Source organism: Barbus barbus (assembly GCF_936440315.1).
Source record: "Barbus barbus genome assembly, chromosome: 31".
In the NCBI taxonomy this organism is placed as follows: domain Eukaryota; kingdom Metazoa; phylum Chordata; class Actinopteri; order Cypriniformes; family Cyprinidae; genus Barbus; species Barbus barbus.
Genome location: NC_136759.1, coordinates 15,723,190 through 15,795,278, shown reverse-complemented (window position 1 = coordinate 15,795,278; position 72,089 = coordinate 15,723,190). Strand labels below are relative to the sequence as shown.

The following is a 72,089-nucleotide window of genomic DNA, read 5'->3' as shown; positions in this document are numbered from 1 at the left end:
TACAGCTGATCTTTTTGATTTTTGCAAGTACTTGAAAAGTTAATTTAGCGCATTTTTATTAACAAAGAGAGAAGAATGAGACAAAAGGGAAAGCTCTCAGTCACTGGCATGGCAAGGCGAGGATGAGCAGGACCAGGTAAGATGGGAAAAGGCAAGGCAGCCACACAAGAAACGGACTGAGAAGCACTCAAAGCTGCACACTCACACAGAGACAAAACAATACACATGAGCATGAGCATCATCAGGACTCTGTCACCAGACCAAGAACTAGACCAACCAAAGCCCCTCAGAACTGGGACTTTTCTTCTTCATTATAGGCATTTGAATGTGTTGCCATTACCAAACTACTTTTTTTTTTCAAAAATACTGTAAACATTTTTCTCCTAGTTTATGATTTACTTGTCAAGATTTGTACTTCCTTGTATGGACTGAATATACCTGCAGTCTCATCATCATGTTCATGTTTCAAACTGTTGGGTTGCTTTGATTAAATAATAATAAAAAAAATACTAGATAAATAACAGAATAAAACACAATAAAAAAACACGATTTATGAAAATTAATAAAAACAGGGTTATCTATTTTTGCAAATAAACTCTTCAAATAGTAGATTAGGCTATTAATTCATCTGTTTAGTAACATTCCTTTTATTAAATAATGTATTTGTAGTAGTGCAAAGTATGAGAATATAATATGCTGTGTATAATATATGAGTGAATATAATATAATATATATATATAATATATCTGTGAATATAATATTATGAGCTACAATATTCTGTCTCTCTTCATTCAGAAGGAAGTAGCATGTAAAGGAAAAGTATCAAGACAACATTTCTTACATTGTTTTGGGGAATTCCAGTATAATTAAAAGCCTAAAATCCCTTTCAATTTTCTCTCTCTCTCTCTCTCTCTCTCTCTCTCTCTCTCTCTCTCTCTCTCTCTCTCTCTCTCTCTCTCTCTCTCTCTCTCTCTGTCTTTCATTGCCTTCCTAAAGCGGAATTTCTGACAGACGAAAATATGGAGTGAAATATTGCAATATTGTGTTGATGCCAATGTGACACAACAGACCCCATGATATGTGACTATTAGGGAAGTCGTGGCCTAATGGTTAGAGAGTCGGACTCGTAATCCAAAGGTTGCGGGTTCGAGTCTCGGGCCGGCAGGGATTGTAGGTGGAGGGAGTGAATGTCCAGCGCTCTCTCCACCTTCAATACCACGACTGAGGTGCCCTTGAGCAAGGCACCGAACCCCCAAATGCTCCCCGGGCGCCGCAGCATAAAATGGCTATTCACTATAACCTACAAATTAAATAGAGAATTTCCTGTTTAATTCTGTTCCTGAGAATGTTCTGCTTATGTTTGACATAGATTAACAAAAATTAATATAACAAACAGTTTGTGAAAAACATACATATTCTACTCGGGTTTTAAACTTAAAAAAGTAATGATTTTCTGGTGTCTTCAAGATGATTTTCAAATACCACTTCTAATATTTAAAGGGACGTGATTAATTATGACTTTTATTATGAAATGAGTGTTTTCGCTAATCGGGACTTTTATTTTGAAATAACTCCTGTGCGTAGGTTGCGCAGGAAGTTAAAGCAATCTACCTGTTTTTATGCCAGGTTCACGTTGCTCATTATATTTAAAATTTATTGAATAACAGAAAGGTCAGTTCATCCTTCACTGTTTTAAAACACTATGTTGCTGCTTAATGACTGTAACTTACTTTAACTAAATAAACATTTAATTTAACTGAACGGTTGTGTTAGTAGGAAAACGTCAGAGGAAACCAATTAGTGAACTAATGTAAACAAAGATGTTGCCACACTCATGTTTACATGACAAAAACATGCCAAGTATAATGTTTATTTTGGTATTTAATCGCTTATTTTTGCACATCCAGCTCATTTGCTTGGCTGTTGGATTAATATAAAAGCGATTCTGTCCAAAATAACGTTAGATATTAAATCCTTGGTTTCTCAGACAACAGCCTTGTGTAGATTATAAACAGAGCTTTTGAAACATTAAACTTCGCTGTGGTATGTTGTTTGAAGGTTTGATATCATGTCGAAGGTGTCTATGGGTAAAGTACTGCTCCGAAATGTCATCAGACACACAGACGCCCATAACAAGGTATTTTAACTTCTAAATTTGCATTATTTCAGCATTTTTATATCAGCTGAATCAAATCAGTCTTTGTTATGATTAAACTTCTAATTTCAGATACAAGAGGAGTCTGAGATGTGGAAACTGAGGGATCTTCAGCGACAAACCAAGTCTGCTCATGTCCCAAAGCAGAGGTACAGACGGCACAGCTTTTGTTTAGTGCTCATGATATCTTTTCTCTTTAGTGACCATGTGTGATTCTCATCTAGGGGCCGCATGCACTGTGACCGTTACTTGGATGACTCGGAGGGGTCCCTGAGAGAGCGGCTTGGAGACAGGAGAGAAGAGATGTCTGAGAGAGACGAGAGGGAAGCTCGATACTGGACGCGAAAACTGTATGAGTTTGAAGCCAATGATCCTGACAGGTATTGCTGGTTGGTTTTGTTCTCATGGTGTATTAATTATTTTGTATGGTTGAAACGTGCAATTATTTTTGTATGCTTGAGGCATTTCCAGTGTCACTGTTCTGTCTCCTCAGGTGGGGCCACAGTGGCTTTAAGGAGCTTCATCCAGAGGAATTTTATTCTGATGGGTAAGGAGAAGCAGTCCTGCCACCGTCTAATGAATATTCAACATATTTTTGCAGGATCTTTAAAGAGCAGAGGTATTTAACATGGTCTGTTGTGGTAATGCAGGGGTCCATTGATGATTACATTGACATTATTGCCAATCTGGACTGAAATTTTGTGAAACAATTTACAAAAGCACAAATTATAATACTAAAATAAAAAAAAGAATACATTCTAAAATAAAATAAAAATACATCACATTTAATTCAAAGTAAAATTATAATGTATACCGTGTGTAAATCCAAAAGATTCCTTTTATGGAGTCCATTAATTCTTAAAATAAATAATTTTATAGAGTAGGGGTGACCAATTATGGTTTAATCTTGGACTAAATTTTGTGGAAAAAAATGTGTTTTAAACAAATATATAATATTAAATTGAATAAAAAACAAGTTCAACTAAATGTTTCACTGTCCTGCCCATATTAAAATGTGTTATATAAAATTAAAATGTAATTTACAAATATATGTATATTTATGATTATTTTTATGCCTTTGCAATGTAACATCAGAGAAAAACATGTATATACAAAGGTTAATGAACGACTACTCTTTTTCTTTTAATCTAAATTAAGTTTAATTAAATAATCCTAAATCATATAATATATTTTAATGATGAATTTATGTAATAAAAAAGTAATAATATATAAAATTATTTGAAATATTTCAGCATATTTTACTTGTTTAATGCTGTATTCTTTTATTTCAGAGAAAAAGACTGCAGTAATAGTAAACACAAAAGGAAAAAACACAAGAACAAACTAGACACTGACATAGAGAAATCTTCCAAGAAGTCGTCTAAGAAGAAGAAGAAGAAGAAGAAAAAGGAGAAGAAGAAAAGGAAGACTGCTGCCTCAGGCTCTGAGACCTGTAGCGATGCAGAGGACACTGTCAGGAGGAAACAGAGGAGGAAGGGAGGTAAGAGCAAGCGGAGGAAAAAGGATCACAAAAACAAAGACAGAACTGAGGACAGCGACACGGAGGACAGCAATTCAGACACAAGGACGAGAACACACAGGAAGAGAGGCTGCCCTGAAACGGACACGCTGACCGATCCGCAAAGGAAAAAGCGGAAAAACTGGAAAGTGACGAATGAGGAGAGATCAGAGGAGAGCTCTGATGCTTGACTTTTCAATATTACCTGTCTGATTGACTATCAGAAATCTAGCCCCCTTTTTTTTTTATCTGTGCATATCATTCATATTTTGGAGACTCTGAGCATGGGTCTGGAGTCATTAACTTGATCTTTATACCTCATCAAACAGACACTTGATGGCTTTTTTCACCATGTTTGCATCCAGGAGAATTAGTCTTTTATGAAGTTTTTTCTAAACATTTTTATATATCTCTGAACATGTTTTTTTTATTACTCGTCAGAATGAACAATTTTTATTGTTATAAAACTCAGGTATTCTTCTATCATGCGTGAAATTGATTATTATTTTGTTTTTAATACTTCTATACTTGAACCTGTCAGTTATTAAAATACAATTGTGTGTGTGTGTGTGTATGTATGTATGTGTGTGTATGTATGTATGTGTGTGTGTGTGTATATATATATATATATTTTTTTTTTTTTTTTTTGTTACCAACAACAATTTTGCCAAACAATATTTGTGTTCAGTTCGAGTAACTGAATATGTCATATAGCAGTTGTCCGGAAGGTGGCACTGTTGCACAGCAGACGACAATCTCGAATCGAGGCTGCCTGATTGTCTTTTAATGACTTGTTTTGAACGTTTCCTTGTAAACACCTACAGTAAATGGTGTTTTGCTACTGTTTACTTCCGACATTTACGGATAATGGCTACTTCCCCTTACTAATGTGTCTGCTTTCACTTAATCATTTGCACTAAACTGCCAAAGGTCAAACATTCATGCCATATAAATGTAATTATATCTTTAAAGCTGACTTTGGAACAACAGGTTTTTATTAGTAGCTGAAGTCCACTGAGGAGTTGACTTGTTTGTCAGTGTTTACCGTTATTGCTCACTTCCACGGAGTCCACGTGCGTTGTATCTGTGAAGGATGACCACTCATTATCCTGATCCATCTTCCGCGGTAAACACGGAGCAGTCGGCGTAAAGAACATTGCGTCTCTATGGTAATGAACGCTGCCCTTTCCTAACAGCCTGGCACCACGACTCAAAACAACTCGGAAAATTATCAAACACTTTTAAGCTGCCAAGCTTCATAATGAAATCAAATTAAATGTGGCCAGCTTTCATCAGCTGAGATTGAGCTGTTCTGTGCCTTCATTAACACGCAGCTCAGAGGAACACGCTGTTCAGACTTGATTTTGCTGAAGGGAATTTGAAGATTGTGCCCTTTTGGTTTCTTTGTGACTGTTCTAGTTCATACTGTGATGTTTTTGTCCAATTTGATGCCCCTTCATTGACACCAAAGCAGTGTTCCTTTTAATTTATATATCTTTCCTTCAGCATTCTCAGTAGCTAATCTCAGAATGATCAACATATCATCATTAAAAAGAGAAAAAAACTCCAGCTAAAAACAGTTAATACTGTGAGTGAAAAGTCTGAGAAATATATTGTTTTTCGTTTAGTTTCATGTTTGCTTGCTTGAGACATTTGATTGAGTGCCTAATGTTCTGGAAAAATGAGTACAGCTGCTGAAAAAAAGTGTCCTCTATACAAAGTAATAATATTTTATGTATATGCCACCTTTCTATAACCAAAGGTTGCTTTTACACAAACGGAGGAGTCAGAGAAACTGTTGAATATTAAAGAGAATGTTTCTTTATGAGCAAATCAGAACTTCTGAAGGATCATGTGACACTGAGGACTAGAGTAATGATGCTGAAAATTCAGCTTTGAATCAAATAAACAAATCCCATTTTAAAATGTATTCTAATAGAATATAGTTATTTTAATAATATTTCACAATATTACTTTTTTATTGTAATTTTGATCAAATAAATGCAGCCTTACATGGTAGTGTAACTGAACATGTCAAGCCACTGTAATACATCTTTTGTCAAACCTGTAATTGTTTGATATTAAAGTCATCATTTATGCTTTCTATGTCTTCCCCTGAGGACTCAGCATAATTTCTCTACTTGATGTTTGCTCAGTAGAAGTCTGGACACAGTTGATGAAGAACCTCAGGTTTTGCCTAGAAGGAAGAACATTGATCTCATGTTTTTATTTGATTCACATTACTCTACAATTACACAATTGTGTGGGGTATGTTCCTTCTTCAAGTTAACCATGTCAGAACTACCTTAGCCATGCAGGTCAATCCAATAATCCTTCTTTATTGAGTTCTGCCTGCAGAGCACTGCATATTTACGTCATATTGTGATGGTGGAGAGATGCTTGTCTCTATCATAAGAGTGCATTACCAGAAATTGGGTTGAATTATTTCAGGATATTCCTCACAATAGTAAAACACATTATTCAGGAAAGAGCTACGGTTTTGAGTTAAATCTAATCTGCGTGATCTGGACTGTATATGACGTAGGTATGGTTTACAGAGGATAAGATGTGTGCATCACTGTGTATATTGCATATAGGTAGAGATTACACTGAAGTGTGCATGTGCTTGTAGCTCTTTATTGACATTATATCTGTGAGTCACAGTCATGAGTTTTAGAAAATCCCATTCAGGTTGGTTCTTGGAGGCGGATAAGTATCATTTATCGAAGCTATAGAAAAAGATCATATCCTGATGTTTAATTACAAATGGGCCAAATGGAGGAAGTATGATACATCCTCAAAGCTGTTACTGAGTTGTGGTGAGTCCCTCCAGTAAGTTTCATTATGAATCGCCTGCTTCGTCTATGTGGTCAGTCATTCATTCTGCTTCAACAATAGTTTCTCATGCCAACATTAAATGATGGCGGGCATTTATTATATTTTGATTTATCCTTTTATATTCATGGTAACTTAAAATTGGAAAAACACTATTAAATATACTATTACACTATTGTCAATATGTAGCAACAAAATGGTCCATTGTCAATAGTGTGGCAGTGTATGAAGCTCTGCTCACACAGAAGTCACTTTCAAACCAAGCAGCTTTCTGTTGTTCATCACAAATTCACGTGACCAACGTGAAACCGTTGTGAAATCTGGGTAAATCCTTTGCTTTCATATAAAATCGCTGATTGCGTGAATTTCTGTTGTGGTACCATTTATACCATAACCATTGATCAGTAAAATTTCATGGGCAAAATCAAGTAATTTCAATAGGAATCCATGCGATTTGTGTGAGGGCAAAAAAAATTCCAACACAGATTTTGCAACAGGTACAGTTGCTTGGTTTGAAACTTCTGTGTGAGCTGTGCTTTATATATCGCTACATGATTGACAAAAGGCAATGGACCTTTTTTGCCAATGAATTTTCGCTACTGTGAGCGGAACTTGAATGAATGGATTTCACCCACAAATATTCGCCAAACAACAGTAGTAAAGGCCCCAGTATACTTCAAGCAAAAAAATAATAATTTGTGACATAATTTCAAACAAAATCAGACCAAAACGAAGTTTAATTGTAGGTTGTTTCGGGAGTTCGAAACAGCTTGCCAAATCAAGCTTTCCGGAACCGTGATTTCCAGTTGGTAAACACCTTTGAATTACCATTGGTCCACGGCAATGACGTATTGAAAACAAAGAAAACAAAAATAACAAAAAAATAGTGTTCACAAGAGTACCACGATGCATGCATGTGCGGCGAAGACTGACACGAGCAGCAGAATTTGTTGAATAATTTCATTATTTTTGTTTTCTTTGCACACAAAAAGTATTCAAGTAGCTTCGTAAGATTATGGTTGAACCACTGATGTCACATGGACTATTTTAATAATATCCGTACCACCTTTCTAGGCCTTGAACATCTCAGTTACACTGCTGTCTCTGCAGGGTCAGAAATCTCTTGGATTTCATCAAAAATATCTTAATTTGTGTTTCTGAAGATGAACAAGGTCTTGCAGGTTTGGAACGTCAGTAGGATGAATAACTCATTACAGAATTAATGTTTTTTGGTGAACTATCCCTTTAAGTTGAAATTTAAGTTGAAACACTGAGATGGTTGAGGTGAGGTGCTTGCTTTAACGCAGTCTATTGTATAAAGTGCTAAATAATAAACATGACTTGACTGGAGTGCTGAATTTCAAACATGTCCACATCACTATGATTGAATGCTTTCTTAACTGCAGTTTTCTCACTGCTGTCATTCTTTTTAGTTGTTTATTTTTCCGGTATTGGGATTTTTGCTAACAGTAGACCATTGCAAGGATATTTCCAACTTCTTTTTACCCCTAAAAGAAGAATGAAAAAGAACTTTGCCTTGAGTATCGAGGCATTAAATGTGACCCCAACTTAATACCGATTAATACTATTATAATAATTTCAAGATTTATGACCTTCTTTATGACATTCTTGCAGCTGCAGTTTAGCGTAGAAAACCTGATCAGATTCTTTTTATACTGTTTTTAAAAAATCACAGTTATAGTAAATATTTCTCAAGGTGAAGTCAAATGACATGTGGTTTAAGCATGGTGGACCCCATGGCGCTCAATAACATGCCCTCTGCTGAGAATCTTTCAAGGTTAATGGAGAGCTCCTGCAGCCCGTGGCGTGCGCTGAACATACGCTATTTCCCAGATTGCTCTCCAAATCATTTGTGCATCCAGGCTGACCCACTCACACACTTTGCTTCAATTAGCCACCAAGTGAATCATGGGTCAATCTGCTGCCGTTGCCATGACAACCTGAAGTAAAGGATTTGGATTCTGTCGACACTACTGGAGGCTTCACCAACATCACTGCTGAGAATTTGTTATCACGTAGGGATGCATTAAAATGAAGCATTCTCAAAAAGCAGGGCATTTATCTACAAAACTACAAAAAGAAAACTTACTCAAGTGTCCTTATGTATTAAGTTGGCTAATGATGCTTTTGGGAAATTCACCCGTGGTTGGTTAAGACATTGCTAAATGCTAAGGAGTTCGCACTTTTTTTTTTTTTTTTTTTTTGGCTTGTTGCATGATAGGTAGCATGTAGTAGCTCAGGTATTTTAGACGGTTACTACTAGTGGTGCATTTGAAATCATGTGCTGTCTGTAGGAACTACATTTGAATTGGAACTTACTTCATGATTGTTAAAAACGTACTACATCGGTCATGTTGTCATTGCATGTGACCTACCAGCATCATTTGTGTCACTTTACTATCATAAATCCTAAATGCTATAAAACTTCCATTCCTTCAGAATCCCAGCAGAAGTAGAAGGTCATCCAGGTCATTTTTGCCTACTGTATTTCAAATAATATAAATTTGGACATTCCACTCTTTCCACCTTTTTCTTAAACTCATAAGTAAGCCTATGGGCAAGACTTCCGGTTCATTAGCCGCTATAGGGAAATAACAAGAAGACTAACAATGCGCAGTAAACAGTAAAACTGTTTGCACTACAAACCAGTGTGTTCGTAATTAAGATACAGTAAAATAATATGGTAAGACACACCCATTTTCAGTATCAAGCAGCAAAATAAATTGTTTTGTACAGCTAAAAGTAGCTGGACACAGATGAGACCGGAAGCTAGACCCATAGAATTTACAAATGGAAACGCCCATTTTTACGGGAAGAAAAAGGTGTACTATATACAGTATAGTATGGAAGTATTTGATTTCGGATGCAGCATAGGTGTTCCGAGCAGTTTTTAGCATAATGCTATGCAGTTGTTAGTGTGTTCTGGGTGCTCACAGCATTTCTATGTGGCTGCTAAATAGTTCTGAGTGGAATTTAGCATGTTGTTGGACAGTTTCTGGGGTGTTCTGGTTGCTTAAGGCTATGACTAATATAAATGTTTTCAATTGTGTAATGAAAGTCTACTGTAAAAATGGGACCAGACAGATAACCTTATTACAGCCTGGGTTTCATAACAGCACTTGCCTGACCTTTGCCTCAAACATCACACTCTGCTGTGTTGCTTCATAATATAAAAGGTGTTTGAGCAACCAGTCCATTGTGTTCAGTTTAAAGTAATCCAGGGCACATTCTGGCCCAAAAAACACCCATCAGCAACACGGTGTTTCTCCATCACCTCTGTTAAACACTCATAGGCCTTATGGCGTGACGTCAATGAATGTCTTTGTCATACTCCGAAAAAAGAGGAGGAAATGGATGTATGACCCATGGGGGAAAACAGCTTTCAAGAAGCTTGATTTGAGCAGTCAGCCCCCTGCCCTCCCTCACTTTCACATCCCTGCTATCACACCTCCGCCTGCAGAGCCTTATGGAACGCAGGTTTGACGTCAGCGAGTGTCAGCTCAGCCTATAGTCAGTCTCTGCTGCTAAATGGCTGCAGTAATTGATTCGGAAGAGCAGAGCGAGCCTCCAGCTAATTAGTCTGTGGCAGCAGCTGCTCTGTTTCAGGCCTCTCCTCACATCTTCTCCCAGTTCAGAGCAACGCACTTTTATAAGCTGTGCAAATATGAGGGGGAGGTTGGCTGTGCATCATCTGACGGATGATTGAAAAGTACTCTGCTCTCAGCCAGTAGCAACTAGTTGTTGCCTACTTGAACATGGTTTTCTTGGTGTGAAAGCAATGCATAATTTGGGGTCTGACGCTCATCCTTTATTAAGTTGTTTCGTAAAAGAAAAATCATTTGTGATGTTAGAGGGATAGTTCACCCAAAAATGAAAATTCTGTCATTAATTACTCACCCTTTGTTCATCTTTGGAACACAAATTAAGATATTTTCGATGAAATCCGAGAGCTTTCTGGCCCTGCATAGCCAGCAGCACAACTGACATGTAAAGACATCGTTAAAATAGTCTGTGTGACATCAGTGGTTCAACATTAATTTTATGAAGCTACGAGAATGCTTTTTGTGTGCAAAGAAAACAAAAATAACAAATGTATTCAATCATTTATTTTGTATTTCAACATTTCTTCCGTGACCTTCCGTCTTCGCATGCATGTTCATGTGAGTACCATGAAACATTTATGGAATTACCTTCCTTACTAACCAAAAAATAAGCTCAAGACATTCTTGTAACCAAAAACTAACGTTCCCAGAACATTATTGTAACCAAAAACTGTAAACTTGGCTAAATCTACTGTAAAACTGTGTTTCATTTATAAATAACAGTCCATTTCATGTGCTAAATGTTCAGGATGTGGTCTACAACAAGGAAGTGTTAACAGCAAGTTATTCAGAATAAGTACAGTACAGAAATAGTTTTCGGGGTTTTTTCCACAATTAAAACTCCAAAGGACACTGAACCAATAAAAGTTTCATTCAGTTCAAAAACTGACCATATTATGACAAGACAAGCAACCCTTTACCTACATCTGTCCTCTTTTTCTTGTGACCCTGAGCTACCATTCTTCCTTTGCTTTGTTGTCTCTCACCGTGCCTACTTGCTTCTTAGTGTGCTAGCTATTTTTGAAAAAATGACTCACCAACATCATGCTCATTGTGCAGAGACAATGTACGATACTCATCTGTAACATTGACCCTGACAGCCATGTGCTGTTTGAATGTTATCACCAGCACAGTTCAGTCTAAATTGTAACCTGTCACCAGTTCACATCTTCAGGCATGAGTCATTCAGTCTAAGTTGGTGGTCTATGGTCTAGAAATCGAGCGAACAGTGATGTCTGTGGTTGAGGTGTGAGGCTAAATGTATTTCCACTGGATGAATATTCATCCAATGAACTGCTGACATCATCTCCACCAGGATAGGTTCATCTGCTTGCAGTTATATGTTTATGTCAGTTTGGCAAATGTACTATGATTTTAACAATCGTATGTCTTTTGAATTTCCAGGGGCATCAGTTTATATGTGGTAATTGTACATACACTAAATGAAATCTTAGCTGTGAAAATTGAACCGTAAAATTGCAGAAAATTGCATGTCAGGATTCTCCCATGTATTTTTCTAGCAATACATCAGGAAACAAGAAAGCACAAGGGGATTAATTCAAAGAACAAATGTTCTTTTCCAGGTAATGACTATACTTTTAAAGCAACAGTTCAAGTACAACATCTAATCAGACATGATGAAGTAATTTATGCAAATGGTTATTCAAGACACTGGTGTGTCCTCATATACCCAGAGTGAAGTAAAAATAGAAATATGATAACACATTGTCATGTAGGTGTAAATGTAATATCTGTAATAATTTAATGCATAATACAGCGCCTTTGCTCAAATTTACAAAGCCTAGGACAATGTTTTGCTCTCTTAAAAGAATAGTTCACCCAAAAATGAAAAATTTGATATAAAATTCAAGATATAGATGGGGTTGTTTCTTCATCAGAACAGATTTCTGAGAAATTTAGCATTAAATCACTTTATAATGAATGGGTGCCGTCAGAATGAGAGTGCAAACAGCTGATATAAAAGCATCACATTACGATGTTTTAACTTCAAATCGTTCTCTCTGGCTACAATGCGAGTCCAAAATTGCTTTCTCCAGTGAAAAAGTCATTACATCTGTATCAGGAGAGAAATATGCACAGATCAACCACCGTTTACAAGCCAAAACAGTTCTGAACAAATATATCAGAGGATTTTGATGCGAGAGGACAACAAGGGATGGACTTTTTCACTGGAGGAAGCTTAATTATGGACATCTTAAAGATGGACTTATCACAAATACTTGTGGATTATTGTGTTTCGATCGGTGTTTTTATAACCTCTCTCTCATTCTGATGGCACCCATTCACTGCAGAGGATCAATTGGTGAGTAAGTAATGTAATGCTATACATTCTCCAAATATGCTCCAATAAAGAAACAAAGTTTTCAGCAAATTTTAATTTTTGTTTGAACTATTCCTTTAACTGACACGTCCAAGATGTTTGATGCAAAATGTGAAATTTTTAGGCATTTTTAGGCAATATGCTCTGAACAGATTTGGGAAAACCAAAAGTGTCCCAATTATCCCTGCACTCGTGTAGCATAAAGTATTATGGTTTCCCCAGATGTGAAACAGACACCGACACTATGCACACAGGCTTATGTATGCATGTACTTCAGGATCATGTTTATCCTTGAGATGAGGGCGTACGGGGTGCAGGCTGAATCTTTTCCTTCCCAGTGGTTCCTAAAAGTGTGGTGCACATGAAAGAGCTTAGCTTGATGTTATATAAACAACAAGGGCCAAGGGTGGTCTAGCTTGATGTTATATAAACAACAAGGGCCAAGGGTGGTCTGCATACACCTGGAGGGGCCTGGACCTTTGAGGAGAGAGTACAGGAATCATGTTCTAACATTAATAAGCTCAGAGTGGAAAATATGAAGGAGGCATCTGAGGAGAGACTATACAGGCGATCTGGAGCAGGGCTGGATCAGAGAGAGCCTGATGTGAGGGAGGAATGCTTGACGTCATTCGGAGTGGCCTCCAGCAACTTGATTATTAACAGCTGACAGCCACCCTCTGCATGCTCTTTAGGGTCATATACCGAACTAAACAGAACGCAGAGTGCCCAGAATGTAGATATTTAATATTTATTTTCTGTTATTTCTGTTTTAATATCATGGAAATGGACAGAAATAATAAAGCTTTGTCAAAATAAAGAACTCCAGATTTTATATTTGTATAAATAAATAACTCTTAATATGTTTGTGTTTTCAAAAATTATACAACAGCAATACTGATTTCCTGGCATAGTCTAAATAAAACTAGAACTTTCATTCAGTAGCTTAAGAACTTTTAAAGGATGATTCACACAAAAATGAAAATTCTGTCCTCATTCACTCAACCTCATTTCATTCCAAACCTCATCATTATTTTCTTTCCTCTGTCCAGCACCAACATTTTTTAGTGGTTGCTTGAATGAACGGGAACTGGAATGGAGTGTTCAAACCTCAGAAGTGTGCAAAAGTACAATAAAAGTATTCTACTATCTAGAATAGTACACATATGACCCATGCGCTACATTCCAAGTGTTCTGAATCTTTCCTGCCAGTGAGCTGTTCATTTTCATTGACCAGACGTGAACCATTGCCTCAAACATGAATTTCAAAGCTGCTGTGTAACATGACTACATCTACCACATGAATTTGAGTTTATGTGTTTTAGACGGACCCCTGCTGAAAAAACAAAAACAAAAGAAAACATCACAGAATTTGTAATGGTTTTACAGGTTAGAATGAGAATTGTACTGTTTTTAATGGAAATGGCCTCTACTGGACATCCCTCCCTCCAGGACATCTACACCAGGCGGTGTATAAAGAAAGCCCGGAGGATCATCAATGACTCCAGCCACCCGTCCCACAGACTTCTCTCTCTGCTGCCCTCAGGAAGACGTCTCCGCAGCATCCGATCCCGCACTAGCCGACTGAGGGATAGCTTTTTTCCTCAGGCTATCAGGCTAATGAACAGTAAAAACTAATACACCCTACAGCACACTCCCACTTTACAATATACCACGCACTGCACTTTAATTCCAATACAGTTCAAACTGGACTACCAGTACACTACTGCACAAATACAACAATCTTTTTGCCAGCACTGGATACCATCCAATGCACATCCATGACATTTGCACATCCGGTTTATATATAATCTGCTGCATCTTCGCATATTACTGTGTGTATATAACGTAGAATGTGTACTACATACTGTGTATAATGTGTATCGGTAACTGTATGTCTGTCTAATAGTACACTATGTGTACTGAGTATATGTATGTGTATATTACACATTGTCATCTGTATAAGTCTGTACGTATGTATAGTAATGTCTATATGTAAATTGTTTATATGTAAATTGTCTATATGTAAATTGTTTCTGCAGTGTCTGGAGCACGCTCTCAAGAATTTCACTCACGAAGGCACATGTGCTGTGGTGATGTGACAATAAAAGTGATTTGATTTGATTTGATTTGATTACTGGTAATTGGTGGCTTGATAAATCCACTAAATATTAATGGAATGTGTCTTAAAACACACTACAGAAAAGCATTTTTTAATGGTTAAAAGTTGGTTTGTGATGCTTGTAATGGTATCTGTAGTGTAATTCTCTTTTTTTTCGAATCTCTATGATGGTTTCTTTTGTTTTGAATGTGTTTTTTATTTCAGCAGGGACGTTGTAGTCCATCTTGTTAGCAACTCACGTTTTTAAACTACACACTGATTTCAAAATGTACGAATGAGGAATAAAATACATGTTGTAAACGAGTTTGAAAGTTTATTTTACTCATAAATCTAAAATCTCTTTGTTTAAATATATATATATATATATAAACAAAAACTTATATTTGAACTGATCAGCTTTATATGCTTTATTTTTAAAACCATTTTTATCATTTTGTGCTATTTGTTTTATTTTTGTTCTATTCAATATGCATTTAATACATGATTTGGAACTGGACTTTAATTTTGTTGAGTGTTTTCCCATCAGCCCGCGCGGCGAGCGGAAGTCACACAACGCCTCTGCAGTCTGCAGTGAACATCCAAGTCTAAAATGGCAGGAGCAGAGGGAGACGATTCGCTTTATCCCATCGCGGTTTTAATCGATGAATTGAGAAATGAAGACGTTCAGGTAGACATTAGTCTAAGAGAATCCTAATTTGATTCATTTGTATAAAAAAAATGGCGTTTTATTAGCATATTCCATCTCTGCCCGCTAACCGTGCAAGCGATTCGTTTACAAAAGAAACACCATTTTCTTCTTACTCTTTCCTCAATATTCTCTCATGTAGCTGTTTCCAGAAAATAATCAACTTGCCTGAAGGTTTTTTTAGATGTCTATATAATCCATAACATAAAGCCTGAAGATAGAAGTTGGATCAAGCATAATAAGCTGAAATTGACCGACTTATTCTCAACATTTATCTTGGCTGCGTTTTTGTACATTAGGATGCTAGTCATCGTGTCGTTATCCAGGTCGGTGTTTCTCTATCCTGGCACTGCAGAGTTTGATGTCTTTATCTGACACACCCAGGTCGAGTCTTGAAGCCTTTACTAATGTGCGTTAAATGAAGGAGAGGTGCTAAATTGTCCTCCAGTACCATGGATGAGAACAACTGACCTGGAATTGTATGCATCATGTGATGAAACATAACAGTAAGTGTAAGACAGGGGGTTTGCATAATTTGTGACTGTTAATGTTATTCTGTGCACATCCTCAGCTGCGGCTGAACAGTATTAAGAAGTTGTCCACTATTGCTCTGGCACTGGGTGTGGAAAGAACACGGACTGAACTACTGCCATTCCTTACTGGTAAGAAATCCCAGTATCTGTATTTCTGAAACAAATGAACTGTTACATGGATCTTGACTTTTGTTTGTTAACCATAGCTCATCAGCATTATTTTTTGTACTAGTAGGTCTAGTAGTTCAGATATTTACTTGGCCTGTTAAATGTTAATTAAAACATTTATTTAGTGCCATTTTTTTGTAGTATAGAAAATATACTTATATATTTTATATGTATTTTTGCACATTTCTTAAGTTTTAATTTGCAATAATAGCTAAAGTCTAAATGAGATGTACATCTGAATGAAACTGATTATTGAGAAAGAAAAAAAATGTAGGGCAGGACTTTGTTCAATCCACTGATTGTTGATTGTATTGAGGCATATGTGAATGCAAGTTTGCAACTGATTGTAAGACCTAGGCAGGATTTAAATGGAAAAAAATGATTGGACAAGTCCCTCATATGTCACCAGAGTCTGTTGTTTCATCAGAAGATCAAGACATTTTGATTAACTTACAAGGCCAGAAATATTATGCATAAATCGTTCACTATAAGATCAATAACATGAATTTGGAAAATAGTGTGAATGAATTATGCAGCTGCAATGCATAAACACATTGAGCACTATGAATCATACTGAGTTCTCATTTGGTTCACATGCAGTCCTTTGGTATATTAATTAGGCTTTGTTTTTGTTTTTTTATAATACTATCATCATGTCAACTATGAATATGTGGGAAGAGAAAATGGTTTGCTTTTGGTTTGTATTACTTGCCTACATATCAATTAGCTAACTGGCATCCCTTCATCTGCAGACACCATATATGATGAGGATGAAGTTCTCCTTGCCTTGGCTGAGCAGCTCGGGACCTTCACTGTACTGGTTGGAGGCCCAGAGTTTGTGCACTGTCTCTTGGTAAGCCACTGAAGGCGAGGTATTTGGTTACTTAATTAAAAATGACAAGATCAGGTATTAGTCATAAGTCGAGACACCTCTCTACATGTTTTCATCTTGCACTTCTTCTCCTCAGCCCCCCCTGGAGAGTTTGGCCACAGTGGAGGAAACGGTTGTGCGGGACAAGGCCGTGGAGTCTCTGCGAAAGATCTCTCAGGAACATTCCCCTGTAGACCTAGAGGTGCATTTTGTACCACTTGTGAAGCGTTTGGCCAGCGGGGACTGGTTCACCTCCCGAACATCTGCGTGCGGACTGTTCAGCGTCTGCTACCCACGTGTGTCCAGTACGGTTAAAGCGGAAATCCGTCAGTAAGTTCAAATGATGCCTTGTTTTTATGACGTGCACTTTTGAAATCACCTTGATCACTGCAGTCATGTTTAGTATTTAATGTTATGGTTGTCTTCACAGGCACTTCCGCACACTTTGCTCAGATGACACTCCCATGGTGCGTCGAGCTGCCTCCTCTAAGCTGGGCGAGTTTGCGAAGGTTCTGGAGCTGGACTATGTTAAGAGTGACATCATTCCTCTCTTTACAGCACTAGCATCTGATGAGCAGGTACACATTCGCGTATAGAAAGACTGTTTATTTGGGCTATTGGTTGGTCAGTGACATGCAGCTTGGTTTGTTTTGCTTATGTTTTTTTTTGTCTGGGATTTCAAAAGAGGTTTTCAACCAAAATAAAAGCTCTATGGTTTAACCTTTTGAGAGCAAAAAAAACAACAACCATAAATATCAGGATTGTAGTTATTCTGTTATTAAATAATAGTATTAATATTTATAATAATACATATTAATAAGTATTATTTATTATTATTATTAATATATAAATATGAATATTATAATTTTTAAGTACAGTAGTGTTGTAGTGAGATTTTTTTTATTCAGTTTTTTACTTTATTAAAAATAGCTGGTGAAGCTGATATGGCAATAATTTTAAGTACAACAACAAAAAATACCTTTATATTTAGTAATAATCAATATTAATAATAGTAATTGCTATTAGATGTTGTCTTAGTTGTTTTTTTTTTTTTTTTTTTAAAGAATTGATATTTCATGATCTTTGTTAAAAAAAAAAAGATAATAAAGATCATTGAATGATAAAAATATATATATAAAAAAACATGCAGGACAATATACGTTTTCCTTTGATGGCTACACTACATTTTTAGAGTCATTAAATTTGAGCATTTCTTGAAAATTCTATAAATGTTTTTTTGAAACCAACATGAATATAAAAATTACATTTCTAAGAGCTTGGAACATATATTTGGAACTTTATATTAAGGTTTTTATTTTTGTGGGTGCTCTTATTTGTCATATATCCAGGCATTTTCTTTTCTCTGCAGGACTCTGTGCGTCTCTTGGCGGTAGAAGCTGGCGTCAGCATTGCTACTCTGCTGCCACAGGAAGACTTGGAGGCTCTGGTCATGCCCACTTTGCGTCAGGCTGCCGAGGACAAGTCCTGGAGGGTGCGCTACATGATGGCAGACAAGTTCTCAGAAGTGGGTACTTATGAAACGCATATTTGGCCGTTATCCACGTCGCCTCTGAGACTCTGAAACAACTCTGGTTGTTTTTCTGTTTTTGTAAAGTTGCAAAAAGCAGTTGGCCCAGAGATCACCAAGACCGATCTGGTCCCGGCGTTCCAAAACTTGTTGAAAGACTGTGAGGCAGAGGTCCGGGCTGCTGCTGCCAACAAAGTGAAAGGTGAGGTGTCCCACTGCCAGCTTCCCAAAGTCTGATGTCTCTATGAAAAGAGCCACACAACAACACCCTTATCCCATTGTCTGTTTATCTCTGCAGTTTTCTGTGAAAATTTGCCTGAAGACAGCAGGGAGACCATCATCATGACTCATATTCTGCCATGCGTCAAGGTACACATTTTAATCTTGCCCACTTGTTTATGAAATTGCGTGTGGCTGAACAGTTATGCCGCACGGTGCTGGCCAAGTTCTCAGGAGGGGGTACTTTGAAAACTCAAGCTTGTTTTTTGATAATGTGATATCATATCTGGGAAGGTATCCAGGTTGTCTCTGCAAGAGATCTTGCAGTAGGTCTGGTTGTTTTTGTGTGTTTTTGGGGGTGTTTACTTTTTCGACATAAACAAGTGGTAGGTTTATGGCAAATAATTGTTTCATACACTTGCAATAATTTAGCTCATACATCAAACTTGCATACATATATGCAGACTGAGGTTTATGCCTCGTCTGTACAGATTATCCGAGTTTACTCATCTTTAGGACATCATCGGCAGGTGAGTTCATTCGGCTTGTTGTTGAACTGTCCGTCCTTTCTGAGTTGATGGGCAGCAGGGGTCAGTGTTGTTATCTGTTATACCCGTAAGTGATCCCGTGCCAATTGTCTGTCTCTAGGTTTATTTAGCATCAGCCTAGGATTAGACTTCTATTATTTTTATTTCCTGGTGTATGCCTGTGGCTGGCTGAATCATAATGCTAGAGGAATTGAAATGGCATTTTATGTTAGTGGAGTTTAGTCCAGTTTTGCTGTATACAGCCTGAGCTTGCCTTCCTAGTAACTATGGGAAGAATATGTAACACGTGTTTTATTGGAACACAAATGAATCTAAGAAATTTGTGTTGGTTATTCACTCCCCCCACCTACAATCATCTGTTCAGAGACTCGAACCCACGGCCTTCGGGTTACCAGTCCAACTCTCTATCCATTAGGCCACGACTGCCCCTGTTGTAATAGTGAATTGGTTTAAAAAATATTCATATATGATTTATAATAATATCTTCTCATATAATCATATTTACTGTCAAACTCTGCTACTTTGATATTAGGCACAGAAATAAATAAAGACCAACGAACAACTCTTTGCACTGTTTAAAGGAGATCCCATGTAAATTTATTAAGATTTCCCCGTATTAACTGGTGATTTAGCTGATTGCTGTGGTATGTTTTATAAGGCTGTAGTTCAGTTGATTTGTGAATTGAATCAGTCGGTTCTTCAAAAGAATGATTCACCTGCGATACCTGCTTAACATATGGAGTAATATAATGTTTGGTCTTTAACTTTCTATTGATAGTCATTGTTTTATGGAAGTGGGATTTTTAGAGTAGAGGACCGTTCAGGACAAGCCTCTCTTTTACTGATCTGGACTATAAAGAACAGTGGAGCCTTTCGGTGTTCCTGCTTGAGCTTCACAAGGCGTTCTTTGCTCATGAGTGGCCTGAGAGTCTCATGACCTGATGTTTGATATCTGTTAATAAGCTTATGTAAGCGGATCATTCCTCACAGCTTTCTGCTTACTTTGTCAGCAGACATGATCTGCAATTAGCCTATACATACAAGCTGTTCGCCGAAACATCAGATCGAAGATAACGCAGGATTTCAGACCTTCTGCAGCATTTTACAAGCAAATAAATGTCCAGGTTTTCAGGCTCAAATGGATCTCGCCGCCTCCCTCGCTGTGATGCTGTCTTTCTTCAAAGACCCCAGTAATGGGGGTGAGATGTTTAGACACCTAATGAATCAGTATAGGGAGTCAAAACATTTCCAGATACATTTCAGTTTTTTCAGAAATAGCGTAGGTGTGCAGATTGGGTGGCTTGTTGCTTCATTGTTTTTAAAGTAGACAGAATTACTTATTTAATATACCATTACCATACCATATTAAAGGGATAGTTCACCCAAAAATGAAAATTCTGTCATCACCGTCATGTCGTTCCAAACCCGTAAGACCTTCGTTCATCTTCGGAACACAAATGAATATATTTTTGATGAAATCTGAAAGCTTTCTGACCCTCCATGGACAGCAATGCAACTGAAATGTTTCCGGGCCCAGAAACACAGTAAGGACATCTTTAACATAGTCCATGTGACTTTAGTGGTTCAATCGTAATTTTACGAAGCTGCAAGAATGTTTTTGTGTTCAAAGAAAACAAAAATAATGACTTTATCCAACAATTATTCTCCTCCAAATCACATCTTATTAATTATGATTATTATCATTGCTGCTATTAATAATACTTTATAATGAGAGATAATAAAATATCTTGTTATTGTTAGGAATAATAACTTTATAATTATTATTATTATGGTCTAATAATTATTATTTGGCTGTTAATAGTAGTAATAATAATACAAATATTTTATGGATGCTGTTAATAATAATAATAATAATAAACAAATTGTCAGTATTATCATTATTAACAATAAATATTGTCCTGTTAAAGTTGTTTTAGTTGCTACTAAAAATAACAATTATGAATAATAATGATTATACTAACTATAAATATAATCTTCTTACAGTTTTTTGCTATTAATAGTATAATGTTCAACAATAAAATAAATATCTCTGTTAGGAATCAATCATTTTATTGTTATTATCTGGTTGATGATAATAATTATCTGGTTGTTAATTATAAAAACAAATTGTTAATGATAATACTGACAATAAATATTATCTTGTTATTGCTGCTAAAATAACAATGAATAGTAATAGTAACAAATATTGCAAAAATTAGTGTTTATTTATAAAATATATAAGCATTTGTTGTTGTAGTATATTAATTTATTTACCTTGTCTCTGATTACAGCTACTTGTAGAAAAATAGATTGATATGAAAGCCCTCAAGCCTCCTTCTCTTCCCTTAACAGGAGCTGGTGTCTGACACAAACCAGCATGTGAAGTCTGCCTTGGCTTCTGTCATCATGGGTCTTTCTACCATCTTGGGCAAGGACAACACCGTAGAACATCTGTTGCCTCTTTTCCTGGCCCAACTGAAGGACGAGGTAACCCACCTGGAGCTTGGCCCAGTCTCTCATCTGTCTGTCTCTATTTCTCTTGTGCTCAAAGATGCTTCTGACTGTACTAGAGCAGAGACACTGCTGTTCATTTTCCAGGTCTGATAGGTCACCTTGTGTTGGGCTTAAGGGCTGTTTGCTAAATTGTCCTCTCTAAAGTCCTTGATTGATGTTCCTTTGATTGGGCTCTTGTCCATGACCACTCTCCGAGTTGTATTAGCTTTTTGATTGTAGTAATAAACTCATAGTCTGTTTTTAAATGAAGTTGAACTTTGGCCTTAGCTTTCAGCAAGACCATGCCAAACCGAAACCCATCCAAACTCTTTCCTCCAGTGTTTGTGTTCCCTTCTGTTTTATTGGACTCCTCTCAATTGTCAAACACACCATCTGAAAATGTTAAGAGCTGGATTCTGTGAGTTCTGTCCTGAAGTGTATTTCCATTGGCTGCTTATCCGTCCGGCTCTGTTTGACTAACAAACTTTGTTGTTTGGATTTTAGTCAGTCATCACCAAAGTGCACTTGCTCAAGCAAGTCATCAAATATTTGGCAGCATGTATGCGTGCGCTGTAACAATATCACATGAGTGTGGCGTCCTCCTGGAGCCATTTAAGGGAAATATAAAAGACTGAGACCTTTTGTCTTCAGTAAAATTCATACTTAGAAGAAATTATAGGGACTTTAAAGCCATAAAATCATTGATGACCATGACCATGTTTACTTTGTTTAATACACATTTAATATGCTGATCTTTTTCTGCAAGTTTCATTGGTGGTGAAACTTATTGTTACCCTTATGTTAAAGGGTTAGTTCACCCGAAAAAGAAAATTGTCATTAATTACACATCATCATGTCATTTCAAACCCCGTAAGACCTCTGTTCATCTTCAGAACACAAATTAAGATATTTTTGATGAAATACGAGACTTTTCTGATCCTCCGTAGACGGCAAAGCAACTGAAATTTTCAAGGCCCAGAAAAATAGTAAAGACATCAGTGGTTCAACCGTAATTTTATAAAGCTACGAGAATAGACTGACACGGAAGAGAAGAAATTGTTGAATAAAGTCATTAATATTTTCTTTGGATGCAAAAAGTATTCTCGTAGCTTCATAAAATTAAGGGTGAACCACTGAAGTCACATGGACTATTTTAATGATGTCCTAACTACCTTTCTGGACCTTAAACGTGTCAGTTGCGTTGCTATCTATGGAGGGTCAGAATGCTTTTGGATTTCATCAAAAATATCTTAATTTGTGTTCCGAAGATGGATGAAGGTCTTAAGGGTTTGGAAAGACACGAGGGTGAGTAATTACTGACAGAATTAAAATTTTGGGGTAAACTAACCCTTTAAAACAAAATATACAAGCTAGTTTATATATTACTTTATATCAAAATATTTTATTTTCCTTTAATGTCCTGGTGTCCATCTGATTAAAAAAAAGTATTTAAGAAAAGTTAAAAGTTTTTAATATTTTTTTTCATATTTTCCTGTAGTGTCCTGAGGTGCGTCTGAACATCATCTCTAACCTGGACTGTGTGAATGAGGTGATCGGGATTCGGCAGCTCTCTCAGTCTTTGCTGCCAGCTATAGTAGAGCTGGCTGAGGATGCCAAGTGGAGGGTTCGACTGGCCATCATTGAGTACATGCCTTTGCTGGCTGGCCAACTGGTGAGTCTACGCTCCACCTGAGATCGATTAGTTGTATCTAGGCGGAAAAGGATACTCACCCTCATGTTGTTCCAAACCATTTCTTTCTTCTGTTGAACACAAAAGATATTTTAAAGAATGTCGGTAACCAAACAGTTGATGATCGCCATTGACTTCTGTAGTCTTTTTTTCCATACTGTATAAGTCAGTGGCTACCATCAACTGTTTATTATCAACATTCTTTAAAATATCTTCTTTAGTGTTTAACAGAAGAAAGAAACTCATACAGGTTAGGAACAACCTGAGGTTGAGTAAATGACAGAAGTTTTATTTTTGGGTGAACTACCCCTTTAAGCTCTAAAACGACAGACTGATTAGGAAACACATGTGGATTGTAACTATATTCCGACGTTATTTCTAGGGAGTGGAGTTCTTCGATGAGAAGTTGAATTCCCTGTGCATGGCATGGCTCATTGATCACGGTAGGTTTCCTGAGTCTGACGATTCTCCTGAGTGCCATAAGAAAAAAAGATGTATTGAGTTACTGACAACAATGAACCAGAACCTTTAAACTATATAAGTTCAAGCAGATGCATTTGCTTACGTTTGAAGATAGCACAGGGAAGACATGCAGTATTTGCCTCAGCCTCTCCTGTCCTACTCCTTCCCCAAAATCAGAAAGAGAAACACGCATTCATCTCTAGAAGTTTCTGCTATCTGCCAATTATAAGATTCTAGCACTCTCTCCCTCTCTACGTCTCTCTTGCTTTCTTCCCCCTTCTCTCAATTTTACCTCCCTGTGTTATTCTCTCTTTATTAATGTTATTTTGAAGTAGAAAAGTGAACAGAGAACCTTTAACAAGGTAAATATTAGTGCTGTCAAACGATTAATCGCGATTAATTGTATACAAAATAAACGTTTTTGTTTACATAATACGCATGTGTATTTATGTATACATAAATACACACACATACAGTATGTATTGAAAATATTTACTTTTACATGTCTGTTTATATTCATATATTTAATATATAAACAAAATATTTTTCTGAAATATATACATTAATGTGTGTATTTATATATACATAATAAATATACACAGAACACATTTAACACGATTAGTCGTGATTAATCATTTGACAGCACTAGTAAATATCTAAATTCACATCCAAGTCAAAATCCAAGTACAATCTCCAAATACTGTGACTGCATATTATCAAGAGTGCATTATTTTATATGATAATTAAAATTAGATTACATATACACTACTTTTCTACGGTTTGGTGACAGTAAGATTAAAAAAATACTCCTTTAATTCTCCTTTTATACAGCAAGGGGGCATCAAAAAAGTAACAGTAAGGACATTTATAATTGAATCATTTTATTTAGAAGAAATGCTGTTTTTTGTACTTTGTTCATCAAAGAGTTCTGAAAAATAGCACTAAATCCATATATTTGAATGATTTCTTTAAGATCACTAAAGACTGGAGTAATGGCTGCTGATAATTCAAAATTTTCCATCATAATATCTAATATCCAGCTTCATACAGGCACCACTTTTGCAGAACAGATTAGACTTTTAAATTGACTGCTGTTCTTGCTTTGATTGGCGTGTCAGTGGTAATGAATGTTTCAGATTGATGAGCCTCTTAGTAAATCTTCAATTTAATGGTTGTCAGAATGGTTATGATCTCTCTTTGAACCATGCGCTGAGTGGATCCAACTGTTGAGGTGTTTTGCACGGTGATTTTCAGCAAGGACCTCGACTGTGTGTGCACACACACACACACACACAATTTCACTCTGACATAGTTGTAGACAAAGGGCCAGATGGGTTACATCACTGGAATGTTCTTGTATATCCTGTGCTGCTGGGCCAGTGCTGTTACATAAGAGTTCAGAGCCGGAGCGGCGCTGTGCTCGGCTGTCTGTCATGTGTAAATGTGAGCTCTTTCTGACAAATACACACAGGCACATCTGCAAGATGTGCACAGTGTCAAATGGATCGTCTCATTTTAAGTGTTTTATAATCTCCATTTAAAGCTTGACCTACTTCATGAAACTGCTCATCACATTTTGGCTGATGTGCAGCATTTAATTTTGTTCATAAGCTCTGTAAGGACTGTGGATAGAGTTTTGTCTTGAATTTGAAACTCTAAATAGGATTGTCTCGGGCAAATTCCCAGTCTTTTGATAAAGGGGGTTATGTCATCGTCAGACGGATTTCAAAAGAGCCGCCCGTCTGATGTTTAGCAGATTTGTGATGCACAATTTCACAGGATGTTTGTAGATATTTACTCTTCCCAGAATGAAGGTTAAATGGCTTGATTGTGATCTCTATTAGAGTTATTGTGAAGTCAGGTGGAATGTAATCTGTGGAGGTAATGGTGAGCACCAAAACAATGTTGATTTAACCCTGCTTGTGTCCAACTGTGGTGCCAGATAATCTGATCAAACAAACCGAAAGCTGAAACTAGTAAATATTACAAAACAAGTGCATTATTCACATTAAATCATCTTTTTGGATAACGAGGGTGGTGTAGTGTAGTGGATAAAAATCTGAACTGGTAATGGAAGATTGTAGTTTTAGACCCCTTAAGGGAAAAAAAAAAAGTGCGTGTATTTATGTATACATAATATATGTGTACTGTGTATATTTATTATGCAAACAAAAACTAAACTATGTTTAGAATGGGACTTTGTCCACTGTTAAATATTTATTTTTAATGTATTCCTTATTTTAATTAATTATTTTATAGATAGATATTTTAATATTTTTTTTCTGACAAAAAACAATCATCCTTTCTCTACTTTTCTCTAAGTGACAATTTGTCTGTGATACTGAAGAATGTATGTCTTCAGTTTGTATGGCAGTAGTCTGTATATCTGGTGGTGTCTTAAAAAACGACATAGATCTAAATGTCAGTTTTCATCTTCATCTCAAATCTCGATCTTCATGTTAGCTTTAATATCTTTGCCTTGTTCTGCAGTGTTTGCCATCCGAGAGGCTGCCACCTGCAACCTCATGAAGCTGGTGGAGAAGTTTGGAGCAGAATGGGCCGAGAACACCATTGTGCCCAAAGTCCTTGGCATGGCCAATGATTCCAACTACCTGCACAGGATGACCACTCTCTTCTGCATCAATGCAAGTCTGAATGCCCTGACTGGTGCCTGTTTCTTAAACCTGAAACTTTCTCCCAGTTGAAAGTGGTTTTATTAATATGTGGTGTTGCAAAATGAGTAACTGAATGCTTTTTATTTTTTTGGGTCAGGCTCTGTCTGAAGTGTGTGGACAGGAAATCACCACCAAGCACATGTTGCCTGTAGTCCTCAAGATGTCCACTGATCAGGTGGCCAATGTGCGCTTTAATGTGGCCAGGTGCTTACAGAAGATCGGACCAGTTTTGGACAGCAGGTATCTTTAAATAATAGTTGCCTGTACCCTTTTGTATCTTGATGGCGTAAGCAAACAAACCAGCAATAATAACAATGATATTTTCAATAGTGCTTTGCAGGCAGAGGTTAAACCAGTCCTGGAGAAACTAGCTACAGACCAAGATATGGATGTGAAGTACTTTGCTCTAGAGGCTATAAGTGGTACATTTCCTTTTATCACTTTAACCTTTGAAACATGAATCCTCTCAGAAACATTGTTTCATTTTCACCTATACTGTTTTTTGCTCTCTCCATAGTTCTTGCCTTGGCTTGACTGACTTCCTCACCACATCCAGTGAAAAACTGGCAACACAAGACCTGTTGCATTATATTTATTGTTCATTCTGAATGATTAAGTATCGTTGTTGTGTTCTTGTTTACTCTCAAAGATATTGAATGATCAAAGGATGGACTTTCTATCAAGTTTTACCTCAAACATTGTTAGTGCAGCTAAGCTCTGCATGCTTGTACAATTTGTGCATAGCTCTTCGCAAATATCACCCCATGAGCCATTCCAGTGCGATCGTATCTGAATCGGTACATGCCTGCTTCAGCATGCCATTTGCTTTTCTTAGACCGGAGCTCATCCTGCCAGTAGCAGATGGTGCGAAATGCCTGTTTATTTGCTTTAGTAGATTTGCTAGCGCACAGCACATTGTTTACATGTGTTCCTTCTCCAGAGGCGGAAAAAAAATCTCATGTGCTCACACAGTTTAACCGCAGAGTCCTCCGTGTGCACAGGGCAGATTGTGTTCTGAGCACATGGTTAGATTGAGGTCTCTTTAGAAATTTGCTTTATGCAATGAAGTCACACCTTTATCATGAGCTTTTTTTTTTTCATCTAGGGACCATATAATTGAATCAGTTGTGCTGTAACACTGGATGCACGTATGAAACGACATCAATTCATGCCGTTTTGCCTGCATTTTTGCGCTCATGTTGGTCATGAATAGCCCCCTTTATAAACTTGTAGATTTTTTCAAACTTTCGTGCCAATGAAATATCTAGTTATAGTACAATTTATCATTTTGTACGTTTTTCAATACACATTTTTCTCTTTAAGTGGAAGGCATGTTAAAAATGTGGTGGTGTCATTAAATCTTTCGGAATATTGTCTTTTGTAGGACGTAATTCAGCAATATTCATTGTTACAAACAACTTGCACCTACTGCATTCTGAGGAAACCCTTTGTTCATGCTCAATATCATGAGAACTTGTAGTTTTGTTTTTTAACTCATTTGGGAACTTGGTGTACTTGGTGGACTAAATAAAGTCATTTGAACTGCGTATCCTACAGTTGTCCTCCTTTGACGTACTCTCACAGACTAATCGTTGCATAATTCTAATTGAAACATGGTGTGCGTCACACCTGTTAGTATCGTCTCTTAAGAGTTTGTCATCCTATATGAATTTTAAAGATTAATGTGGAATCAGGTTTTTGGTCTCCCAATGAACTGTTTTCTACAGTTACCTGGCTAGTGATCTTATCGACAGCATAGGATTGCGTGTTTTCGTCACTGAATTTGGCAGGAGCTGGTGGTGGCGCTGCACTCTGGCACTTCTCCTGAGTATCAGATGTCTTATTTAAGCAGAATTATTTCAAAGGCTGTAAAAACTCTTAGGCTGGATTTGTGACTAGATCTATTTGGAACAAATTTGAACAGCTCGCATAGTTAAGTTATTAGTGAGGGTAGCAAACTCCTGTATCGTTTGAATTTGGACCCTTACAATTCTTGAGGCATGTAGTCATAGATCAGGCTCACTTTAGCTCAAAGGTTTGCATGGGTATTTAATACCATCTCATTACCTGAACCTAAATGTGGAGACAATGGACCATTAGTGAGCTGTCTAAACCTCAAATTAACGTCATTAGCAATTACTCTTATAAATGGCCACATAGTATATTATAGCATGTAGAGCAGAACTAAACGTGATGTGGACCTCTGTCTTGAAAGTGGATGTTAAACTTTTTTAAACAACTTTTTAAGCTGCACTCTCATCAGTGTTAAGTCTGTGTACTTCCTGTGTAGCTGAGATGGGTCATTCTTGCCAATTATTTTCAGATGTTCCAGCTTGTTTAAGCAGGATTATGCAATGGCACCTGTGCAGAAGATGGCTAATGATCACTTTGTTTAAACATGATGCTGAAATTCAAAGACTGATGGCACTGAGATGCTGTTACTCCCAAAATGCTGTGTTTAGTTTCCAGTGTTGTAACATCATTCAAATGGTTATTTAATGGAAGCCCAAATCTACCATTTCTCCACTCTTACACAAGGTGTTCCCTGAGGTTCAGTACTCAGCACATTTTTCTTTTCTTCACTTTCGTTTCTCTGAGCTGATATCAACCTGGTCTCAACATTCACTACTACGCTGATGACATTCAGATTTCAGCACCCGCTGAAACACCACTTCTATCAGCTTCCTTGCTGCATCTGTCTGTGGCATCAAGTACTGGATGATCTCTAACTTCCTGAAATTTGGCTATTGTGTGATTAGTCAAAGACAAAGCCAAATTCATGAGTCAACATTCAAGTTCTCTTAAAAACTATCTAGGTGTCATAGTTGACTTATCACTCTTTTTAATATGGCACTTGTTTTTAAGATATTATTTTAATCTACATGCATACCATTGTCTGAAACTCACCATGACAGGCCGCATTAAACATACATGAACAAGCTAATCATGGCCTTCAAGATTACTTAAAACATCTATACATCGACTTCAGCTGGTTCAAAATGCAGCTGCCATAGGTGTACATACTACACCTATTTTACACTCACTCCACTGGTTACCACTGCAGTATCGTATTGAGTTTAAAATTTAGCTTTTTGTGTACAAGGCTGTAAATTGCCTTGCTCCTCGATATCTCAGGGTTGCTTACTGCATATAATCCTGTTAGGTCACCGAGATCTCAGACTACACATGCTGTGGGTTCCCAGAACAAGACTAAAATGTAGGGGAGACAGAGCCGCCTTTGTTGTTGGTCCCAAATTATGGAACACTCTGCTTCTATCAAAACTACTTCTACAGTGTCTGAATTTAAATGTTTGTTAAAAACTCATCTTTTCTCCTGCGCTTTTAATTGTTAGGTGATTGGGTGTTTTAAGGTCATATGTTTTTTCTGTTGGATGTAAGCCTATGCAATACTAATGCAGCGATTAGGTTTGTCCATTTTTTTAAATGCTGTAGTTAGGTTTATGTTTTATATGCAGCACTTTGGTCAACTAAAGTTGTTTTAAATGTGCTTTATAAATTAATTGAACATTGCACGTTGAACATTAAAAATCACAAGGCATCCTGCATCAATAATGCACTAGACTTTTAACACGTTGCTTGTTTAAGGAAATGTTAAGCGTATCTCTGTTTGCTGTTTTGACCATGGGTTCAAATTAACGTTAAATTTGACTTCAATCAGAAGACGAGCAATGCACCAACCAACTCAGAAAGACCAACATTCATTGACATGGGGACATGAGGACAACTAACCTCAGTTGCCTTGGATTGCGATCAAAATCTACAGCAATTTTAAGGTTTTAAAAAGAACAACTTTCTCTCTGGGAGACCCTCTGTTTTTGTTCCTCTGGCTCTGAACATACAAATTATTCATCACTGTAGCAGTTCTCATTTCATTGTATTGTTATATACATTGTGTCAACATTTTAGTTAGTGCTAAACAATTAATTGAGACCGATATTAGATATTACAAAATGAACTATCATATTTGTTTAACCATGAGGAACAAACTGCTGCAGGCTGATGCAATTAAAAATTCAAAAGACATTGTGTGGTATTTACAGGTCAGCCATCACTGACCTCATTGGATCAGTTGTTTCTGTCTAGTATAGCAGACCATTTTAATCTGTGCCAATCATGATGCTCCCCTGAGTATAAGATGTCTGATAACCTAGGATTCTACAACAATGGGACTATCATTGCATTAACCACATTTGTCTCAGCCATAGCTCCTCAAGATTATCAAGAGTATCAATTCCTCTGTCAACCTGGCTGCCATTGTAAGACATAAGTAACAATGAGACTTGTGTTTATGCTTTATGCAAGTAGAGCAGTAAACAAAACAAAAAAGATTTTGTACCATAATTTTTACAATTTTACTCATTGTTCCAGGTAATAATGAAATGGACTGAATTCAACAGAAATGCAATGAGCTGACAGCATGTGTGAAATGGACATTTTTCAATCTGCTGGAAAAGCCTTTTGCCCACTAAACGATCTGATTTGAGTTGAGTAAGAGAAATATTTAGTGGTTGTCGATTTCGAGAACAGTGGAAAAAACAACAGTTTCTCCGCGTGTGTAATTTGTGAGCATTCTTGTGTGGTGAGCTGTTTGGAAATAGGGCTCTTGCCTCATGTGGTCAAACAAAAAAATCTCCATGATAGTGATTCCACGACTTTCAGAGAGAGGAAAAATAGAGAGAGATCGATAATGGTAGACAGAAGAGAGAATGATGTCAAATCCATCCCTCAAAGCCTCATTTCCATCCATATTATTTATATTTTTAAGTGCACATGAATTAAAATATAATGTGCACGAACGAATCATTTATAATAAATACCACAATATATATATAAAAGAAAAAAAATCGATTTTGTTTTCATTGTGACTTTATCTTGAGCGTTACCTTATCTCGTTACCTTCAGACGATGACACAGCTCTGTAAGTCACCGATTACACACATAAAACGTGGACGCCTATGTGTAGTTAAATTCCCACCAGATAAAATAAACAGACACAAAACGCATTGTTCAATAAATCTTTTTTAATCTTAACAGCACATTAGCTTATGTGTGGTCAACAACCATGAAGGTAAATGCAGAATTGTAGGATGTCTAAGGAACGGTGTTCGCCAGCAGGAGGTGTGATTATGATACATGGCAACACATTCACTAATCTGTTCTTTCTGAACTATTCATAAGAAATATTGCTATTAATACTTTTAAACGGCATATACTGATTGACCAAAAAAACAAAAACAAACAGCACTGCTACGAAGCTGAGCAAGATGCTCCAAACTCCACACGGTGGGGTTATACAGGAACACTTCTGAGGGGACTTTGGTTTTGTACCTTTGTAAAACCTGGGTCTACATATGTCCTGTAACAATACCAACAGAATCAAACCGAAAAACTAAATCATCAAAGAACAATTCATCCCAAAATAAAATTGTGACATCATTTACTCACCCTCATGTCGCGCCAAACCTGCATGGGCCATTTTCACGATACTTTCATCATTCGTTTTGATGCTTGAAAGTGTTTCACAGATGAAAGTCATCCATACATTGACACGAGGGAGAGTAAATAAAGACAGAAATGTTCATTTTTAGGTGAACTCTCCTTTTAGGATCTTAACTTAAAAGAAAGAAGAAAAAGGCACACGGAACACTATCACATTAAATACAAAACTTGTTGCATTTTGAAAGCACTTTCAAAGTTTCTAATCTCTACTTTACACAGAACAATCACCAAGTCGCGCACTCTCTCTACATCCTGTTCTGTGAGAGAGTGCTGGAGCACATTATTGGAAAGAGATGAATTTTGTATCTCTTACTTGAAGAAACGAGCAGAGCAGGTTCACCTCACCCATCTGCCGTCTCCTCAGCTACATTTCCTTTAGCTTGCTAGACAAAGTGCTCCAGTATATTATCTGCCTTAATGCATGTTCTGTTACAAAGCCCCAAACCTTGTGATCATTTTGCGTGATGATCATTTTCTGTAGAGTATCTGATATCTGAGTTTAGCCACAGACTTGTCATTTCAAGTAGAACAGATTTACTAAGTGCTGCTAACAAAAACATCCCTGTTTTGTGTCGTAAATGCAATGAATTGGCCGAACTATCCAGTGTCTTGTGACTAAACATGAATGCTGATGTATTCTTTAGTGTAAAGGGGTAAATACCACCAAAATAATAATAATTGAATTCTCTAAATCATTTAAATGCATACCAACATCACCCATGGAGGTGATGATGTCACCTGACTTATAAACCACTCCTTATTAATCATCCCCATGTAAAGAGAGTCATGACTCATCTTTCACAGTGCGCCAGGAACTGCGATATTTGCAAACAAAATAACACTGTTGCGGTTTAAGGAGAGTAGATCGTTATTTTGAGGGCTTTAGGATGAGCGTTAAGAAGGAATCCAGTGAAAAAAAGATCAAAACCACAAATATCTGCGGTTTTGGCCGTTTAAAAGTTGAGAAACATCTGGTGATAGCAGTTTTGGGTGGTGCAGTTCCAACTTATGGCTTCATTTTTTCAGTTCCAGATGAATCGCTATATTGCTTCAATATTGCCATATGTTTTTAACTAACACTGCACTTTTTGAGTGCGCATGACTAGTCTTTCATAATCAAAGTCTGTTGCTTTGAGTGATTTTGTTCAGTACAAAACGTGTCGATATTTAATTGTGCTGTCGAGCAGGCACCGTATTGCAGATCTAGGCTGTCTTTGTGCTACATACGGCGCGTAGCGAGCAGCTCCTATCCTGCAGTCGGTTCGGAGGCGAGAGGAAGTGAGCCCCCGATGCGGCTGGCCCAAACGCCTCGCCATCCGGCACTCTATTGTGAGAGAGCAGCAGGTGGGACCACTGGAGAACGAGGAGGGAGGTAGGGAGGAGTTTTGTGAAGTATAAAGATTACAGCTCACGTTCGCCACAACCTAAACATCGAACGTACAAAACTCGGTCCGTCCCGTGACGTCATCTCATCCGTCAATTCATCCGTAGTGAGTCAGAAATCAAGGTAATACTGGTTATTCGAGTCTCGACTTAATTCACCAGCACAAAACCATGCTGGGAGTCCACCGTCTCCATCATTTCGCTGTCCAGAAATGGGTCGGCCAATGCCAGCCCTTCGTACCCAGCCGCGCCACCCTCTGTGGGTGGAGGCGGCTGCCCGGGATCAAGCGGATAGTCGTATTGCTCCGGATACAGTGCTTCTCCTGGGGCAGAGTAGCTTAGATCACAGGCTGGGTAGGTGTAGTTCAGGGGCTCTGGCTGTTGGGGCTGCAGCTGAGCGGAGAAGCTTTGTGGCAGAGCCTGCATTTGAGCGTAATGGCTCAGGTAGGGTTCATAGGTCAGGGATTCTGGGTTGGGCTCCATTAGGGGGCCAAGCGGCTGTGTGTGTGCAAACTGAGGTGAGGCCTGGGGGCTCTGCGGCTGCTGATGTGCTGGTGCTATTGAACCCTGCGGCTGAGGTGGGGCTCCGGAGTCCTGGTGGCCCATGGTTGCACAGGGAGCGTAAGGGTCCTCCACAATGTGCATCTGGTTGAAGTAGGCCTGCATTTGGGATTGTTTCTGAAGATACAGACGTTTCTGTTGCAGCCTGCAGATCAAATACAAGGATAATAGACAGATCACCGGTTTGACATCAAGGGAAAGTTTGTTTGTTTGTGTTGAACGCCATGCCAACTTCTGTGGCTGTTATTATGGTGAGAACAATTTATAAAAATTAAAAAATTGACTTTAGCTAAAAACTCTAAAACTGTATTTGGCTTAACTCAGTTAAAAATCTCTTCAAAAGAGTTAACTGAATAAAAAAAGTTCTCTCACATGGTTAAAGGGTTAGTTCACCCAAAAATGAAAATTAGCTGAAGTGAGAGAAAAGTGTTTGTAACGTTTTAAATATGGATATTTTTCTAACAAAAACGCATCGATTCACTACAGGAGGCCTTTATTTACCCCCCAGAGCCACGTGAGGCATGTTTTATCGTGGATGGATGTGCTTTATTTGACTTCTTTTGGACTGTTGAAAAAAATACCCACCCACTGCCATTATAAAACTTGGAAGAACAAGGAATTTTTTTAATATAACGGCGATTGGATTCGTCTGAAAGAAGAAAGTCATATTCACCTAGGATGCCTTGAGGGTGAGTAAATCATGGGCTAATTTTCATTTTTTGGAGAACTAACCCTTTAAAACCAGCACAATCTAATAAAACATGCTGCAGAGATAAAGGGTTTGACATCAAGGGAAAGCAGAGTAAACCGTAGTACCTGTGTTCCTGCAGCTGCTGCTCCAGACTGCGAGGAGTTTCTTTGCAGAACATTTGGCAGCTGCTGGGGCTGTTGGCCATCAGTGTGGCTTTCTGTAGAGATACACAATGTCAAGGATTTTGAAATGCAGAGCTGTAGAAATTTTGCACTGCCATGAACATCTTCAGAAATACTGCAGGGACCTTTTATCACTTTTATTGATAGCGATAGCAGAAAGAGGACAGAAAATGGAGAGGGATATATAACACAAACAGAGAATGTAGCGAGTCAGATTTGATCCTATTCGCTAACTGCTAGAGTATTAAATCCTAAATTACATTATCTGCAAATGTCAAGAAAGTACAATAAAACTCACTGACAAAACTATTGTGTGCGGCTGCTGGCATGGTACTATGTGGTTTCTAGGGTATTCTTAGTGGTTGGTAGGATGTTGCTATGAGGTTCTTCCACCAGGTGAGATAAAGCAGTAGTAATAATTATGTCTGTCATAAAGTATTAATAGTAACCAACTCTTATACACTGCTTTATTAGTGTACACACATCTCAGATGAGTGTTATTTAGATGATATTGGCAGAAATAAAGGTGCGTCACCTGTATTCTGTGAGAGAGGTACTGCGGCTCCAGACTCTGTCTCCTTGACAACAGTGCGGGGTGTGTTCCACCTGAGAACAGAGCCATGTCGTGCTGGTGACCTCTTTCCTCCTGCACAAACCATACATGCACACAGAAAACATGTCAGCGCCTCACTAGGCAGCCACATTGACGGCGGTGCACTCAAATGCATGAATTCATTACTCGGTTATGAAAAGGCTGAATAGCTGTCCGCTGACCCAGAGGGATTCTGGGAAAAACATGCCACTCTGCTCCAGTAGCTAATCCTTACAATGCCACATGCCTCTAATGGAAGATCATTTTCACTGCTCTTTTTCTGCTATATTAGCCTAGTAAAATGAACTTGATTTAGAGCAGATTTTTTTTCCTCAGATTTCATCTAGACATTGGCGCCTGCCCTGCGCCGGTATCCCTACGTGTTATTCCCATAAGTATTTATTCATTGATTCATACTAAATCTCTGTCTTTGGTGAGTCTGCATTGGAGTATTGGGCACCAGTCACCAGCCTGTTACAATGGCTGCATTCAGGGGGCTTACCGGATGGACAGTAAACATCTGACAATTGGCTGCTTCTTCTCCCGTAATTACATACGCGGGGCTGTCTATGTGTCAGTAGGGAGGTTAGAAGGGTAGAAGAGTTCAAGTGAGGGCATTCTGATACTTTCCAACCAAAGTAACGCACAGTGCTTCTTGGAGTAATTCATTTCCCAAAAATGGAGATTGAGAGGGGATTGGTAGAGAGTTTAAGTACTCAGGACATTCCAGCATGACAAACACATGCATGTAGATATTTAAGAAAAATTATATTTTATATAAAATAAATATTTTATATATTAAATGTTATATTTATATATTAAATATATTTAGATATAATATAACAATATAAATATATATATATATATATATACACACATGTAAATATTTTCAAAATATATACTGTATGTGTGTGTATTTATATATATATATATATATATATATATATATATATATATACATACACACACACACACACACACACAGTACACATTATGTAAACAAAAACTTTTATTTTGGATGCGATTAATCGTGATTAAACATTAGACAGCACTAAATATACATATTAGGAATAGAGTCAATATAATAAAATAATTGATTTTATTTTAGAATAAATTAATTGCTTTTTAATTTCAATCTATTTTAATTATTTTACTTAACAGAAATTATATAATCAGTATTACAAATTTAGCGTCATATGATCCTTCAGAAATCAGCGCAGGTTTTCAGATAAGCTGGTTGTCACATCGTCTGGGCCTGGTGCCGGGTTGGGGGGGTTGCAGAAGGTTTGAATGGTGTTTTTTCAAACCTGCAGTAGAACTCATTCAAATCGTCTGCCAGTTGTTGATTCTCCACAGTGCTGGGGGATGGCGTCTTGTAATTGGTGATGTCTTTCAGACCTTTCCACACTGAAGCAGGATCACTGGAAGAGAACTGGTTCCTTAGCTTTCTAGAATAATTCCTCATTGCCACTCTGATCTCTTTTTCCAGGGTGTATTTGGCCTATTTATACAACAATCTGTCCCCATTCCTGCGAGCATCTTCTTTGGCCTGATGGAGCTGTCTGAGTTTTGCAGTGAATCATGGTTTGTCATTGTTGTAGGTTAAATGAGACCTGGTAGGAATGCACATATCCTCACAGAAACTGATATGTGATGTTACAGTCTCTGTGAGCTTGTCCAGATCCGTGGCAGCAGCTTCAAAAACAGTCTAATCAGTGAGGTGGAAGCAGGCTTGTAAATCCTGCTCTGCTTCATTATTCCATCTTTTTTATAGTCCTTAATACAGGTTTAGCTGATTTCAGTTTCTGCCTGTAGGTTGGTATGAGATTAACTAAACCGTGATCAGAGAGCCCCAAAGCTGCCTGTGGGACAAAGTGATATGCATCCTTTATTGCTGTGTAACAGTGATCCAGTATAATACTGTCTCTGGTGGGACATGTGATGTGCTGTCTGTTTTTGGCAGTTCATGGGAGAGATTTGCTTTATTAAAGTCCCCGAGAATGATTAAAACAGAGTCCGGGTGCTGTTGTTCTGTCTCTGTGATTTGATAAGCGAGTTTCTGAGCTCACGTGCGCTTGCGGAGGAATGAACGAGCAAAACTCCCGCAGCGAATAGAATGGCTTACAGTTAATGAAGAGAGCTTCTAGATCTGGACAGCACATCTTCTTTAACATAGTTACATCTGTAAAAGCATGTCCCGCCGCTGCGCGATTTCCCCATTGATTCTGCGTCGCGGTCCGCTCTAAACAGCTGAAAGCTCGGCAGATGGAGCGCACTGTCCGGAATGAGCAGCAGAGTTTGAAAAATCCTTATTTGTCCGGGAGAGCAGAAGAAGTTCGTCTGTTTTGTTGGGTAGAGAGTGGAGATTTGCCAGATGGATGCTAGGCAACGGCGTCTGAAAAACATCTCAATAATCGAAATCCAGTAAAAGATTTTGTGGTGTGTTCTGCCGAATGTTCAGCAGTTCATCCCTGGTAAAACTGATCGTGTTTGAGAAACAAAAAAACAGGAAAAACTAACAAAAACAGTACAAACACTGGAGAGCTAAGCACTGTGGCTGCCATGTGCAGCGCCATCTTAGATGATAAAATGAAGAAACACAATCCACCGTACCATCTGCAGATGCCAACTAAACCTCTATCACGCAAAAAGGAATCCATATGTGAACATGATCCAGAAGCGCCGTCGTGTCCTGTGGGCCAAGGCTCATTTAAAATAGACTGTTTCAAAGTGGAAAGTGTTCTATGATCAGACAAGTCCAAATTTGACATTCTTGTTGGAAATCACAGACTCTGTGACCTCTGGGCTTAAAGAGGAGGGAGATCTTCCAGCGTGCTATCAGCATTCGGTTCAAAAGCCAGAATCTCTGATGGCATGGGGTGCATAAGTGCATACGGTATGGGCAGCTTGCATGTTTTGGAAGGCACTATAAATGCTGAAAGGTATATAAAGGTTTTAGAGCAACATATGCTCCCCTCTAGACGACGTCTATTTCAAGGAAGGCCTTGTGTATTTCAGCAGGTCAATGCAAAATCACATACTGCAGCTATTACAACAGCATGACTTCGTAGTAGACAGGGTTTCTGCAGAGTTTAGTCAGTCAAATTTAAGACTTTTTAAGACCTTTTTATGACCATTATGACTTAAATTTATGACCTACACGAATTACGAAAAATAACACAGGACACAGGAACAACAATTGTAAATTGTAACATTGTAAAGTAACAATTATTTTATGGTTTCAAGCCAGTGTTGCCAACTTCTTTCGATGGAAAGTAGCTGAAGCCAGTTTGAAAAGTCGCTAAATGTCGCCAGATGACGTCTTGCACTAATTAGCATATTCATGACGTCTTCGCGTCATATTGCCTTTTACATTTGTTTGTCTCTCTGTGCTCACTGTATTTTAATGCAGCCAAATTCTCAATACAACTGGGGGTGATGGTCGAACCAATGAATGAACAAGCATATCAATTTAAGACGTGGCTAAATGTAATTTATGACCTTGTATGGAAAATCCGGACGTTTTTATGACTTTTTATGGCCTAAAATAATTATTAAATTTAAGACGTTTTATGACTTTTTATGACTCCGCGGAAACCCTGAGTAGAAGAGTCCGGGTGCTGAATTGGCCTGCCTGCAGTCCAGATCTTTCACCTATAGAGAACATTTGGCTCATCATTAAAACGAAAAATACGTTAAAGATGACCACGAACTCTTCAGCAGCTGGAAACCTATGAGAAATGGGACCACATTCCAACACCAAAACTCCAGAAACTCATAACCTCAATGCTCAGACATCTTCAAGAAGAGGAGATGCTACACCATGGTAAACATGCTCCCGTTCCAACTATTTTGAGACCTGTAGCAGGCATCAAATTTGAAATGAGCTCATTTTGTGCATAAAATTGTAAAATTTCTCAGTTTAAACATTTATGTTATCTATGTTCTATTGTGAATAAAATATTGGCTCATGTGATTTGAAATTCTTTTAGTTTTTATTTTATTCAAATTTAAAAAAAGGTCCCAACATTTCCGGAATTCGGGTTGTATGTAGTTACTATTTTAACTTGTTCTTAGCCTTTTTTCTGCACACATCCAGTGGGGCTCTAATTTTAAAACCTCTACATTAGTCATTCTTAATTGTAAGGTCATTCCTAATACTACAAACTGATCTCAGGTTAGCTCAAATCTGTGATTTCTAGTAGCTTCCCTGGTGGACTGACCTGTAGTGCAGGATCCAGTAAGTCATGTGGATTGGCCTGAGGGCTCAGCAGCCCCAGGGAAGGACTTTCTCCAGAGCCCATCTGCTCATACACCTTATTTAGCTCCAGGATACCTTTGGTCCGTGCCAGGTTCTGTAGGTGCTGTCTAAAGGCCACCAAGCCTACATGAAGAGAGGAATAAAATTATGAATAATAGCACTGTTATTTCCGAATGACTTACAGATCATCAGATGATGTTCTACCCCCAGTGTCCACATCCATGTGTGGTCAAGAATTTTCACATGGGAGTGTCAGAAAACAGGAAGTGACTCTCATTCCCTCAGGCCCACGCCACCTCTGCTCCGGTGTGGTTCTACCATGTGACCTCACTTAACGTAGCTAATCAGTCTATTTCAGGAGAAGATATGGCCAGGCAGGCTGCAAATGCTTTATTCATCGCTCAAGTGCACATTAAAATGCCGTTTAGTGGCTCTTGACTCCTCTGCTGCTGAACAGAAGAGGGCTGAAAAAAGGATTCTCAGGTTATTTTAGGGCTTCAAGTGATTAAGGGTAATTATTCAGGCCACAGGGTGAGAGAACTCAATAGGACCGAGTTGGCCTAATCTTCAAAGCACTCTCTGATTCACTCAATGAATCATCTGACAGGGGGTGGTGCATTTAGAGGAAAACAAGAGAGAAACAGGGAGAGTGTGAGAAAATAACAGTAAGTGTGAGAGAAAGAGAAGGAAGAGATATTGAATCTAATGCATGAACCACAGTGGGGTCCAAACATCTGAGACCGTTAGTAAATGTGCAAAATTGTACACTTCTTAATATGATTTCATTTATTATTGTTTTTTTTATTTCATTTCAAGCTATTTTTATTTTAATCATTTTATTTATTAGAATTGATCAGTATAACAAACTAAGTGTCACATGGTCCTTCAGAAATCATTCTAATAAGCTGATTTGTGCTGCTTAACATTTTTGTGGAATCACTGTATATTTTAATGCATCCTTGCAAAATAGAAGTATTAATTACTTAACAAGAACTTTTGAATGGTAATGTATAAAGTCACAGGATTGCTGCTCACCTTGTGTGAGTGAGGTGTCTGATGCTCTGCGGCCCTCGCGGAAGCTGATGGGAGAGCGATTGTGTGTCTCCCTCCTCTGGGCGCTCAGCGCCTGCATGGCGGGGTTAGCGGGCCGAGCGCTCATGAAGGGCGGAGTTATATGGGTGACGGGTGTGTTGGCCAGGACCACCTCGTTAAGAGAGGGTGCATCCTCCAGCAGACTGAGGTCACTGTGCATGGAGCCCATGTCGTACTCTGAGTCCACGCTACCCAGAGAGGGGTTATGACCCACGCTGAACAGTTTACCTGGTTAAGAAAGAGAGGTGACAAAGATTTAAAGTCTTAACACCTCTGAAACAGATTATGTGATTTCATTTCCATTTTTATCCAAACTGATAATATTAATATGGGGATATTGAAGTGGGGTTTGAACCTATAACCTTGTGGTTACCCTTAATCCACACCCACCTCCACTGGTAATGATTCCTGGCTGGTTGGTGACCTCAGACAGCGTGTGTCTGCGCTGACCAAAGCGGGCCGTCAGATAAGCATTGAAGACATGAGTATGATCATCCTCAGTGTCCAGGTCCTCCGTCTCGATGCCCTCGTCTATAGATGTCTCCATCATGTTGCTGGGAGACGAGGCGCTGGATTTGCGAACAACCACAGGGGGCAGGGGGTCCAGCATGCAGCCGTTAACCTGCAAAACAATGGTAAAGATCTCTAAATATAATGTTTTTGTTTTTATTTTGTGGGGAAACGTATTTGGAAAGCTTTTCTCGAAGACCTGAAATCGCAAGCGGGAGATATTAATTTATTAATTTAGTCACAACTCAAGATATTAAATCATATTTTAAGTTCCATAGTTACAATTATGCAAAATGGTTGCATAAAAGAATAAGTAGCAACTGTGAACTAGAAGGTGCAATTATGATAAAGTTAAGAAATATATTTGCAATTACCAGAAACAAAGTCACAAATGTAAGATATTAACACTGCAAGATACAGCACTGAGTCATATTGTAAATTATATAGCCACAATTGTGAGATATAAAGTCGAAATTCTGATAAAGTCATATATATGTGACAATATAGTCACATTGTGAGAAAAAAACCGCCAACTAGGCTATGTCACATTTCCTAGAATTATAGTCACAAGTATGAGAAATAAAGTCAAAAATGTGTCACTTTGCTAAATATTAAGTCATACTGTTATTTATATACTCACAATTATGTGAAATATACTGTAGCCATATTTTTGAGAACTGAAGTTGCAAAGGCAATTACGATAAAGCCATAATTTTATAATATAAAGTCACACTGTGAGACAAAAAGCACAGTCGGAAACTATAAACTCATAATTTAGAGATATTAAATTGCATTTACAAGAAATAAAGTCAAAATAGAATAGTGAAATAGAAAGTCACAATTATGTCGTAATTGTAAAATATAAAATCACATCGTGAGATAAAAATTGGGAACTAATTTTGAGAATTCCAATTCACGCAATTTGGAGAATTCAAGTCACATTTACGAAAAATAAAGCCACAACTGTGAAATGTTAAAGGGATTGTTCACAAAAAAAAAATTAAAGATTTGTCATTAATTACTCACCCTCATATCGTTCCAAACAGGTAAAGCTTTACAGCTGAACCACTGATGTCACATGGACTATTTTAACAATGTCTTTTCTACCTTTCTGGGCCTTGAACATGTCAGTTGTGTTGCGGTCTATGGAGGGTCTGAGAGGTCTCCGATTTCATCAGAAAATATCTTCATTTGTATTCCGAAGATTAACGAAGGTCTTACGGGTTTGGAACGACATGAGGGACAGAATTTTCATTTTTGAGTGAACTATCCCTTTAAGTCACATTGTGATATAGTCAATTTCTTTATTCCTCTGAAGTGGAAGTATGTATTATGTATTTACTTGTATAGATTTGAGAGATGACAGGCATTTAGGATGTTTCTTTGTCTTTGGATGAACTCTTACACCGGTATGTAGATAAGACATTTCACCAACATGCCTTCAAGCATTGTATTTCCCAAGAACAAGTACTAATCTCCCATCAGCCCGTATAAGTCACTCAAAATCCTGAGGCACATTTCCACTCAGTCAGCACCACACACAAACTTTAACATGCTTTGTGATGACAGGCCGAACTTCATGAACACATTCCCTAATGATTTGGGGATGGAATGAGAGTAAACAAAAGCACTGCAGTCTCACCCTTTTTATTGCTCCCTCTCTTTCACTCTTGCTTTTCGCTAAAACGAATGAGTGAGCTGGAGAGGAGGGGGTGGAAGTCTGGAATGCAGGGACAGGAAGTGTGTTTTGGCTGAGAGGGCCGTCAGACTCATGCAGACGGAGTACACTGAGACATGCCATCAAACACACACACTCAACCGACATGGATCATCTGGATGAGTTGAGTTTCCTGCAGCATGCTGGGCCAGGAATGCTGTTATCCCAACACAGTTAAAGAACGGCTCCATATCCTCTCTTTTTCCTCTTTCCTTCTATCTCTCTCTCTCGGTTTTTTTTTTTTTTTTTACATTTCAGCCCATCATTTTGCCCGGCCCCTTTGTTATTCACACACAAACAGTGTGATTATACAGACTCAGAACAAATTATGTAATCCCAGCTGTCCCCTCCTCAAGCTTCATATTTTAAACATCTCCTATTGGGGTAACACTTTACAATAAGGTTCATTAGTTAACAACATTAGTAAACATGAACTAAGAATGAACAATACTTCTACAGCATTTATTAATCTTAGTTAATGTTAATTTCAGTATTTACTAATGCATTATTAAAATCACAAGTTGTGTTTGTTAACATTAGGCCCACCGCTGCTTAATTAACATTAACAAAGATTAATAAATAGTGTAATGAATGCATTGTTCATGTTAGTTAATACATTAAATAATGTTAACAAATTATTATTGTAAAGTGTTACCCATATTAGAGTGTCACAATTCCTCCTCTGATCTTAAATGGAAAGTGTGTCATTTTTCAGTGCTAAAATGTCACATCTTAATATGCAGAGATAATGACAAATAAGCCATTTGTAGCCATTTATTTCCCCTATAAGTGTAAACACCATCTCTATGGTGCTTTCAAAATATTGCTCTGTTTGTTTGAACATCTCAACTAGCCAGACAACAGCAACACTGCCTCAACCAATGGTGTGAGTTTGGGGCAGGGCTGTCTGTTCAGCCAATAGCACATGGGGGCATGTTTGGGGAAACCTGTGTGAAAACAGACACTATTTGTGCAATTTTTTGTCATCTTTTTGTAAAGTTTTGTTTTTTGCTAATGTCAACAAGTTCTCCTGTCCACACTCCAATCATAAATAGCCTTTTTATGTCCCAATCAATTTGTGATGAGAAAAAAAAAAAAAAAAAAAAATGTTATTTGAAACAAAATAAATGTAAACTGAAATAAAATGTAAAACATAAACATAAATTTTCCAAAGGAATATTTTTCAGTTTCAATTAAATTTGATGTACTAAAATAACAAACTAAATAAACTAAAACTGATGAATAAAAATGAATTGAAACTACATACACATAAAAAACAACAAATAAAAAGCTAATAAATGACAAAAATACAAAATTACTAAACCATTAACTAAAGTTAAAGTGAAAACAGAATATATATATATATATATATATATATATATATATATATATATATATATATATATATATTTAAAAAATGTAATTCTAAATATTAACAAGTATAACAGAATGACATTAAAATAAAAACATTGGAAAGGACTTGATTTTTTTCCATTAAATGTCTTATTTAAATATCTTAATTTATATAAATACCAACTAAATGACTTCCTACTGAGTTTTGCATCAATTATTTCCTCTGCAAAACCAACCCAAACATGTATACAGGTGACATTTACCGATACAAGTTTTACAATAAGAGGAATTTTATGAGGAATTATTCATTGAACACATTGCTCAAGAGAGGAACTGTTCAGTATGAAAGCCATGAATGCGCAATAAGTCCACATTTCCGAAGATGGCAAAATACCAGCGCACACAAAGCCAGACAGTTTGTGGTGTGCTTGAATGTGAGAGTGAAAGAGAGAGAGAAGAAAGAGTGGAACGACTAAGCCGAAGCGAATGGACAGCTGTCACGTCCAATGTGTCTCACTGCCAGAGACGACTGCAGTCTGACCCGCTTATGTAAACCAAACAGCTGTGGACTCACAGTGTATGTCTCACCTCACCATCAGAGACGCAAGGAGACAAAAATGACTAAGGCTGCTAAAATGATCAAAGTAAACAGCTTCTCTCTCATCAACGCAAAAGGCATTAAAACAAAGTATGTGTGTGAAAGAAGAGTCTTGGAGAGAGCAGATTACTCTCACAGTGACAGCAGAAAGAGACAGGCTGATAAAAATGAAGACAGCGTAACTAGGACTCTAGTGAGATAGAGTGGCAGAGCTGGCCGGCTCCTGTGCTGTTATTCCTGTTCTGTATGCCAAGCTGGCAGCCGATCTGGCCGTCTGTCAGGATGGTTCTGAACAAAAGGCTCCTCGGGGAGCGGGCGTGATGAGGAGGCCTGAGCAAACAGCCAGGCCCACTGCCTGACCTTGGAAGGACTGAAGTTGCTAAACAGCAATGTAGGGAAGGAGTGCAAGAGCACTCAGCGGGCAGAAGTCAGATCCAACTCTGTCACAACAGATGTTTGTATGGGATTATGTTAAAAGAAAGAAAGAAAGAGAGAAAGAGAGAGCGAGAGAGAGAGCGAGAGAGAGAGAGAGAGAGAGAGAGAGAGAGAGAGAGAGAGAGAGAGAGAGAGAGAGAGAGAGAGAGAGAGAGAGAGAGAGAGAGAGAGAGAGAGAGAGAGAGAGAGAGAGCCCTCCATAAGTATTGGAACAGTAAAGACAAAATTGCTCTGTTGGCTGTGGAGTCAAGACATTTGCAAATATGATTAAAAGATGAATATGAGACAAAACTACAGAATATCACATTTTATTATTAGCCAGTTTTCTCACTTTTCGGAGATACTGAATTTGGGACTTTCATTTGTTGTCAGTTATAATCATCAAAATTAAAGGAAATAAACATTTGAAATATATCAGTCTGTGTGCAATGAATGAATCTAATATACAAGTTTCACTTTTTGAATGGTATTACTGAAATAAATCAACTTTTTCATGATATTCTAATTTTATGACCAGCACCTGTATATACAGTGGGTTCGGAAAGTATTTAGACCCCCTTAAATTTTTCACTCTTTGTTATATTGCAGCCATTTGCTAAAATCATTTAAGTTCATTTTTTTTCCTCATTAAAGGATTAGTTCACTTTTAAAAAAAACTTTTGCTGAAAATTTACTCACCCCCATGTCATCCAAGATGTCCATGTCTTTCTTTCTTCAGTCGAAAAGAAATTAAGGTTTTTGATGAAAACATTTCTCCATAAAATGGACTTCAATGGGACCCAAACGGTTCAAGGTCCAAATGACAGTTTCAGTGCAGCTTCAAAGGGCTTTAAACGATACCAGACGATGAATAAGGGTCTTATCTAGCGAAACGATCGGTCATTTCAAAAGTAAATAAAAAAGTTTAAGTTTTATAAGCACAAATGCTCGCCTTGCTCTGTTCTGTGATGCGCGTTCATGACGTCACGTAATAAGCAATGACGTTGAAAAGGTCACGGTTGACTTAGGCGGAAGTACCTAATCTATCTATCTATCTATGATCCACCTATCCATCAGTCTTTGATCCATTCATCCATCAGTCTTTGATCCATTCATCCATTCGTCTTTGATCTATCTATCTATCTATCTATCTATCTATCTATCTATCTATCTATCTATCTATCTATCTATCTATCTATCTATCTATCTATCGCTCTCTCTCTCTCTAAGGGCTCTAGACTGCAACCAAAATGGTTGCATTTTTTGAGAATGTGCGCGTTAAAATTTGACGTGGTCGCATTTGTGTGAGTGCATGGTCTGCACTGCTCCAAAGCGTCTGCTTCATACAGCGCGCGCTGCCAACCGTGGTACATTATAGCAGGAGTCAGATTTCACTGATCACATGAAGAGAGGCGCTTTCAGCGCGAGCGCTTTGTGGGTAGAGCCTGGTTTACTCGATGCGTTAGCACGAGTGCGAACGGTGCGCGCAGCGGACGGAGTGCAACGGAGGATTTGGTTTTCAAACTAAAGTAAAAGACCGCTTCTTAAAGCAGAGAAGGTGAACATGTTGGTATTCTTGTAGAAAAACATGCAAGTCCTGTCAGCAACAGACAGTTTAGTTTTACTTTTCTTTTTGTTTTGAAAAGCTTGTTATTTTTGCTGTTTACCTCACGTTACACTGTGGAGGGCTTTCCTTAATTGTTTTAATATTATTATTTATTTGATTCCTCAGTGTTTGCTAAACATTCTGTAATTTATTAGTCGGTATATAATACATCATGTGATGTGTCCTGTGCCATGCCCCGTCTTATTAGTTTTTGTTAATAAATGTTATATAAGCTAGTTTGTCATTGTAACTTACTGTTTTGTTGTTGTGCTGTTTAATTAAGAATAACAATGAATCCATCTTTTGTTTTAGTCTTAAAAAGTGAAAGGTGTATAGATAGAAGCAAAACAGACAATTATCTTTTCTTGTAAAACGTGACACCAAGATCGCAAATTTGAAAGTGAAAGCGCACGAAAAAAGGAATTCCTGTTCACAAAATTTAAAAATCACAAATAATACTACATTTATCGTTCTTTAAATAAAAATTATTTTTGACATTGGTTCTTGGTGTCCATTTCATCTAACGATGGTATTTGCACTCTTAAATCTTAAATTGGTAAATCTTAAACATTTGCTATGCCACAGTCTAAATAGGCTACAGAGAGTAACAAAAGCTTAATTCCCCCATAATTAAACCTCTAATCCATTTCTCACTCACTTTGGGAGTCCCAACCTCCTCCTCCATGAGGCTGTGTTCGGTAGCACAGGAGGACTGTGGGAACGTGAAGGAGTCTGTAGAGGCTTGAGGCACAGCTGGGGATCGCAGGAGACGTACGTTCTGAGGCAGGAGGCTCACCTGAGGAGCAGCGCTGCTCGCCTACAGTGCAGAAAAAGAGATACACCAACAAAAACAGTCAACTGCTTGGTCAGCGCCATGTTTACATTGCTGTTCATTTAATTTTCACAGGCAATTTGAAGAGTAATACCTTGACGACAGTCTGCTCTGCAATCGTACTGGGACGTCTCTGGCGGGCATCGAGTCGGGGCTCCACTGGGAAACTGCAGCGGTGGGCCTTTAGCCTCTCAACCAGCAAGTAGTAGATAGCAGCAAAATGATTGTAACTCTTATTCTGAAGAGACTGCAGAACAGATGGAGAAACGATCAAAAAAGAGCAACATTGGTCAAGCCTGTGTGTACATTAAGAGTGCAGTTTAATTTCTTAAAATTTGTGTAATTTGTCACCTCTACAGTTTTGTGCTGGTCGATACCCAGGCTGTGCATCAACCGGAGCACCTGTTCACTGTATTCTCCCACACCAGCCTCCCCCTCTGCAGTCTGTTGATATAACATCGGCCGCTGTACAGGCACCTCCATCACCATCCACTTGTGTTCCTTTATTTGTGCTATAGACAGACGCTTGGAGGGGTCTAACACCAACATCCGCCTGATCAGATGCTCACAGTCTGCACAGAAAAAGAAAAAAGATAAACATGACACTTGCCAAAAATAACACTTGCCAATATAACCCTTCCACTTCTACTTAACTCGCTCCAAGCGGGATTCAAACCAGTGCTTCCAGCATGGGATGAAGGTGCGGTAACAAGGACACTAAAGACCGCAGGCGAGTGAGATTTACCTGCACAGCTCTTTTAGCTGGACTCTCTTACACCAAAAAGTATGCTAATAATGTTAGATGATGGGCAATGTCTTTGACATGTATCATGTCTATGAACACCCATTTTAATATATATTTAATACAAAATACACCTTTGTGGAAGATTTTTTTTTTTATGGTCATTACAATGGGTTTTGAATCATTGTAGCACATTTAAAGTATCCTAAATACACAAGTTACAATGTTTCTTTGCAAAACCCAAACAGCCTACAGTTTACTTGGCTGAGGAACTGTTTCTTCTGATAACACTTACCAGTAAATGATTATTATTAGTCAAGTATTATCATAATTGTGGGAGCAGAAAGAAAGTTCTGTGCTTGTCTCAGCAGTGAGAACTGAGCGGCTTTGTACAATCTCAACCTGAAAGGGTCACAGTGTGTTTGCTTCACAGTAAACACTGCTGCATCTGAGGCACACAGTACACTCAGAAGTGGTGACAGCCTGTACCGTCCAATGCTTGGGACAAGATTTGTGGAACAGTCTGTCTACAGCTAAAAAAAACACCCGACATACACTGCACTGTCGGACTAACACAAACCCAAAACACATTATCTCATCCAAGACTGCACAAGACCTTTTGTCTGTCCCTGTGCCCTTGAGTGATGACCATGTCTGACTCAGCTAGGCTGAATGAAACCGACGTCACGGGACTGGTGGTGATGCGGGCATTCTCAATGCTCCTTTGCATCTCGCTGCTGACCATTTTATTCAAGACTCGTTCATCCTGTTAATCTGCTGCATGTACAGTTGCTGGAGAGCCAGCGAGACACTAGAGCAAACAGAGGGAGTCGCACAGCTACAGTAATACTCCTTGTGCTGGAACACAGTGGGATGTCTTGCTGGAAACATCCTCCTCCCGATGGCAGCGGGAATCATCTTATTACCATATTCATGTAGAAATCATATGCATAAATACAGCTGCGAGGAACAGTTTGTGAACCTTGATTTTAGGATGAATGGTTCTTCAGATGCAAACTGATGTTATACTGATATTTCTAGCTTTTTAATCACCATGCGCTTTAAAGACGAAATTGAGAACAATATTTATGAATTAAAAATGAAAATTCTGTTATCATTTACTCAGTAACAGCCTGTATGACTTTCTTTATTATTAGTTGGAACATAAACTGTTTTGAAGAATGTTGGTGAAAAGTTTCGGTTCCTTTGACTTCCATTATATGAACAAAGAAAATACAATGGAAGTCAATGGGAGCAAAAGCTATTTGGTTGCCAACATTCTTAAATATCTTCTAATTTGTTTCACAGAAAAAAAAAAAGAAATGCATAAAGGTTTGGAACAACGTGAGGGTGAGGAAATTATTGAATTTTTATTTTTGAGTAAACTATCCCCTTCAAGCCCAGGACTAGAATTTTAAAATCCTAAAACACAGTATCCGAGTCATTTTGTAACTGGCTTGTGTTTTGAATCATGGAACATGGCCCAGCATCTTTGAGCTTTAGATCTTACACAGCTGCTGTAGAGTCTTGTTTCCTCTTGGAGTTCATTGATCTTGGCTGTTCAAAGCAGCTCAACACCATTTCACCTCTTCAATCATGGTAAGGATGACGTTTTGGTGTTGGTATGCAGTGTTTTATTTTCCCTGAACATAAATATGTTTATATTTACCTAAAAAGTTCAAGTTCGGCTCACAGAACCTTGTTTCAGAAGTATTGTCGACTTTAACATCTGCTTAAAGACCCCAGTATCAGAGGAGGATCAAATGCTGCTTTTGTTCCGTGCAAATGATGCAACATCAGTGAAGCCTTAAATGGAGGGTCAGAGAGCTCTCAGATTTCATCAAAAATATCTTAATTTGTGTTCCGAAGAAGAACGAAGGTCTTACAGGTTTGGAACGACATGAGGGTGAGTAATTAGTTAGAGAATTTTCATTTTTGGGTGAACTAACCCTTTAACAATTTATTTTACAGTGTACTAAACACATTTTCCTATTCTGCAGCGAAAGACAGATTTCAAAGTAAAAGTATCTTCCTTATCCATAATTTTATTTTAACTCTAATTATTAGAAAATTACTGTAGGAAAGTTTAGCTTTTCTGACATTTGTCCTACAGTACATCATAGAAGATAATGCCATTTCTGTGTAAGTTCCTGAATGTTCCATCGTCTCGAGTCCTCATTAAACCTACCAGGATAATGGATAAGTACTTCTCCTTCAAAGAGAAGTAAGCCAAAACTCCCTGTATAACACACTAGGCGCTCATAATCTTTCCCAATGGTGCGTGTGCTGTATTCACCGTGTAGCGTAGTGTGTAGCATGTAGTGTGTGGTGTGTACTAGCACTCTTGGCTAAGAGCACGCTGAGGAGGGGTCGATACTCTGTAAGGGTGAAATCCTGTGTGATGAGAGCATTTAAAAAGGAAATGTAAAGGAAAAGCACATGCTGTTCTTCTCATTTGGGGAGTAACGCTCAGCTTCACTCCGAGACCCGAAAGGGCTTAAGTTATTAGGTAAAAGTCTCAACGTGGCTTAATTGTTTAAATGTCTTGTACAAAGTCAACTGACCCCTACCAATCAGGGGCCATCCTGCCAGGAACAGTAGGTTAGCGTATGTTTGCTCTTCCTTGGGTTACTTGATCCGTGCTTAATCACAGCGAGCAAAGCTTGTGTAGAATGAAGAAATGTGACATTCTGACTCTTACGTCAAGAGCGGCCCACCACCCTCCCTCTCTCAGAGTCTGCCATGAACTGGCTCGCTGCCAGTGAGGATAGTCTGAACTGTCTTGCTCTCACCCATTACCCTCTCCCTTTATCTCTCTTGCCCTCCTTTCTATCTCGATCGATCTATCTCTGTTGCCTATAAAATAGACAACAGTGGAAACCATGCTAAAATATATACTTTAGGGGGAAAAAACTATATACACTAGTCTACTGTTTTTTATTTTTAAAGTACCGTTCAAAGGTTTGGTGTCAGTAAGATATACATATACATATATATACACATATTAATTCAGGTCAGGACTTTGAATAGGCAACTCCAAAGTCTTCATTTTGTTTTTCTTCAGCCATTCAGAGGTGGATTTGCTGGTGTGTTTTGGATCATTGTCCTGCTGCAGAACCCAAGTTCGCTTCAGCTTGAGGTCACGAACAGATGGCCAGACATGGTCCTTCAGGATTTTTTGGTAGACAGCTGAATTCATGGTTCCATTTATCACAGCAAGTCTTCTAGGCCCTGAAGCAGCAAAACAGCCCCAGACCATCACACTACCACCACCATATTTTACTGTTGGTATGATGTTCTTTTTCTGAAATGCTGTGTTACTTTTACGCCAGATGTAATGGGACACACACCTTCCAAAACGTTCAACTTTTGTCTCGTCAGTCCACAGAGTATTTTCCCAAACGTCTTGGGGATCATCAAGATGTTTTCTGGCAAAACTGAGACAAGCCTTTATGTTCTTTTTGCTCAGCACCGGTTTTCGTCTTGGAACTCTGCCATGCAGGCCATTTTTGGCCAGTCTCTTTCTTATGGTGGAGTCATGAACACTGACCTTAACTGAGGCAAGTGAGGCCTGCAGTTCTTTAGATGTTGTTGTGGGGTCTTTTGTGACCTCTTGGATGAGTCGTCGCTGCGCTCTTGGGGTAATTTTGGTCGGCCGGACACTCCTGGGAAGGTTCACCACTGTTCCATGTTTTCGCCATTTGTGGATAATGGCTCTCACTGTGGTTCGCTGGAGTCCCAAAGCTTTAGAAATGGCTTTATAACCTTTTCCACACTGATAGATCTCAATTTCTTTCTTTCTCATTTGTTCCTGAATTTCTTTGGATCTCAACATGATGTGCAGCTTTTGAGGATCTTTTGGTCTACTTCACTTTGTCAGGCAGGTTTTATTTAAGTGATTTCTTTATTGCGAATAGGTGTGGCAGTAATCAGGCCTGGGTGTGGCTAGAGAAACTGAACTCAGGTGTGATAGACCACAGTTATGTTTTAACAGGGAGGGGGGGCAAACACTTTTTCACACAGGGCCATGTGGGTTTGGATTTTGTTTTCCCTTCATAAAAAAACCTTCCATTTAAAAACTGCATGTTGTGTTTATTTGTGTTATCTTTGATTAATATTTAAATTTGTTTGATGATCTGAAACATTAAAGTGTGCCAAAAATCAGGAAGGGGGTCAACACTTTTGACCCCCATTTATTTTAATTTTTTTTGTAAAGAAAGTAATACTTTTATTCAGCAAGGATGTATTTAATTGATCAAAATTATCACTAAAATCTTTATACAAAATATATGTTTAAAAAAATACTGCTGTTTTGAGAGTCATGAAAAAAAGTATCCACAAGTTTCCAGAAAAATATTAAGCAGCACAACAGTCTTCAAAATTTATAATAATAAGACATGTTTTTAAGCACCGAATCAGCATTAGAATGATTTCTGACTATAAAGACTGGAGTAACGGCTGCTGAAAATTCAGCATTGCATCATGTGAATAAACTGCATTTTAAAATATATTTAAATAGAAAAAGGTAATCTTAAATTCTAATAATATTTTACATTAACTGTAAATAAATGCAGTTTTAGTTAATAAATCTTACCCAACCCAAACTTCTCAACAGTAAGTGTAGATTACCTTTGGTGTTAATCTTTGAAAATGCTAATAATTTAATAACACTTAAAAGAAATTTTACAAAATTCAAAATGAACATACATTTTTCTCATTTACATATAATGCTGTGAAGCATAAATTCACTTGTAGCATTTAAAATGAATTGTATATAATGGCATATAATTGGCTTATTATCAACAGAATAAAAATAAATAATCAGTTAACTGGTATCGACCAGAATTGTAATAATCACTGCATCCCTACCAGTCGACCTCATTAACAGACTAGACGGTTACAGGATGACTAGTTTACTAGTGGATCATCATGAATCATTTTATGTTCCACTGCTGAACGTCTCCAAGCAGTTAGAGCCCTTCCTCTTTATACAGTCCAGACACACACAAACTGTAGCCAAGCACTTATGGAATGTTTTAATTGACCAGGCTTGAATTTCATGAAAAAACAGCAACTGCTGCCAGAAAACCTCTCCTAGTGGCGGCTTCGTGTGCAACGAGAGCGTCTCACCTTCTGTCATGAAGTAAGGGATACGGAAACGGCCCTCCAGAACACGCTGCCGCAAGATTGGGAGAGAGGGGCCATCAAAGGGCAGGGCGCCACACACCAGCACGTACAGAACCACCCCCATACTCTGCAGGAACACACACACACAGCATCAGGTCAGTGGTGAATAACACGATTACAATGTGCAAATGCACACACTTAAAGGGATAGATCACCCTAAAAAAATTATTATTTATTTACCCTCATGTCAGTTCTAACTTTGTATGAGTTTCTTTTTTGTGGAACACAAAAGATGATGTTAAAGCAGTATGTTAATGCTGTTCTTTTCTCATTGTATATGAGAATCTTGCCTAACAAAAAATTCATATGGGTTTGGAAGCGACTTGAGGGTAAGTAAATTATTTTAACTTTTGGGTAAACTCTTCCTTTAATGGCAGTAAAAAGAGCAAGAGCGCTTTCACATGATCTGATCGCTATCTCTTACATAGACCACAGGGTGTTTGGTTTACGCTTTGACGTCAGCCGAGTTCTCAAAGGTTGAATAGGTGGTAACACAAACAACAGTCAGCTGACTCACTAATCATTTACTGTCAAACACACTGTGGTGTGAACCTGCATGGATACGCTGGCTAGTCAGATCAGTGCAGAGCGGCATTACCCAGATGTCCAGCTGGGGTCCCTCATACTGCTGTCCCTCAAACACCTCTGGGGCTGCATATGGAGGACTCCCACACCATGTGGCCAGGGGCTTTCCTGACTGGAAGAAATTTCCAAAGCCAAAATCTGCAAGGATGAAGAAAAAAAAAAAAGAGAGAAAGGTGGTATAAGAATGAAATTGACAGGGTTCAATATGTCTGTGTTCAGGGAAATCAGGGAGATCACATTTCAGCTTTAGGGGGACAACAAACAGAAGGTTTCATTACAATATTGATTTTAAACCATAGGTTCCCATATATAGTGACTGGTGGAGTTTTTCAGTCATTTGTGACTGCTGTGTTAAAAAAATTAAAAGCTGATTAAATACTTCTATTCCTACCCTACATATTCTTATAAACTGATTTAATAAATTACACTGTTGTTCAAAAGTTTAGGGTTGGAATGATTTTTTAATGATTTTGAAGTCTCTTATGCACACAAATACAATAAAAAGAGTAATATTCTGAAATATTATTACAATTTAGAATAACTGCTTTCTACTTTAATATACTTTAAAATGTAAATTTATTCCTGTGATGGCTGAATTTCAACAGCCATTACTCCAGTCTTCAATGTCTCATGAACAAACTTGAAGAGACTAGCATTTATTTCTTGCAACATTATAAATGGGTTTGATATCAGTACTGATAAGTTTAATGAATATATGTATTCATTTCTTTTTACCAAAAAAATAAATAAATTCTGACCCCAAAATTCTGAAAGGCAGTGTACATTACATTTCCATGACTTTTCCAGGGCTAGAAGTCTCAACTTTAAAATTCCAGATGCTTATATTCATAAAAATAATGCCTAACACAGGTTTATGACTGGTGAGACATTTATGGTGGTTAAATTTTCTCAATTTACCCACTTTTGGCAAGTGTGGCAAAAAATGAATAATGGATCCTTTAAGTGTGTGAATCATTTGTCATCAAACATCAAGAGCTGGGAAATATAATATCCTTCCACTTGCATACCGTAATTCCTGTGCGAAATCAGTTTACTGATGAACCAGAGGTGTAAAGTTGACCTTAAATTACCCATGACTCTGAAAGTACAGACATTGCAAAAACATCCTTCTCTAATAACCAAAAAATAAGCCAAAAACACATTTCCTCCACACATCCTCAAAGCTCACAGAACGATGCTTTTGCAGCCCACTTTGATGACTAATATTAGTGCTGTACTCACTGAGAGGTCATTACCAACAAAACAAAAAAACCTTTCCACACCAACTTTGCCATTAGTGTGTAATTGTGTAATTTTGCGTGCAGTACAGTCAGACAGAAACTTTTATATAAACAGCAATTTTTTAAAATGTTTCAGATCCCATGAAAACAAAATTAGATTTTGTGGTTTTTGAGTCTGAGACTGCGTCACTGAGGTCATCTATATGCTAGTGTTCTCCTACAAATTCATTTGAGATATAATCATTTAAAATGTATAGTCTTTACACTTTATACATTTATTGAAAACAGAGGAGAAATATTGATCCTGCACAGCAGATCTCTCTCCAATCAAATGCTTTCTAGAATGTGAATATCCCTCCTTGTAAAACTGCCTTGACTAGAAAATAGTGGATAACGTTCATGGCTGTGATGTAACTAAAGCCCATTGGCTTTTTTATAAAAGACACAAACCTTTCGAAATGTCTCATCTTAAATTCCTGAAAAACTACATCATGGGGTCTTTATGAAAGAAATAAACAGTGGCTTGATTTATACTTTGACTAAGAAGCTGTAACATTATGTAAATTAGAAGAAAAGATCAGACTAAATTACATAAGGTCACTTAAAATTCCTATGCGACTAAATTGGCATTATACAGTACCACACTACGTCTACTGGCTAATGTTGTATAACACGGTATTCTGACAAGTCAATGAAGAAACAGAGGGTCGCTCAGAAGCCAGCACACAGGCTGAGCAGCATCTGTAATAGGGCTTAGTGGATCATGCCGTGCAAACCCTGAAGATAGAAACCGTCATCACCACCTCACTCTGACTTCAATGGGTTGGATGAGCTTTACAAAGTGCTCAGAGATTAGATACAAAGGCCACCACTGCCAGAAGTCAAAGACAGTGGTGCTAAATGGCCAAATATGCTCTCGGAAAAATATGAAAGTCCTTGTGTATAACGGTCGACCTTCCTTAAAAGCATAGGCTGCAAAGCCTGTATTTGTTCATAACTGTGTGTAGCTGTGAAAAAAAAAAATAATAATAATCTAAAAATAAATAAATAACAATAATCTCTTCCAGAAGAAAAAAACTCATAATTTACTTGAAAAGCAGATCTGCATAATATATTAGGATCTGCTTCCAATAAATCTTTGAATTAGGTTTATTTTTTCTTGGTATTATTTTCCTGTTTTAAGCATAATCCTCACAAAATGTTGTTAGATTTATGCTTAAAACAGGAAAAAATGTCAATGGGGTAAAAAAAATAAACCACTCTAATTACTGAACTTATTGCAACTCTATTGTTTTAAGGTTATATAAAATAAGTTGAATTGATATTCCAGTGATAATTTCACCATCCCATACTGCAAAAATGTATATATCATATAATATAATATCAAGATAGATAGATAGATAAACGGACAGATAATATTTTTTTCAATAAAATTTATGTAAATGTGTATATGTATTTTGTATTTATTATATACACACACACACACACATGCATACATATATATATATATATATATATATATATATATATATATATATATATATATATATATATATATATATATATATATATATATATACAGATTTTTCCCCAGTGTATTCTGTTTGGGATTTAGTAATTCAAATTAGTACTTGAGATTATCACTGGAATGTCAAATCTTCAGATTTTATTTCAATTCCAGTGAGTATTATAAGTTTGTCTAGAATCTGAGCTTCAGGGGCCTCATAAAATTAAAATGTGAACCTTAAGGGAGAGATAAAAAGCAGGCATGTTCATTTTACATTGTGACCATGATGTAAGAAGCCAGTATGATGAGTCCATATCAGTTGCGCTGACCCACTTCATGAGCTGAATGCTGAGCAGGAGGAACTGACGTCAATGCTCTAGGCAGTCCAGCGGCAGACATTGCAGGAGTGAGCCTCAACATTCAATACAGGAATCACTCAATCTCATCCGGCTCCAGAGCTTAACTCCTGCAGCTAGGAAAACAGTGGCTAGTGCCATATTTACAGGCAGAGCTGATCTTTTTGTTACTTTAAATAAAAGCTTTTATTGAGGTCAATAGCTCTCGCTATCATAATTTCGTTATGCAGTGGACATACGTAATCACGCTGTGCATTGGATTGGTGCTGGAGGTTGATTGTGTAAAGATCTCTGGGGATCCAATACTAACAATTTTCATATGGTTTCCCAATCATTGCCCACCCCCAGGAAGTCTCTCACTCCCACCGGTTTGCTCATTCAACAAGATTTATGGGAAAACTGTTATATTGTCTTCTCTTGCTTCATGCTTTGAAATAATATGTCATCATGTAATCACCATACAAAACCACTGTAAAATGAAAAAATATTTTGCTCTATATATCTGTATAGTATGGAAATATGTGTTCATGATTTATAGTTTCACTGTCTTCTTTTAGTCATGATGCAATCACATAAATGTTTGAAGTGGAACATAAAAGGCTGATGACCTTTCTTTGAGTGACCCAGCTTTAGCCATCTTCTGAGAGGCTGACTGTGAATCAGTGTGAGGGCTAAAAGAAAAAGGACCTTTAACAAAGCCTTGTGGGACACTCCTCTGTGACAGGCCACTGCATTACTTGCTGTGCCAAACATCATAATCTACCAACATGATAGTGAAGTTTTGGGCAGAGAGCAGGTTGACGTGTCAGGGAAACTGACAATGTTTGGTCTGTGTGTGAATATGTGCGCACATGTGTGTGTGGGAAGTTCTCCTTTTGTTGAGAGCATTGCATGGATGCTCAAAGCCTGGCTCACTTAATAGTCAGTAACCTCTTGATTGCTCAAATTCAAATGAAACTGCAAATGAACCTTAGTCTGGATATATAGCTCAGCACAGAAAGCACCTGTGTGCTCTTGATGCAAGTCATGGCTCCACCAATTGAGTCATCATCCTGAGAGGTACAGCTTTGATTAATAAATTGCCCATCACACCCTTTAATTAACTATGGCGAAATCGCAAAAATGTAGGTGAAAATCTTCTAAGGCAAGGGAAATTCCAAACCATTCTGGCTCAGTTTTGTGTATATAGGTGCTACAGACTTAAATGATGTTTTACATTACAATCCAGAGTCTCCACTTCAGTGTTGACAAAAGCAAACACACAAACAACAGTTGTTTTTATTTATGCTTTTTATTTGTGCATTTACCTAATTGCATAAATAAAAAGCATAAGTAAAATAAATAAATAAACATTTAATTGTGCATTTATTGCATATATATATATATATATATATATATATATATATATATATATATATATATATATATATATATATATATATATATATATATATATATATAATAAATAAATAATAAAAAATTTAATTGTTATACCAATAAATAATTTATTATATCATCAAATTGGGTAAATCTGTATATAATATGTAAAAAATAATATAGTATAAATAATAAATTTACATGTAATATAAAATACTATAAAAGAGTTTTACATTTTACAACAATTTAATATCAATACCAAGACTAGTAATGTATCAACATTTTAGATAATGTAAGATTGACCAGCAATCTTGATGTTCTTTTACCAGCAATCTTGATGTTCATGTGTCCATCTAGCAGCAGATTCTCCGCCTTCAAGTCCCGGTGAACGATGTTTCGATTGTGGCAGTACTCAACAGCAGACAGAATTTGCCAGAACTTGCGTCGTGCCTCTGGTTCGCTCAGCCGTCCATGCTTGGCTAGGTAGTCTAAATAAAGATGAAATGAGGTTAAAGGATTAGTTCACTTTTAAAAAAACTTTTGCTGATAATTTACTCACCCCCATGAGTTGGACATCTTGGATGACATGGGGGTGAGTAAATTATCAGCAAAAGTTTTTTTAAAAGTGAACTAATCCTTTAACTAAACATCACAAATACACAAAGCACGGACATGAATCAATGAAACATTTTGCATGGGTAATATAATGTAAAATGGATCAAAAATAAAATGGTACTGGACAAAAAAAAAAAAAAAAAAAAGTAGAAAACCATGACCACACGTTGTACCGGGAAAGGCTCCGGCGGAGTGGTGTAGCTAGTGGCAGAGATTGATGAGCCACAATAAGGAGGCTCTGTGGTGTGAGTGGGGGTAAACATCCCCCCGGATGGTGCAATCATGTGGTCACCACACCCTAGAGTATTGGGTCAGTCCCTGACCCTTGGCCTGTAGCCAAACCTACAGTCCTCACACATTCCAGTCCATACTCGCCTTGGGATTACATTGAGGTGGGCTGGCAGAGCAACTGTGGATACATGGTAGTGTGTTTAAGGCATCATTCTCTACATAAGCTGTTTTTCAAATATCAAAAACAATTTTCAAAAACAGACAGCAATTTGTGATCGCTTGGATAACCTAGCCTAGCCTTAAGGTGTAGTTACATTAGCGTAGCTTCAGATAAATTTCACAGGAAATAAAGGCATTGTTGATTGTCAATAGTTTAGAAGTGTATGAAGCACAGCTCAGAAGTCACTTTCAAACAAAAAAATCTTCGTTGGCAAATTCACGTTATTTTAAAATGTGCAAAATCTACAGGGGAACTTTTCGTCCTCACACGGAATTTCCAATCACGCAGATTCCTACAGAAATGATTGATTTCAGCACCAAAATTTCACAGAGAGACAGCACTGTACTATAGAAGATACATAAAAAAAACATTTTTTATACATATTTTATATAAAAAAAAATATAAAAATACTACAATAATAATAATAATTTTACAATAATGCCAAATGTAAAATTCATTGAGCTAACCAATTAGATACCAGATGCAACATTCTGAAATTGTGCTCCATTTTAAACTTTTTTAGGACTACGCTGCTAATCAAAAAACACACACCTGACATAGGAATGTCTCATATTTGTGCCAAATGGCCAGCAGGAATCTACTTTGAGATAAGATGTTCATACACTTTGCTTTATACCACTCAACCGGCTATAATCACCCTCACTAAATAACAGACTGTGGACTTTGGCCAACAGAACAACATATCATTCTGGTGTCAACATACCAGGTACATCAGGCCTCTAAAATGCACTTGTTATACATGATTTTTTTCTTCTCTTTGCCATGTGAGCATAACAAGATAGACCTAAAAGAAGCGGACCAGCTGACCTAATAAAAGTTGCTTTTACTTTATAAGTAGTACAACCGAGTTGCTCTCAACTGACCCTTACAAACCAGAGCGGCAGTCGCACTACAGCCGCATGGACTGACTAACTGCCTTAAAGAGGCACGCGAGAGGAGAAAGAGCATTTCCTCTTCTCACCAAGGTACATTTTACTGCAGGGCTTGGGTTTTAAAGCATGAACTAGCTGAACCCTGTAGCAGTATTGCCATTTACAAAAAACTCATGGTATTTTAAGTGTTCCACCAACATGAATTCACTGAAATAAAATAAGTAAAATAAAATATTTGTAATAATAATAAAAAATAAGTCTTTAATTAATCAAATATTTTAGAAAATAAAAATATTTCATGTTACATTTCATAGGTCTTTCTGAATATATAAGCATATAAAATAACTTTAAAAGAATTAGAAAAATTGTTAAAAATAAAAAAACACTTCAAATGATTCTTCTTTAATTAGATTACCATTTATTTTAAGCTTTTCACATCATTATTCTCTTTCAGCATCATTCTTCATACTCTTGCTGTATGAATGTTTTTAATTATAAGAAATACTTTTATATTTCAAAGATATCAAACAGTCTCCTTAATTTATTAGATAAAACTGCATATATAAAAGAATACTACTATGGTATTAAATATTCAAAAGAAAAACTATGGTACTTCCATAATAAATGTGCAAAAAACATGGTAATACCAAGAGGAATTTGGTAATTTTCTGTTAGTGGATCTTGCACACATAAACAAATAAACTAAACTATTTCCAACATACAGAATACATTTCATCTGGTCTTCAAACACATGTACGCTCTTTCCAGTGAATCATAAATGATCTAGACAGGAATTATGAGTTTTCCTATACTACCATTAATTAATGCTCAAACCTAAAATTGCCAGACTAGAAATAGAGCCTAAGGGTAAAAGGCAGGGATCAAGAGGCTGAGGGCAGACACGGGTGTCAAGACTGATCAGCTGACATGTTCAAAAAGAACCTTTTCTCCAGCTCTGAATTTTTCTAAAATATGCATGGCCTACATTTCTCCCCTCCACTTCCAAAATTCAAATCAATGTCCCTTAGCTTTCCCTCTCTCTCCTGCTTTGCCTGTGCATTCTACAGCTCCTACTTATTCGAAGTTGACCCAGTTTCCAGGTCTCTCTAATGCTGGCGGTGCTGGTGGAGCAGACAAGCTCTCGTGGTGGGCTTCTGGGTTGCTAAGCCCCACCACGGGGGACCGAACCCAGCACTTCACAGCACCAAATGCTGCTCTAGCTCTCTCTTTTATCCCTGTGAAGATTATCTGATGGAAGTGAGTGCCTGTTTTACGTTAGGATAGCTTAGATTCAGTGGTGCAAGCAGACACCACTTGCTCTTAAAGGTTCCAAAAAGTATCTTTCATAATTTGTGATTATCTGGAGACTTTTAGTCTTGATAGCGATGGCACATGCTGTAAATGCATAATCATATTGTGCAACAGAGAATCAAAATAGCTGGACAGCATGGCCTCTCCGTACTACAAGACAGTAATTATGTGGTAATCTCGACAAAAACGGTCATGAACGTATTAGTTATGCTATGTCAACAGATCATTTTATTTGTTTGACCTCGGCAACCTCATTTCAAGTCTCTATGGGACATTTGGCTGTTATCTCACCACGTAGTACACTTGGGTGGGAACAAGTAATTTGGTTTGCCCCAGCCACGACATCCCTCTTTATATCTCTTTCAAAACAGAGAGGCTGTTGTCACATCCAACACCAGGGTCATGGTGTCCACACAAAGTACACCGCAAGATTGTAAAAGAATCAAGCTAATTGTCTGTTTTATTGTCTAGCAATAAAACACTTTACCAGTATGAGCGTGCCGATTGGTGGCTGGACAAACAGAATATGCGTGACAAATATGTTTACCAAAAATATAGCAAATACATCCGAAACAAAACAGTGTTAAGTAATTTGTCTGTCTGCAACGAAAGCCGAAATGTTACACAATGCAGAACTACAGCCAATTAAATCCAATACAGTTTTGGACCAATAGTATTTCACTGTGGGCAGGGCTACTCTATCTATAGGCTTTATATTACAGAATTTCCCTTAAAACGCATTCAAATTCTAAAAAAAATTAAATAAAATTGACTACCCAGGGCAGGAACAATTTCTTGGTAGCATATCACATTGCCGTGTACTGTGAAACAGACACACTAGTATGTAATAATAATGTGTGATGATTATGTGAGTTTTCATAGGTGGTACACAGCAGTCAAAGAGATCAGTCACTGGAAGTGATGTAGTCTACTTTTACACCACTTTCACCTTCAAGAAGTGATTTTTAAAGGGATAGCTCATCTAAACATGAAAATTCTGATTGCAAACCTGTCTGACTCTTCTCTGTGTGAGTATACCACCAGAATATCTTTTTTCCATATACTGTAATACAAGTGAATGGCTACAGTGAAAAAATCCATTATACAATTTCATTACAGCAATCCGTAGGAATTGTTCCCTAATATTCCATACAAGTCATACAATAGTTTCATGGCAAAAACTAAATGGAAGAGAGAATAAGGACCTAAATTTTAGTGCAAATGTGTCAAATGTTATTGTTAAATGTTATCACCCAAAAATTACAATTCAGAAAATGAATTACTCGGCCTCATGTCATTCCAAACCCATAAGACCTTTGTTCATCTTTGGAACAAAAATTAAGATATTTTAGATGAAATCCAAGAGCTTTCTGACCCTGCATAGGCAACAACGAAACTGAAATGTTTATGGCCCAGAAAGGTAGTAAAGACATTGTTAAAACAGTTCATGTGTCGTGGTACTCATGTGAATGGTGTCAGAGACTGACCCAGGAGAGAAGAAACCTTTGAATAAAGTCATTACTTTTGTTTTCTTTGCACTCAAAAAGTATTCTCGTAGCTTCATAACAATATGGTTGAACCAGTGATGCCACATGGACCATTTTAACAATGTCCTTACTACCTTTCTTGGCCTTAGCTTTTCAGTTGTGTTTCTGTCTATGCAGGATCAGAAAGCTCTCGGATTTCATCAAAAATATCTTTACTTGTGTTCCGATGATGAACAAAGGTCTTACAGGGTGAGTAATTAATGAACTATCCCTTTAAAACTTCAGTCCCCATTCACTCTAACTGAAACAGGTGAAAAATCTTCTCTTTGTATTCAACGGACGAAAGTAAGTCACTCAGGCTTTGAATAACAAGAGTAGGAGTAAATGAGGACAGAATTTTTTTGCATGAACTATTCCTTTAATTTTCTTCGACCTTCAATTCTGCTCTTAGGTTCGAGCTTGTGTGTCAGACAGAACAGAACTCCAAAGCAACGGAAAAACCGACAGCTGAGCCATCAGAATATGATCATCATCGCTGACACATTTGTTGCTTGTGACTATGATGGTTATTCTCACAGACTGTGTTTGTCTCGCCTGAGCTAATTTCAGCCTGACCTTTGTCACTATCATCTGAAACCAAGATGTTAGTCTGAATAAACACTTTCTCCGTGTCAGTGATGTGGAATCAGGATAAACGTATAGTTAAATTGATAAGAGGTAGATTTGGCTGCCAGACATCATAAGAAAAGCATCATATTGCGAAACAACAAAAAGAGCGAGAACAACCACATCCAAATGTGGTAGTCAGCTTTTTGCCAAAAAAAGACATCCCCAAATTGTACATCCTGTGAACCCCACGTTCATCCAATATTGTATAGATAAGATATTTAAGCCCTGTGAGTATTATTGGTTGCTATAACAATTATTCATTATGTGATATATTTCATATCAGGTATCAAAATTTTTATCACACCATTGTAAATGGTACCACTTACCAAAGATTTCCCCATTCTTGGCGTATTCTGTCACAAGGTACAGCATATTCTTGGTCTCCATGACCTGCGTGAGGATGAAAAAATAATGCGTTATGGGTAATATCCTCTGTCTTTGATGGCGTGCATAGATCCAAAATACACATGAACCACAAAGCGAGTGCAAAAAGTGGGTTGAGTGATAAAATGACTGCTACATTCAGCTGAAATCTGAAGTATCCCATTGAGTTCACAGTATTATAATGAAACACACATGAATCAGAGTGGGGTGCTGGTTTAGTCGTAGGTTCGATTCACAGTGCAGTGTCAGAGCCAGCAATGTGTGGGAGGACTCCAGAATTAGCCAAAGAAAACAAAAAGATGAATAGACCTAAATGTAGTAAAGAAAAGCGGCATGTTATAATTCACACATTCACAGAGTCCCACATAAACTTCCAGGACTCCCTGGAAGAAGAGATTTTATATCTCAATGGGACTATCCTGGTAAAATAAAGGAAATAATAATAATAATAATAAACACTACTGTCGGCCATTTATACAGTCAATTTGTTTTACTGATACATCGACCTAGAGAGACTTTTGTGGAAATCAGCTTTATCTGGGCTCAACTTGTAGGGGCTTTTCTGCTCTTGCCATTTAAAGGCATTACAGAGTTGACTAATAAAATCAGCAACTAGGCCAGAATATGAATCATCTTTTAAACTCCTAAACCAATTCTCCTTTCCAGAAACATGTTTTGATGGAAGCTGTGATCTCAGAGCTGTTCAGAACACAATGATCACAAAGCACTTCTTATCCCAATCAGCTGCCAAATAAGCAAATAACTGGAGATAACTCAAATTATCTCATGTGAATAGTTGATACTACACTAGGCTGTCTGTTATGTGACACACCAGCAGGTTAGTCACATTACACCAAGGGATGGGTCATTCTGTTGCCAAAGATAACTGTCAACAAAATAGGACTATCGATCAATTTGAAATTACATAATACGCCTATTCTAATACACTGCAAATAATTTAGTGTAGAAGCAATTGCTAGTAATTCTCAAAACTTTGTACACTAGTAATAACACACTGAATGTAGAAAAAATAAAATAGTATTTTCTTATAAAACATACTCCAATAAAATTTGTTTTATTTACAACCTAGAAAATAAATTATTAAAGTTTGTGTGAATGTATGCAGTGTTACTTTTAAAAGTAATGCATTACAATATTGTGTTACTCAATAAAAGGTAACTAGCCTAATTGTTTTACTTATGGAAAGTAATGCATTACATTACTTTTGCGTTACTTTTTCTTACCTGGGCTAGGCTAGCTTATTTGTTGTTGTTTTTTTGATAATAAAAAACCCAAAAGTTAATTTTTGGCCCTTTCACACCAAAAGTGAAATTCATAAGCCTGCAGGCTAAAGGAAGTGCCTCTGCACCTCACTCCCAATTTCTCTTAATATGGGATAGGAGAGGTGACTGTGAATAAATTAGAAAAAGTAACTTTCCTTATTTATTTTAAAAAAGTTTATAAATTTTAAAAACTTAGATATTTTGTTGTTAATTTAAAAGTGATGCGTTGCTTTACTAGTTACTTGAAAAAAAGTCATCTGATTATGTAACTCGCGTAACTTGTAATGTGTTACCACAACACTGTGTGTATATGTATGATTTTATATAGTGGTGGCCAAAATGATTAGAACATTAGTATTTTCACCAGCTAAAAATGCTTAAGTCAGTTATTTCTGTCTTTTGCTGTAGTGTGTCAGTAGGACATATCAGTTTACATTTCAAAACATTCATTTTGCCATTAATTGTAATAATCCAGTGAGATTTGGAGTCTGACAACAGCCAGTGCTCCACACAGAGATCTGATCTGATCATCATCCAGTCTGTCTGGAATGACATGAAGAAACAGAACAAACTGAGAGACTAAATCCAAAAGAACTGTGGCTACTTCTTCAAGATCTATATGTTTTTACATTAGTTTTATATAGTGTTTTTTACATTTATATATTCATGCTTCATAAAGAATTTGATTATGCATGTGCGCTGCATATGCACATGGGATCCCATCTGATATGACCAAAGAAAAAGCTGACATGAAAAGCTGGTGATGTATGACATGTGAATAGAGGCAGATAACCACAGTAATTTTGGGCCGCTTGCTGCTGCATTATGTGTACATGAGGGTGCGTGTGCAGAGCAGCTGCTTGGTGTTAGGACCCTGAGCCGTGGCAGATGGGGCAGAGGGAAACCGGGGGTTAGAGATGAGATGGCAGGGCCTGCAGAGCTGCCCTCTGTTTATGAGGCCTGAAAGGAAATGACTAATTGACCCATGCCGTTTGAATGGAGTAACCGTTGGAAATAATGATACACTATGATTACACGGCAAGGGCTTGGACTGGTGCCGCTACGTTGTATAATAAGGAAGCGCTATTCCCATTCCCAAAAACCAAAGTGACCTAAAGTCTTACATAATGCTGCAGTGAAGTCACACTGGGGGAGAAGTTCTCTCATCTTCTAAGCGTTTGTGTGACTTTGACTCTGAAGTGTGAATGATCTCTACTTTAAAAAAAGGCTTTAACGTCAACTTTAACGTGTTCATGTGAAAGTTTACTGTGAAAAGTAGTTAGCTATTAACTTTGGCTTGATGGCTGGTAAAATGGTCTGCATGGTGTATCATATAATATTTACTGGGAATATTAAATTGTCGATATAGACATTGGAACTACAGATAATAAATTGTTACACTTTATTTGCTTGTACTATTGTTGTTGTTTTTTTTTAAAAGACCCAACCTTTTAATCTTATGCATCATTGTCAATTCATGTGTGATCCTGAAAGACTTTTTAAGAGTTACCATTGAGTGAAAACGCCACATGACTTGGGCTGTTTGCATGTTCTGCCACTGCTATTATTTAATAGTCAAATTGTGTTTACATATTTCAGATGGACTTTCTTTGTTTGTCGCACCTCTTGCTGTTTTTTTTTCTTTTCTTCAGCATCCTACACTATGAGTGTCTGTTTCATTCCATTTTGTTTGGTGTGTATTAATGCAAGAACAAGTCCTGGGTCAAAGCTACCACTAACAGATGTCTAAACCCATCTTTCCACTGTTGCCTTGTCCAAATACCCACACTTGCGGTCTTGGCCACTTGAGAGCACGTGTGCACGACAGGAAGTAAGTACGCAAGACTGTCCCAGATCTTAAAAACACCAAAGCGCAGTGCCCTTAACGCACACTAAACCCACACTATCTTGAACACCACTCTGGAGCACTATTCAAGGCTTAGTGTATCCCATCATGCATCATGTTTTGGAATAAATCGTGAGATTTTTGCAGAGATCTCACAAGAGGTCACGAAAACCTTTCCAATGTAAGTTAAATACTAATATAATAATTAGATATTATCACATAATTTGGTAGAAAAACAAAGTTTTGCATGATTTATTGGTGCAAAGATGAGCAGTGGTGATATTTATTTTGTACAACATTTGCAACTGCTTTTTATCATTTAATTAGAAGCACCACAAATTGTGTCATGTTATAGGCTAGGATACTGAACAGACCTTTAGAAGTTGATTTTAAAATGCAGAGTATTGAAAATAAAGCTATGTAAACACTTACAGCGCAGAAATTCCACACTGGTACATCTCTCTTAAAACCTTACTATTTTTTAAATAGGTTTTATTTATTTATTTTTTTTACATTTAGTCATTACCAGATGCTTTTTTCCAAATTAACTTAAAAACGAGAAGCACCACAAGCAATTTATCATGTAAGAGCCAACAATACTGGTAGGAAATGGCCTGGGCGGGCATTACCTGGTACAGTTTAATGATGTGCGGATGGTCCAGCATTTTCATGATCTGTACTTCACGATAGATCTTCTCCAGGTTCACAGCATCCAGCTGGGTCTTGTCAATGATCTTTATAGCCACCTGTTGAACGAAGAGCACAGAGACACACTTTTATTGGCACGGAGCCTAATGCCTCGAGCTACTCAGTGAAATTCATTAGTCTTGTTGCTGTCTGCAGTGCAAGTTGATCCAGACTTCACAAGCCCCAGCGCGGATCAAAGACAAAATACAAGTGAGCAAAGCTAATACACACCTGAGCATCTGGTTAATGGCTTAACTACTGAAGTAGGCTAATGATCCAAATTATCTTATTTTCCCACAGGATTTTCATCATTTGACAGACAAATGGGAGAAGAACAGGAGTAATTTACCATTTCATAACCACTCATACCTTAATCCCCCTTTTGACTGTATAATAATAATCTTCAGGTAAGTACACAGAAGCGGAAAAACAGAACAGATTCCACAGTTAAGACTTTGACCCGTGTTCTATATCATTACAGTGATATAAAACATTTATGTTATGAAGAATTACAACACAGCTTACTTCCTATACTGTTAGTATGAGGAAGCTTCATAGTATAATAGAATAAAAAATATTTTAAAGACATCCTGAAAAAATATCAGTCAATCTTGATGTACATTAAACCACAAATTATTTTAAATGCCAAAATAAGGCTCAACAATAAGTTTTTTTTTTCCCTGCTGGTCAAGTCAGTTACCCTGTCTGCCAACATTTTTACCACAATTTATATATTTTTTCCAACACGTTTTAAAAAAAAACTAATAATAATAGTCTGAAAAATAAACTGGTGGGCCCAGTGAAAATATTGGTAAGGATTGCAAAAATTCAGGCTAGCAGAAAAATCACATAATATAATGAAAAAGAGAGAGAAAAAAGTTATATATATTTTTTCTTCTATAAAAACTCAAAACATAATATATTAAAAATATAAAAAGAAATAATAAAACAAAATGATTCAAAGGCTATATAAGGCATATATATAAGGCATAAAAACATTTGCATGATCAACGCATGGAAAAACAATGTACTTGACAAGTGGCAGTTCTGTCTATTGGCCTGAAACTGTCTCACACTGACCACAGGCCAGCCTTGATGTTGACCCCTGGAAAGCATAACGGTAACTGACTAGTTAGACTGTGTGCATTAGAGCACATCACTATGAATAAGCTGTCATATGCGAATGTGGTTAGTCATTCTCAATGGCAGTAACAGTGATCCAACGGTCCGTTGAAACCATGAACAATGCAGGCGGTACACAAAGCAGAAGACACATGCTACCAGAGCTTGTGCATTCTGAAGACAGCTCAGAGGATGAACAGAGAAATCACAAAACACAGGAGACTGATGATGGGAAGCTGAGACAGTGTCTTCCCCACAGAAATGAAGCCGCCTCGAGGCAGCCATTGCAGAGATGCATCAACTGTGTACAACATAATCCTGTAAAATTTCATAATTCCACACAGTGCTCCAATGCTAAACTCTACATCTGCAGACAGTCTGAAAAAAACAAAACACAGAAGCACTCTGACCAAGCGTAAATTACAGCTCACGCCTACTGTTATAACACCCTGAACCAAAACTTTACTGCAAAGCAACACAATGTTGCCAAGGTCAATACCTTGGATTTGTAGAAATCATTTAATGTGGACCGCACTCACAAAGCACACACATTTTAGAGCTGAGTATAACTATTTTTTTTAAATAGTTTATGACATTTTCTGTGACCGCGGTAACCTTGTGTCATGCAATCAGTGCTCAGCAGGGTTTCTTTGCAAGGAATGCGAGACAATCATCAGCTCATGTTTTGTGATGAGACGACATCCATTATCACAATATCACCCTATGCTTATGCAACCACTGCACAAATGCACAACAGCATGGCCTACATTTAAAGGGCACTAAACCAGCATAATTTCTTGCCATTGTACACAGCCTTTGTCTTTCTTTGACAACTAGTTTTGGACACCCTGCACTTTTGGAATACTCTGCATATTTCCATTGAGGTGTTAGTCTGCTGGACGTGCGTTTATCGGTGCATGCAAAGCTGCACAAGGGCTTCAGCTAATTGTAGTCAACATACTTCGGACCAGAGTCTGAATTGAACTAAAATGCAACTGAAAGTGACAAAAATTCCTCCGGTATTAAAAATTAATTATTGGTTTAAAAAAAAAATGTTTTTAACACATACAGGTCTGATAACAATGGTATTTTATAACAAGAACACTGATTTTAATTGAAATATTTTACATAAATTTTGAAAACAAATGTTCATAAACTATTGAAAACTTACTTCAGACTATGAACAAAAAATACAACTGAAGCAATAAAAATGCCTCTGATATTACAAACTAATTCTTGTTTTGTTTTTTGTATTAACATTGTATATATCTGGATATTGGCTTGATGATTTTATTTTCCAACACAAAAACTGATTTCAATTAAACATTTAGCATTTTGACAACATAAAAATATTCAAAACACAAAACAGCAGCCATGATTTGAAGTTATAAAACGTGCCTAAAAATCAAATCCAGGTGGCTCCCTAAAAAACAACAACGTGACACCGCTTCAGACAAACAGGTTGTTTGTTACCCAAAGATACGAAGTCCTCACATAACTAGTATCAACAACAGTATGATATAATCAAGCCAGAGTCAAACTTGTATCTCGTAGTTTTTTCTGTGCAGTGCACAAGGGTTAGTTAGAGCAGCTGATATATTCTCAACTCACCTCTGTCTTGGTTATACGATGTCTTGCCAGTTTTACAACAGCGAAATTCCCCTTTCCAAGAGTCCGCTCGATGTCGTAGAAGCCCACTCGGACGGGACCCCTGAGCACTGGCTTTTGGTGACAGTCAGCCATGACCATGCTGTTAGTGAAGCACTAGGGTTTGGGGCGAGAAGATAGAGACCTGCCACTTGAGCCTCAAGATAACGAGGTCGGCAGAGGCTAAAACGTGTAGAAAATGTCAGCGTGCCGGCCAGGGTGCTCGCTGACGGTCCGCTCCAGTCTCAGCAGAAGAACAGGGGAGCGTTTAGGAGCGCGGCGATGTGTCACGCCACCTCCTTCCATACAATAGAGCTCTAATATTTCAGCTGTGTTTGCGAGAGTACACGAGTTGACTTGCAGGAGGCATCATGTTCTGTGGTTGACGTGCATTGACGTCAGAGCCTATGGGGGTATTTGTACAAGGGGCGGGGCTTCGAAGCGCTTCCACACTCCAGTGCCAGCCCGTTTCCAAGACGACCAGACCCACCTCTTACGTCAACGGCCAGAGCGTCGCTGTGTTTGCTCGAGCGCTGTCTGTCTCTGTGTGTGTGTGCCGCCAGCAACTTTGATAAAGTCTCTCGCGTGCTTCAGTCGAGGAATGATAGCCGACGGCGACGGGCTCGCTGTTTGAAGGCGGTACGCTGTGTTTTCCGGCTTTATAGTCTCTTAAAAGCAAGTACAAGTTCCCCCATTAAGTATTATTTGGAAAATATTTAGTTTCTGAATATTACAGTACTGTACTGTTAGATGCATCCATATACAGGCAAACCAAAAATTATTCAGACACCAAATATAATTTTTGATATGTTTTTACTGGTGGGTGCAGGACACTATAGTTCATTTACATAAGTGAGGATAGCAAAATAAACTGTGACACATTATATCCAAAAATTATTCATACAATGGACTACCAGTAAAAT

At 37.6% G+C, this 72,089-nt stretch overlaps 3 protein-coding genes across 4 annotated transcripts; 2 read left to right on the top strand and 1 right to left on the bottom strand.

Annotated features, from left to right (window-relative positions):
• Positions 1 to 1,575: 1,575 nt before the first annotated feature.
• LOC306851153 (uncharacterized protein) lies at positions 1,576 to 4,238 on the top strand. Its single transcript, XM_079387279.1, has 6 exons — positions 1,576 to 1,671; positions 2,059 to 2,137; positions 2,228 to 2,304; positions 2,380 to 2,535; positions 2,649 to 2,702; positions 3,448 to 4,238. The coding sequence occupies exons 2-6, from the start codon at positions 2,069 to 2,071 to the stop codon at positions 3,863 to 3,865; spliced, it is 774 nt and encodes a 257-aa protein (XP_079243405.1). The 5' UTR covers positions 1,576 to 1,671; positions 2,059 to 2,068; the 3' UTR covers positions 3,866 to 4,238.
• Positions 4,239 to 15,138: 10,900 nt separating this feature from the next.
• LOC306851330 (serine/threonine-protein phosphatase 2A 65 kDa regulatory subunit A beta isoform-like) lies at positions 15,139 to 28,017 on the top strand. 2 transcript variants are annotated; one of them, XM_079387488.1, is made up of 15 exons: positions 15,139 to 15,259; positions 15,849 to 15,939; positions 16,731 to 16,831; positions 16,947 to 17,179; positions 17,280 to 17,427; positions 18,219 to 18,374; positions 18,465 to 18,579; positions 18,676 to 18,746; positions 21,497 to 21,631; positions 23,136 to 23,309; positions 23,710 to 23,770; positions 26,280 to 26,434; positions 26,562 to 26,704; positions 26,795 to 26,886; positions 26,982 to 28,017. In XM_079387488.1, the coding sequence occupies exons 1-15, from the start codon at positions 15,182 to 15,184 to the stop codon at positions 26,996 to 26,998; spliced, it is 1,770 nt and encodes a 589-aa protein (XP_079243614.1). In that variant the 5' UTR covers positions 15,139 to 15,181; the 3' UTR covers positions 26,999 to 28,017. The 2 variants fall into 2 exon arrangements, with proteins under 2 accessions (XP_079243614.1, XP_079243615.1); XM_079387489.1 differs by lacking the exon at positions 15,139 to 15,259 and adding an exon at positions 15,529 to 15,756.
• Positions 28,018 to 31,486: 3,469 nt separating this feature from the next.
• sik2b (salt-inducible kinase 2b) lies at positions 31,487 to 71,560 on the bottom strand. The gene is made up of 15 exons (XM_079388041.1): positions 71,131 to 71,560; positions 68,340 to 68,456; positions 64,524 to 64,587; positions 59,098 to 59,259; positions 54,304 to 54,428; positions 53,649 to 53,772; positions 48,128 to 48,348; positions 47,871 to 48,023; positions 47,603 to 47,761; positions 41,137 to 41,368; positions 40,690 to 40,974; positions 39,617 to 39,777; positions 35,337 to 35,447; positions 34,745 to 34,836; positions 31,487 to 34,073 (listed from the first exon to the last, which is right to left on the bottom strand). Exons 1-15 carry the CDS (start codon positions 71,266 to 71,268, stop codon positions 33,518 to 33,520), a joined length of 2,700 nt encoding a protein of 899 aa, XP_079244167.1. The 5' UTR covers positions 71,269 to 71,560; the 3' UTR covers positions 31,487 to 33,517.
• Between the last annotated feature and the right edge of the window lie 529 nt (positions 71,561 to 72,089).

Coding starts and splice junctions, on each gene's coding strand:
- sik2b (XM_079388041.1), bottom strand. CDS start 71,268: ATGGTCATGGCTGACTGTCACCAAAAGCCAGTGCTCAGGGGTCCCGTC. Junction 53,773..54,303: donor GACCCCAGCTGGACATCTGG/GTAATGCCGCTC, acceptor GTGTTCCTGCAG/AGTATGGGGGTGGTTCTGTA. Junction 41,369..47,602: donor AGGAGGTTGGGACTCCCAAA/GTGAGTGAGAAA, acceptor ATTGTTTTGCAG/GTTAACGGCTGCATGCTGGA.
- LOC306851153 (XM_079387279.1), top strand. CDS start 2,069: ATGTCGAAGGTGTCTATGGGTAAAGTACTGCTCCGAAATGTCATCAGA. Junction 2,305..2,379: donor GCTCATGTCCCAAAGCAGAG/GTACAGACGGCA, acceptor ATTCTCATCTAG/GGGCCGCATGCACTGTGACC. Junction 2,703..3,447: donor GAGGAATTTTATTCTGATGG/GTAAGGAGAAGC, acceptor CTTTTATTTCAG/AGAAAAAGACTGCAGTAATA.
- LOC306851330 (XM_079387488.1), top strand. CDS start 15,182: ATGGCAGGAGCAGAGGGAGACGATTCGCTTTATCCCATCGCGGTTTTA. Junction 23,310..23,709: donor CTTTGCTGGCTGGCCAACTG/GTGAGTCTACGC, acceptor CGTTATTTCTAG/GGAGTGGAGTTCTTCGATGA. Junction 23,771..26,279: donor GGCATGGCTCATTGATCACG/GTAGGTTTCCTG, acceptor CTTGTTCTGCAG/TGTTTGCCATCCGAGAGGCT.